Genomic DNA, 61,556 nt, shown 5'->3' with positions numbered 1-61,556 from the left:
TCATAGGATATCACTTCACTGAAATGTAGGGTTGGAATAAGCAATATGACGTCAGGTGACGTCATGAGGTTCACGTTCGCGTTCACACAGAACCATTCAATAAGGTTCGCGTTCACACGAACCTGAACCTTTCAGAGGTTCACACCAATGTTCCGTCTAAATGATAGGGAACATTGTCAGGGGTAAATAGTGCTATCGCTGAAGTCTGAAATCGAGGTAGCCCTACAAGTGCGGCCCGAAAAGGCAAATATTGCGCTCCGCGAAGCAATGAGAATTTGCAATCGTGTGCGACTCACGCAAGAGATTTTTCTTTTACTATGGTATCGGGTCCGTGGACATATGAGCATGCGACATTACAGCATGCGACACTTCGGCATGCGACAATTTGGCATGCGACACATGAGCATGTGGGTTAAATTACGGGTTAGGGGTAGGTTAGGTTAGGTTTATGGTTGGGTTAGGGTTAGGGTTTAGGTTAGGTTAGGTTAGGTTAGGTTAGGTTAGGCTATGTTTCAGGTTAGGGTAAGTTTTTGGGTTATACAGTCACATGCTGAAGTGACGCATGCTGATGTGTTCCATGCTGAACTGTCGTTTTCCATTGTGTCGCATGCTCATATGTCGGGCAACCATGGTATCGTACGCGTGAGCGATACTGATATCATATCAATAGCGCAATCCTTTCTGGGAATGGCGAAATAACATGGTTTGACATATTTATAAATACCAATGGGCGGGATAGCTCGAAGTTAACTGCGAGAAGCTAACGAATAGTCTTCTCCGCGTGGCATGAATGTTGTGTAAGATTTACTGTACAATTACATGTCGCGAATTTTCGAAGTCATCATTTCCATCAGGCGATTATGATCACGTATGGTGATATAGGATAATATGCATAATATCCAAGTACAAGCACCAATATTGTTGAAATAATCCATCCCTTTGCAAACGCTGATCGGGAAATTCAGCAACTATATGCACTGTAGGGTGTTGCATTAGATCAGCTTCTCAGCCGCACACATTTGTGATTTTATTCGATTCGTTTGAACGGGTATCTTCTGTCGATAAGGTCATACGCTGATCTTGTTCTTGCTTCAATCAGACTTGAATATTCGTATCATTGTGTCTGACTGTATGTCTTGATAGTAATGAGTGCATTGCAGTTATTACGACGTCACATCACTGTTTTAACGCGATAGGCCTACATCGATCACATGTATTGATTTCAAGTGCGTTTTCGTGCGTGTATGTCTGTCCTCTAGTAATCCATAGTATGTCACCCTATCGTCGCAGTGGAATCAAAGTGACTTATATGCAGATTTCAATATCTTTGGCATAGCAGATAGGAGGTCACGAAATAGCATGATGTAAAGAAGTCATTATACCAACGGGTACGCCCGAATATGTTTAATTATATTCAGGAGTCCTACCTTTTCCAACACATCTCACTCGATCAGCTTTACATGTAAAGGTGATTACGTGAGCAGAGACAGGATTAAAATTGATAGCAATATATGCAATTCCCGATGATATTGACTGATTTGATCATGAATTATAGAAAATTTTCGCGCTTCGCGCGTTTAGTCGTAACGCCCACTAAACGTAGACCAGACGTAGATGATTAGTAGGGGTGAGAAGCGTGTAGCCGGAAGGGGGGCTGGGGGGCGAAGCCCCCCAGAAGTTCGGTTTATCACCCTATGGGGGGCTGGTTGCGCACTGTTGTCCAAGGGCCTGCGCAGTGTGTTGGCGTATTTGCGCAGACTCGTGAAAAATTAGAGGGAACATTGGTTCACACCATCCCTGCTGTACTGTCTGTCTGTCCGTGTGTACTGAAACCACAAGAATGTGAGAAATGTAAAACACAATTAGATCGGCGGAACGAAACTGTGCTGCATAAATTTATTCTTTTCCACATACCGAACACAAAAATACCCCATTTATTCTTGTTGTCATCGGATTCTTCCATTATATTGCAATTTGTGACAATAAGCTTACTATACCGACAGATGTGCTTGAAGTGAACAACAAATAGCAGTAATTCGGTTAAAACAAACCAATTATGACTGAGCCTACAAAAAGATGACAATTTGTAAATACAGACGAAATAAACAAGCAAGCAATATTTTTGTTTAACAAATATTCAGATCTTCTCGTGGAAATAAATCAACATCGGGATGTGCATTAGTGAAGTTCTTGGATGCAACTCCTGTTGTTAACTCAAATTACCTTGAAGTCATCTGTAGGAAAGTCCTCTTGTATGATTTTGATGGGGACAGATTCGCCTTCGGTATAACTATCGGTAATCAGTCATAATCTGAACATCCCAACTATCTTGATATCTCTCTTCCATTCATTTGATTTATAGGAGATACCTTCCACCTCACTCATATTTCCCAGGTTTTCGGGGAAGTGAGGATACTGAGCTTTTGTGGTCATGCTTATCCTTGATCCAGGAACATTCGTTAACATCACTTTCGTGTTATCCCCATAATTTCGTTTTTTCGCCTTAACCCAAGTCAATACCTTCATTGTTTAGCTGATCTTGAGTAAGAGGCGTTGGTTCACTCTGTATTCGTAATAATGTTGAGGAGTCAGTGTTAATGCATTAGCTACAGCATATGCTATTGCCATTTTCATCTTCCACTACATCCTATATCGTATAATAGCATCATCCGAAATCAGATCTGACAGAGACGTATAAAGCTGCAACTATAATTTCAGGGAAGTGTGTAAATGGCTGTAAAGCAGAGTCAATGTTGAGGGACTGCTATGACTTCTTGTTTTAGTTCGAACCTTACATCTCATCCATGTAAAAATATAAACCATCATGGTAGCTCTTTGGCTCGCACAGAACTACGAGGATTACAAATTGCATTATTTAGACTTTACCTTGAGCGCATAAGCGCGAAGTTTCAGCCTAATGCTGGCGGAACGTTTGCGGTGCCCGGCGTTTACCTTGATCTCCAAACGTCGTACCAAAGTACTCCTTGTAAGTGCACTTAGTGACATTTCACATATTGAATCGCTTCATGTTCAAAGTGTTCTCTTAAGATCTATAGCAAAACAAATCTAGGTCATTACGATTCTTTATACGTCTAGCTACATCACTCAATTATGAACATACTTAAAACACCCATGAATTGAAATTTCTGAAAATTATAGCAAGGGACAGTGTCTGATATCAAAAAGCGTCGAAAAGTGTGTTAAATTTGAGCCCACTAATCATCGGTGATGTGATGAGATAAGTGTCATTCGACTCTTTCCGTAACTCAAATGGGGGAGGGCGTTAATTTACGTATCTGTCGGAAAAATAGTCTCTGAATGATAATTTTCAGGAGAAAACCAAATATTGCTTTACCAGTACACTCCAACGCACATGTTAGTACTAGATGGGAGATGATATAAACTAATCTAAACCCATATTCACCTCCAGAAGCGCGAGATAACCTATAAATATACCCACAAACACACCATTTACAGTATTTTAATGATATATGTAGGAAGCGGCTGTATCTCGAAAATTATAGCAAATTCGGAAAAGGCAATGCCATTTTCGGACTCAGCGCCCCTGATTTACCCCTGGGTCGAGCTCACATATGATTTTTGAAAAAAATTGTTACCCTGTGTTATGGGGTATTTATTTGGAGAGTTATTCAACATTTTTTTAATTATCTTCGCGCATGGCACGATTTAACGTCATTGAATGCCTTGCTTTTAATATGGGTCACGTACACCACACCCTAATGAAAAATACGCATAATTTATAGAAATAGGCATTATGGTGTCAGCCATTGCCACATCACACATGACGCACAACAAGACACGATATTTTCGACAACTAATTACTAACAACGGGCCTGCCCGAATATGGAATTATAAATAATTAATTATATGCACAAATTTCCAAAGACATCACCTCCTCCCTCCGCTCTACCGGTGAATCTGATCCGGTGGGCTGAGAGAGGACAAAAAATTATAGTAATATACGCAATCGCCAATATCATAGACCGAATTCAATCATAAATTCCGGAAAATGTTTACGCTAGCTATAACACACTGACAACATAAAAACTGGACCCCACGAGCAGTGGTTAAGACCTTAATCGCGAAAGAGGGGTCTGGTGGGTCGTGCAACGAAATTTGGATGAAAGGTGGTCGCGAACTGAAAAAGGTTGGGAAGCACAGGTTTATATGGTATACTTGTACTCGTCTATGAAAAAACAATTACGTTATCGTGTTGGCGAGTGCCAGTGCAACCTTTTGACAAGTGCGCAGATCCATTGGGAATTGACAATGGTGATCGCGAGAATTAAAGCTCGACATCCAACTAGACATAGCAATCGGGCATATAGCTGAAGAGAGATCGCGCGAAGTGATGTCTATGCTTTCGGCCGTGCTCTTCGCGCCTGCTCGACCTTCGCTTCAGCATATCAGACTATATGCTACATTGGAAATCCATCTCGTGACAATAGCCTACACCATGCAAATTTCCGTGAACCCCGCGTTGCACAGTCTAGGGTTATGACTGAAAAAAAAAATTTTTGCCTGTAGCAGGAATTGGTGAACATTTTGGTATATATTAATAAAATTATAATCATTTTGTTCAAATCGAAAAAAATGTCCCGCACAAATTAACTTCAATTTTCGACACTGGTCCAAATATAGAAAAAATTTAAAATTCAAAGATATTCTTTGCTACAAATTTAATCTTCAAGTATATGTCCTTTTGCACTTCTTGTAAAGTTCTTCCATCAATTTGACTCTCCTTTCTGTTATTATGTTAGTGCGAGGGGCATCTACGACGGACGGGGTTTTGAGGTACTGAAAGAGCGGCATGCTCTGCACATCACATAGATAAACTTAAAATCTTCCCTCCATCCTCGGTTTTCTAATATTTTCATTTGAAATTCTGTCTTGGTGGATTGTACAAAGTTTTCATAGTGTTTTACCATATCCGTCTCCAAATTTGTAGCTGAGAGTTGGATTTGTTGAGGATGTTGGGTTGAAGAACTCTGATATATGCTTTAAGAATCGATAATATTATGTTGGCAACCAATGTATTGTGGTTTATGAAAACCCTTTCTCATCATTGCATTTTGCAGTTTCACAACAATGCCATTCCGCCGCCCAGTATCAGCAGATGCTGAGTCACATATGATATGACATTTTCAAATTTTCATCATATTCCTCTAATCGGTTTTCTAGACCGCTGAAAATATGTTAAGTTGTTCTACTTTCGCCTTTTCGAACAACCAGTTCGATTTGTGTCTGAAAAATTGAAATTATACGATATATACAGTCTACATCTAAAATCGAATTAATAATTATTTATTAATTATTTAATTTTTACTGTGAGCAAGAAAACGATCGGAATAATTCAATCTGGGCAATCACAATTTACCAAAATACTATTCTAAATCTTCGCAATTGGAATTGTGTCAGTTAAAATCAAACCAGTCGGTATATATATTATATAGTCTGTATCTACAAAAAAGCCTATTCCTCATACAGTGAAAACTGGAATATTTTTGTGCGGGAGGTTTTTGTTTAACCAGTCCTAACTTTTGTTAATTTTGAACTCAGGACACAAAAGCTCATCGTTTGTGACTACAGGACACACAAAATTTCGAATTTATTTTTTTAGTCATAACCCTATAATGCACACACCTGGTGTGTGCTGCATACTTCAATCGTTGAAATCCATCCCATTGCTAGGTAGGAATTTTTATCAGAACCGTCATTGGAGGTTTCACAATTTTGTTTATTCATGCTAACGACAGGTGAGGCACTGACCGCACGCCACCGCTTTGTCCACTCCTGCAGTCTCAACACGTGACTTCCCTGACAACTTTATCGATGAATGTTGCCGGAAAGCGTACTGAATCACAGAAGCCTTGTTGAGCTAGATGCGCGCATGTCCGTGATGACAGTGGATATCTCGTATCGGTAACCGTGATTGTATTAACGAACTACATGGAGTCAGGCCTTACGGTGTTTGTCAAGAACATCATTATATATAGTTAAATCAGCCAGTGTAACTAACCCAATCTGGATGCGATGAGCGATGATGACTGAAAAGTTCCGTTTGCAAGACGCTCTTGCGATCGCAAATTCTGTTCGAGACAAGATCCCTAAGGCGTTTGCGACTGAGTAATATGCATTATACCAGTCGGATTCGACGAACGGCAGGATAAATCGAGCGAGCAATCGTATCTGAACGCAACGATGCGAAAATATGTTCCCTATATCATGATCTGGAAAATTGCTTTCTACGTAGCGATTTCAAGTTCTCGCAACCTGAATGTTTCATTCGTAGATTCTCCAATAACGCGGGCTAGGTAACATTGCGGCGGCGATGAAGAATTCGTTCAATAATGTCAAGCCGATATTCTGTTATAGATATGACTGGATCGTAAATGATTAAGGAATATAGTGTGCGTTGATTTCATGATTAGGGCAGTTCCATTCTATCTAAGCATCGCTAGTGGTCCAGAGGTAGAATTTGTCGTGGAGATGCATAGGATGACTTTCAATAGATAATATGAAACACTGTTAAGTTCGTGCACCTATCTCTGTCTCGTGCTGGCCGTTACTTAGCGTTCGAATGTGCAAATAATATATTTTATATTTACAAACATTTTGTAAAACATTCGTACAGCAAACTGAGAAGTTCCCACCAATGTATCTATGCCCGAGGCGCTGATTTTACGACAGCGTCCAGGTTATGTGTTCGGAAATTAGTTTGAATATAGAGGCTATCGTCATTGTAGCATCCTTTGCATCGCTCAGTGAATAATTTTTAACAATGGCCCCGCTTTCACGGTCGCCTCTGGCCGTATAGGTAGAAATTTCTCTTGCAAACCTAAGCGCCAGTTATGATTTATCACATTGCGAAGGAGATAGCTTTTCATCCCCAGCCTTAAATTGTGATCCTATGTCATCGTCCGGGTCCTATTTTGTTAAACCATGTTGCAACTCAGATGCGACCACGGTACGGTTTTTACATACGGTTCTTAGCTCGACAGACTTGTACACTGTACACTAGGGTTGTCCAAAATTTGGAAAATCTTACAAATACCCCGTTGTAATGTCTTATTCTATAGATTATTGATAAAAAACGACACTGAGCTTGAAAGAAGCTCACAGGAAGGCCGTTAAGATTTCGTGCAAAGCGTTTGAAAGTTGCTGCCGAAGAACGGGCGTGCCACCGACCATAGAACGGCGAGAAGACTAGTAATCACAAAACCACGGCTCTTGATTGGCCAATCGGCTATGCTTCAATGACCACCACAGCAGCAGCTTGCTGATTAGGTGATCAAGGAGTCTGCTACCGGCGGCGATTCTGAAAGCGCATTGTAATGTAGGCTGACAGATAACGATTTAGGATTGATTCAGGGTATATTGAGGTATGAAATACATGATGAACAAACAACAGCTGCTTCACAAGAACGTCTAAAGCATGACCGCTTTATTGTGAAGGAAACCGCTGTAGCCTATATGCCTTGTTTTTAACGAGGGAAGGTACAGGCGCTTATGCAAGTGGCGACGGATTCCTAGTTTCAGAAAGGATATATAAGTATTGAATACATATAAAGCTTAGCAATGACACTATAATTTGTGTGATCTTATTGGGCTCAGGTGGTAGTACATAGTTGAAGTTTTGGAAGCTCTAAGGATCGGCTGAATCAGCGGGTTATGTTGGGCACTTGTCAGATGCTTCCATCAAACTGTATTCACTTGCAAGTGTTGCCAAAGTCCTTGATGATAACGCAGAAAAGAGGTGTAAAAGTAAGCACAGACTAGGCTTGATATGATATACAAACTATGCTGGTTACTGTGCACTATGCAGCATTGTCTGTGCTTATCTTTACACCCCCTTTCTGCGCGATTATTAGGGACTTTGACATAACATATCCAGCATAGTATGTGCTCACCTTTACACCTCTTTTCTGCGTTATCATCAAGGACTTTGACAACACTTGCAAGTGAATACAGTTTGACGCAAGCATCTGACAAGTGCCAAGCATAACCCGCTGATTCAGTCGATCCTTAGAGCTTTCAAAACTTCAACTATGTAGGCTACTACAATCTGAGCCCAATAAGATCACACAAATTATAGTGTCATTTTTAAGCTTTATATTTGTATTCAATAATGATATATCCTTTCTGAAACGAGGAATCCGTCGCCACTTGCATAAGCGCCTATGCTTTCCCTCGTTAAAAACAAGGCATATAGGCTACGGCGGTTTCCTTCACAATAAAGCGGTCATGCTTTAGACGTTCTTGTGAAGCAGCTGTTGTTTGTTCATCATGTATTTCATACCTCAACATACCCTGAATCAACCCTGAATCAATCCTAAATCGTTATCTGTCAGCCTAAATACAATGCGCTTTCAGAATCGCCGCCGGTAGCAGACTCCTTGATCATCTAATCAGCAAGCTGCTGCTGTCGTGGTCATTGAAGCATAGCCGATTAGCCAATCAAGAGCCGTGGTTTCGTGACTACTAGTCTTCTCGCCGTTCTATGGTCGGTGGCACGCCCGTTCTTCGGCAGCTACTTTCAAACGCTTTGCACGAAATCTTAACGGCCTTCCTGTGAGCTTCTTTCAGGCTCAGTCTCGTTTTTTATCAATAATCTATAGAATAAGACATTACAACTGAGGATTTGTAAGATTTTCCCAATTTTGGACAACCCTACTGTACACAGTACATTTATATAATTGCATTAGTCTGCTTATTCGCGCCCCAGGGGCTCGCATTAGTAGCATATTTACCAGAATAAGTTCACAATGGATGTTACTGATAATGACTTCGCTGTCTTCGTAATTGGTGTGCTGACGACGGTCGTGACTTTTCAATGGATATATCACTACGGCGCACCGCGAATATACAAGTCATTAATCCCCAAAGAATACGACGGATTAAGCACAAGGAAACAATCCATATCATGTTCGGCGTGAGTATATGTTGTTGTCACTTTACTGCAGAACAGCGATAAGCAACCTGCGCCCTGCGACATCTCATGACGTCACAACAGTAACAGTGACTCTAAAAATAAAAATATCACGTCGGGTCCTACGATAACTTAAGTATCGTAGGTCCCGATCAGGTGCATCCTTTTTGCGATCACAGGTACAATTATACTATAGTTACACGCTATCCCCAAATTTTATAATTCTGGACCGAGGCTAGTTCGCAGCGTGAGATTCGATCGCTATTTACAGAAATATCGCTCCATGAACAATGAATATTCGTAGTCTCGTGCAACAGATTTTTCGATGCTGACAATCAGCTAACAGAGGTTACGACGCTGCAACGGCGGGAATACAATACTACTCAGATGCACAATACACGCACCTGGCATATAGGACACTAAAAATAAGTTCCACCCCACAAGCCAGCGGCCAACATAACGCATATTATATGCACGGAAGCTCCATTTATCTATGCATGTTAATACGGAGTTCGACATTGTAACTTATATGTAAAGAATTTCGGTTTCTTCACAAACAGCGACATAATAAGGTTGATTGACCAATGGTAATGGCAACACGCAACATGGATAGTGGAATAGAAATCAATCACCCTGAACTTTACGTATCGTGGAATCTCCACACAGCGCATTTTTAATGTAAGTATCGAACTCAAAACTAATCTGATTGTTTCACATTTCCAGATTATGCTCAGTGACAAACGCGACGATTATGTTTACTACGTCATTCTACCTGCTACTCACACACAATCTACACAAGGATATGTGCTGGTATGTGTAGTTTAATCTCACCGTTCCTAACAGGGCAAGGTCCTGATTCGGTCGCGGTTGTTATAACCACGCAGCCGTAACACATCTGCATAACCGCGTGGTGAACTAATCCATTTAATAAATGCGAACAGTTTGGAAACCGACTCCACCGAACCGTCGTTTCAAATGAATGGTCTTTATTAGACTGATATTTTGTGAAGCTTAAATTAATTTACCTAAGCGAAATATATTATGCAGTAACGATATATATAGCGATCATGGCCCAAAATGACATTTGTGTAAGTTCAAAGCATCAGCGGGAGTATGTTTGGTATCGTCGATCTTCTCATTGCTGATTGCTATGAATATGCTGACAGGAAAACATTATTTTCCGCGTGACTGCACACGAAATTATCTTCATACAGGACAGATGACTTCGCAACACGATTCCTATCATGCATAGAAATGGGAGCCTACTTTTCCGGTGAGATATTTCACAACAGCAATCGTTTAGTATAGGCTATCACGCGGTTTGTGACATACATTCAGCATACAATCACCAATATAGCTGAAGTAATAGGGCTCTGTCTCCCTGTCTTAAAGAGGTTATTTGTAGTGAGGTATTCTGTGATCTCCTCGTATATTCTGAATTGCGAGTTTCAGGGCTTCTGTATACTAACTAGAATGGTTTATGTTGATTTGCAGTCGCTCAAAATGCCACAGTAGTCCGAAAAATACAGACATCAGACATATGCTTCGTTACTGGCAGTCTCTTCATTTTAGGTGACTTTAAGGAGACATGTAATGTTACAGTCGCACGGGAACACATCAACGTGGCATTGGTCTTATGCACGAGACGCGATGTTATAATACCGGCACTCTGTCTCTCACTAATATCGAGCCATGCAATCGAATTTAGTTCTAGTATAAGACACCATGCTGAAATTGTGGATTAACTAATATAGTGCAACGGCGGCAATATGAGCGCTGAGTGCATGCAGCGACCTTATCGATAGATACCAAATAGCCTGTTCTATATTGGTTCACTGGTTACCAGTCCGTACGGACTTGGAGGCGATCAAGCTTATTGGAACAAGAAAGATTCCCATTCAAACGGATCGAACATATTACGAATTTTTGCTACTAAGAATCTGGCGTTGCTTCTATATTTTTGACAAATTATGACGCTTTTAATTCAACACGCTGCAAAATGCGTCAATAAGTAATATTGCTAGCAGCGCGGCTACGAGTCGAAAAAGCGCGAACCTAATCAGTAATTCCTCTCGTACCGTACGTCAACACAAATGGTTCTGAAATCTCGACGCGACAACTGTTCGCAAATTATAACGGTATTTGGGACTGGCTGCATTGCTACATTTCCCGTTAACGGTCGCAAATAAAATTAGTATGAGTAACTATTATGCACAGAAATGAATTCCACCACCCATACACACACACACACACATACACACACACACACACACACACACACAACGTACTATCTAATTTCGCGCACCGATTAAAAATATAGGAAAATTGCTGGGTGACGTGCGGTTCGGTGGCGAATTTTTCTTTCAAAATACGTATACGTGTCTAACGAAATAGTGGATAGACATCATGCCCACAATAATTACTGGGTATGTAATAATATATGATATGCTTTGAATTTTTCAGTAATTGCAATCATTTTCATAAGTACTCATTTAAGTATAAAAATAATGCTTCTATAAGTCACAAACACAGAATAGTTCATCAAGTTGAATCAATTTGAATGTACTTCACCATGTGGAATTTGTCAATTGACTCATTGTTTGGCACCGCAAACTGCTCCACTTCGTCTGGTTGAGAACCACACAGTATACCATCTATTTATAGCAGGGGGGGGGGGCAACCTGCGGCCGTAAAAGGAAATTTGGGCGGCCTTGGACAGGTAATTCAATTACTATGTGCTGGCGGCCGTCGACATGAAAATTGAGGTTACGAATTGACTCCCGAACTTTTGAGAGATCAATTAATCTTTGAGAGATTTAATTGATCATATAATTTTCTTCGCGATACGCGCGATTAAATGCGACTTCATTTTTTGATTTTAAAATAGTGGTGCCCTTTGCAATCTGAGGCGAGCCCCAGAGTACAGATGCGAACAGCGGAGGAAAATGATGCACTCCATACAGAAATACCAACATGGAATCGTGCGCTTCTCACGTAACAGCAAAGTGACCAATAACATTTGGTCCATGCGAATATGCAGCATCATTTATAACTTGCCCTGAATTTTCGAAAACACTCCCTCCATCAAGTCTACCGGTGAATCTGATCACATGATCTCAGAAAGGATAAATAGTTGACAGTAATATGTGAAAATCCTAATATTAATGACGAAATTCGTTCTTGAATCTGAAAATATTCGGGCGATTTCGATGCGTATAGTAAGACGATATGAAAGAGTAGTCCGGAGTTCACCGGAAATGGACATGGACAGTTTAACATTGGTATTTGATCTCCAGTTAGCTCATTGCGACTATTTCCTGGAATGCGATCGTAGGCTGCATAAGTAATCGGAATGAGGCCGTGCACAGCAAAAAGGTTGGCCAACGGCCACCCCTGATTTATAGGAAAATATATTCAAATTCATGGTCCAGTTAGCCACTTTCGTAGCACGAACACCTAAAGCTAAACGGACGGCAAACAGCAGCCCAGTAGCATAAATTGTAACATCAAAATGACCAAGATGGCATAAAATTGACACTGCGAAGCCTATACCAGAAAAACGCCTGGCACCAGTCGGCGGTTGCCATGTCAAAACCTCACGTGATTTTCGAACCCACATTGGGTAAGTGAGAACGTGTCAAAAACAGAATAAGCAGATATTATTAACACTATCAGTATCACTGTTACGTCGAGAAGTATTGCTAATAATACTTGTACATGTGAAGGCACATTTAGGATTCATAGACCACACGTCGTTGCTTCAACATTCTGCTATGTGTCTTGTGTACCGCTATGAACATTGTGGGTCTTGTGCAGATTTATGGCTATTACACCTAAAACAAAGTCTACGTTCCACATTATAGTATAGGGGTGGCCAACCTTTTCGGCCCAACGGCCACATGCAGTTGACGAACGATTGACCGGGCCACTAGCCCACTTGCCGCGCGAAGCGCGAACATTTTTCAAAGTTTATGTGTCAATGATAGGTCAATAATATTGGTATACTTGAGTATATTGCGGGTCTGCTGCATATCGCTGGGGCCAGTTTGCAAGGACTGGACTATTCGGCGCCTGGACATATCGATATCGAAAGCATCGAACCAATCATTTTGTGTCTAGGTTTCATCGTTCACGGTCTTTCTACGAACGGTGTTTCTGCAAGCACAAGTGCAAGGACGCATGTTGGAAGACACTTTCGCTCCTAATTGCGAATATAATTAGACTCAATCTGGTACATTAGGCGTTCTTTCATTTTCAGGGGGGTAACACTATTAAAAGCAAGAAATCGAGTGACATCATATTACGGAAAGCGGAAAGAAAATTGTTACTTAAGATAAATCTGCCACAGAATATTCTGATTTATTGTAATGTACGAAGATCTACCAAAACTGTGACTGACTCATGGATCTGCCAATGCGGCGGACCTGATATTTTAGTCGTCGCATCCCAAGAGTTACGGCCAGACAAATCAAATTTTTGGTTAGCCCTGCAAGTTCACAATCTGGGCAATCCATTTTTGAAAATATAACTAATTTCGCTCGCGGGCCACTCAAAACCTTCTTGCGGGTCACGGGTTGACCGCCTCTAAAGTACAAACATATTTGCTATCTTATTTTTGATATCTTTGCAGATACATTGGTACTGCTTGGAGGAAACAACGAGCCCAACGTACTTCCATATTTGCTTCATCACCTAGCAATCGTTTTTGGAAGCTACATATCAATAGTATGTGATACTGAGATTATGAGCGATTATGCGGATGCTTAATCATCAGAATCATTTTTGCGTTAGAAACACGGAGTTTTTGCCTACTTTCTGTGTTTGAGAGGAATTAATGAATTGTCAGTGCCGTTTCAACACGCCAGGTGAGATACTGTGACTGGAAGTGTCGCTGTCCCAATTATATTACGTATTCACTTGAATATATGTGATGAATCTACCCCTATCTAGTGTCTTGTGACCATCATGACAGCATACCCTACCCAATTACGACGCCCGCTTGTAAAATTCGAAAATTTCAAAGCTATAACATTCCCGAATATACAAGCGACCGCCCGGCTGATGATTACTGTTTAGGCACGTCTTTTACGATATCGGTTGGAAGAACTCACGAATCTACCTGGTGAACGGGCTGTGTTTCCTGTTCACTTTCTTCATTTCAAGAATCTGCGTGATCCCTGTTACCGTGTACTCCGTGTTTACGATATGGGGAACTACTGATTTCGAGAGGTTAGATTATGTGATGTTTCGAATTTCGAATACGATAATCCAACTATGAGGTAAATCAATAGTTCACTTAACCTTGTCTATACCTGCTTCTTGGTCGTACTTTTAGATCGCAAAGTCTCCCTTAATACAGTTTCAACGCACTATATAGGGGTTTTCAGATTTCCTCCACTAAATGTTTCGGACTGATAGGTATTGTACCTTGCAGCACACGACGTGCTAAATTCCGGGAAGGTGGCCCTATACCAGTGTCCGATAAAATTAGTTCGAACGTTGCTGCTAGGTATATAATACGTAAACGGCACGAATACACCTCAAGCATCGAAGATTTGAAAATCATATTCCAGCGAAACAATGATTTCAATATGAAATAATAAGAATTCAGAGATTGCTAATATCAATCATATAGATCAGTGGCCTTCAACCGGGGTTCTCCAAAGCATTTTCGGGGGGTCCGCGAAACCTATTAATGGGGTCTGCGGGAGCGGGGCCTCAATGGACAAAAAGGGTTCCGCGAAAACAGGATTCTTGAGAAACATTGGAATAGATCTATAACAAAGCTGTTCCTTAGCATTATTTAGTATATAGCAGCGATATACGTGTGGTTGCATTTAAAACAAAAATCAATATAAAACAAACACGTTTAAAACAAGGGCATTGTTTAAAAGATGTTTTTATTGTTTTTTAAGCCATTACGTCACCAATATTCAATTGTGACGTCATAGTCAAGCGACATTGACAATTGAAAATGCAGGGTGAATATAGCTCCATATAGGCTTCCAACCACTGTCATATACGAACCAAAAATATTCTTAACCAGAACTACATCGCCATGCAGCATTTTTACGGTCGTCGTTCATCATCATCATCAGAATATTCATTCCGTACCAATGATCTATATTTTCCGACTATAGCGGCTGAGTAGACTATTTCGAGGGTTCCAACAATTCCATATCGTATACGTCGGCAATATCGGGTGTAAATCGTCCGTAGGCTCATACTACATGTTTTTTAGAAAGTATTTACACAATTACGGCATAATTATACAACTTACTACAACTTTTTAAAAGGCCTTGTTTTAAACATGCTTTAAACAGTGTTTTAAACAACCATTTGTTTTAAATGCAACCCTAAACATACGTATGGTAGAGATGTGTTATATCACTAAATAATTATTCGTTTCCATGGACGGCACATTTTACGACTGGACAATTGAGCACTTAACAGTTTACTCATATTTAATTCTGGAACAGCAGCTCTCATTCAAGCGTAACTTTCATGTTTATGCTTTCAGAGTGAATCTCTTCTGCAAGACTGTCTTCATCGGAGGGGCTCTAGCGATTGATACCTTGAACGTATATTGGTTCAATCTCATAGCACGGGGTGCCTATAAAGTTTTGATATCAAACAAGCATCCATAATACTGCAATAGTCTATACTTCTTGTACGTCTAGTCCATTCCAATACCGGCGCACCATATAGCAGAATATTTTGTATTTTTTTTTAGCTTTATTGCGATTGTTGCCAATGTATCACAAATTTCTGATCATTCATCATGATCACATGATATAGGCCTATCTTTTTATCTTCACAAGTTTATAGGCTGGTATCATTTGTATGTACGGCTGCATTTAACACAATAATGTTTATACCATGGCTTTGGAGTAGGGCTGGGCAAAATTGGGTACATGAGTGATTCGATTCTAAATCACGTAATATGCTTCGAGTCGAGTCGAGTAATCGAGTATCACCCATAATGATGTCATAACAGAATGTAACACGTCAAAGTTCAAATATGTATCGTTTATACCACCACAAAGAATATAATGCCTGTTATCCATCTCATAACTGATACTTTGGTATTTTTGTGACCATACCTATTTCATTCCACTTGGTGACAATGTTTTGGGATAACCATGACTTCGGAAATGTGATACGTCCAGTAACCTCATAGCTTTGTACTATATCAGGGACGGGCAACATACGCCCAGCGAAGGGATTTTGACCGGCCCGCAGAGAGTTTCTACCCTGAAAGTCAAATTCTATTCTGAAAGTATTGACAAATTTTATGCGTCACAGAATGTTGGGGTGTACATATACTTTCGGCCTGAACATTAACGAGAGAATGCTGCGTTCCAATATAACTGATGTTCACGTGCAGCCTTCATACTGAGGGTTTCTACATACGACATGCAGCCAGAGTTCAAAGAACTTGTGGACACTGGACAACTTAGACTGACCACAGATATCTGATTGACTTCAACAGCTACTGCTGATAAATTCATTTAATACTGTTTTAGTATCTATGCTTTAAACTTTAAGTTTACATCAAATACGATCTATTCCTTGTATAATTGAATAAATACGCGATTGATATATATATATTCTGTAATCCGACCCGCCAAGAACTTCATTTCTGATATCCGGCCCACCGACCGGAGAAGTTGCCCACCCCTGTACTCTATGTTTCGTGTGCTACGTTACCGCCAAACAAGGTTTCAAGGCTTCAACAGTGAAAATTAGTATCGCAACAATAATTCTCATTGATAATAAAACTTTCAATGGCGAGAAGAGCATAGTTTCAGTACTCGAAAAAATCGTCCTCTACTACTCGACTCGAATCATTAAAATTAATACTCGATTCAGATTCGAGTACTTGAATCATTGTGTCCAGCTCCAGCCCCACTTAGGAGCTGGCGTAAATTTTAAACTGCTTCAGATCCGGCTATACGGAGCTCTCTTTTATCACGCATTAGGTCCGGAGCTCATTGATACCGCTGCTCCAGCTCCAGCTCCGGCTCCGTAAACTATCGAATGGTTCAGTCAGTAGCCAATAACTAGCGTTGCAGCTATGAACTAAGTTCATTGAACTTGAATTCACTGGGCTGTCGCGCCAAACCGTTATTTTGTGGGGGTATGTAAAGTCCTGTGATGTCATAATTACTCTGCGTCGACTTTTGATAACGTCATAGTCGCATGAGAGCTCACTTTACTCCCGGCATTGATGTGCACCGCATGAAAACACTGATGCGACGTTTTAATGCTGCCGCTGCACTCGCTCATATCAAGCAATACTGTTGACTGCAATCTTTAAATTATGCGATTGTTCATTTGTTCAAGTCTAACTGCAGCCAGCGCAACATGAGCGGTTGAGCTCATGTCGAGACCTTGTCAGTAGAAATTCGCTTTCCACAGAATGCCCGATGGGTTGAAATTTGATATTGATACGCTCGTTACCAGTCTGTCAAGTGTCGATCAAGTTTACTGGAATACAGAAAGTTTTCCTTCAGAAGAACCGGATAAGTCGAGAATAATCTGGTGCTGCATCAATATTTGACAACCGACGCCGTTCATTACACAATGCACCGTGTCAGTAACGAATTGAACTACACGCCCACGCATTAGTGCGAAGCATGGACCGGAGCCGGATTGGATATCCGGCTGTATTTTTTAAATTTTGGCTGCGGAGCCGGATCAGTACTTTTTTGATGCAGTTAGAATCTTTATTGATAAGCATGACTTTTGTAACTAAATATCTACCAACCAAGCCAAGCCAGTTCCAAAATAAACGAGCCATATTTATAAAATTAAAGGAACCACCGTACCGTGTAGGGCGGAGCAGGGACCGGAGCCGGATCAGTATACTCTTCCTGATACGGCCGGAGCCTGACCAGACAATTGAAAGACAGAATCGGGGTCGGACGAGAGAATTGTCGATCCGCTCCGCACCAGGGCTGTGGAGTCGGTAAATTTTACCTCCGGCTCCGACTACGACTCCACACATTTTCAATATACCGACCCCGACTCCGACTCCTGAGTCTTTAAACGTACCGACTCCGACTCCAGCATTATTACCAATTTCCTTCGAAAATTATATGCCACATTGTCGGTTTAATGACTATCATACAACCATGAAACATATACAAACACATGATTAACGGTGGCATTATGGAATGTGACTATGGAACGGAAACTCCCGTCTTCCCATTGTTAGGTCACGCTCGACTGAATCTAGCGGCTTTGGTCAATCGCAGCGCAACAATCGAACAATTTGCCTTAGGTTAAATGGCATATAACACTTACAGATACTCGACTTTGATAACGAAATTACTAGACTCATCAGTTAGTGGTAATCTTGAAACTTGCCACAGAGTTAGATGACATTATCAAGATATACAATGCGGAAGCTAGTCGCTCATCTGGGTATGCAACACAATCAAAATCCACACATACCGATAGCGGCTTTTGCGAAAAATCCGTTCCGCGCTAGGCTGCGCGCACCTATATGCTCGACATCGATAACTAAATTACCACCCTAATCAGTTAGTAGCAATCTTGAAACTTGCTGTAGTGTTAGATGACATCATCTCATCAAGATATACACTTCGAAAGCTAGTCGCTCATTTCCGTATTCAACACATTCAAAATCAACATAGACCGATACCGGCTTTTGCGAAAAATCCGTTATTGGCTAGGCTGTGCGCATTGCGCACCTATACAATACATACTCGACTTCGATAACGAAATTACTAATCCAACTGTGTAGGAAGAGCCTTCAAATTTCGCGCAGAGTTAGAGCGCATAATCCGAATAATAGATACGAAATCTCGTCATCTCTCCCGCTATGGAAACACCTTCAAAATCTATAGAGCAACACAGGTTTTTGCGTATAATCTGTTCCGCAGGTAGGCCTATAGGCTGGATGCAGGACCGTAACAGCACTTCTCCAGGCCCCCCAAAACGTTGGTCTTGGGCCCCCAATAGGGGGATAAATAATGGCCGACGCCGAAATGCCCGTTCGAATTTGCGTGTATTTGTATATTGCATAGGTTTGCGCAAAGTGCGCTATCGCATACCGGTAGTAGATCTTACGCGAGTATATAGGTGAGCGCAGCCTAGCGCGTAACGGATTTTTCGCAAAAGCCGCTATCGGTATGTGTGGATTTTGATTGTGTTGCATACCCAGATGAGCGACTAGCTTCCGCATTGTATATCTTGATAATGTTATCTAACTCTGTGGCAAGTTTCAAGATTACCACTAACTGATGAGTCTAGTAATTTCGTTATCAAAGTCGAGTATCTGTAAGTGCTATATGCCATTTAACCTAAGGCAAATTGTTCGATTGTTGCGCTGCGATTGACCAAAGCCGCTAGATTCAGTCGAGCGTGACCTAACAATGGGAAGACGGGAGTTTCCGTTCCATAGTCACATTCCATAGTGGCATGCTATATTGTTTTATTGTGGCACAGCTCGAATTGTCCACTATGCAATTAACACGAAAGAAAGATTTGCTATCCTTCCTTTTTCAAGTTTTTATAACATGGACTCTCTAATATCCTGGAATGTATGAATCATTCAAATATGGCAGATATCCAATCCTGTACAATAAAAATGTAGATAAAAATCCAAGTGTAGCTCTTGTGTATGAGTCAGCTACTAATAAAGAGATTGAACTTACTAATTTTGTCATTGCACACTAGGCCTATACTGATTACAAGCTCACACACTCTTACTACTAATAGACATAGGTAATAAATGGAATTTAGTTAAGTAGTCCAAGACCATAGCCTATGTCTAGTCTACATGTACTTAATCAAGTATTCAAGGATTGGGACTTGCAGTCTTTCTTAATCATTTGTTCGACCCAAACAGCTAAGCTACACTACAAATATTTTTAATTTTGTCAAGTGGGAAGCATCGTTTGGTCATATTTACATCATTTTTACAATTTTACAAAACCAGCCGATGCATTTGTTCTGTCACAGCATCATGGTATAATTCCAAAAATTGCATCAATTTTGACTGCATCGCGAAAACGCATATTGCGATTCTCTTCCCCTGTGCAACTGAGCTGTAATTTACAAATAATGTCTAATTTTATCTATATCAGGGGTGGGCAACTTTGTCGGCCAAAGGGACACATGAGATTCAGTGTTGGGATGACTCGAGTCACTTTTTCGTATGACTTGACTTGACTCGAGTCACTTTGCTAAAATGACTTGACTTGACTTGACTCGGCGTATCAGAAATGTGGATTGACTCGTGACTCGGAGCAAAATTCACGAGTCAATTTCAAGTCATCAAGTAATCAGTGCGATAAAAATCACTGTATCTTGCATATGTTCGGATTGTTCGCGCAACGCTGGTGTAACCCGTGAGAGCTACCAATCATTCAATGATCGTGCGTTTTACTGAGCCTCCATTGTTCTCTCACAAATATGTTGATCGCAAACGAAGTGATCGCAGCTTGCAGCCTATGCTGTCCTAAACTATAGTATAGTAAGGTAATTTAATAGCAAAATGTATATTTCTGTTCTGCGTTCTTAACTTGACCAAACCTCTTGTTTTGTTGAAATTGAATTCGAAATACATAGTCCTCAACCATTGGCGCAGGGTCGTATTGTATCATATCAATATGCAAAAGGGTAATGTGTTGCATCTTATCAATTCGTTTCTCTATTTTGGCTGGTAATAACTATAAATTGAGGCTGTGCAATTACTTACGTAGTTTATTAGTTCTACTTGTATCTGAGCGATACAGCGCCTTACTTGGGTGTATATTTAACTCTATATTCGTTCATCGGTTCAAAATCAATGACCACTCAATCTGTATTTCGGACAGCTAGCAAAATACAATGACGTAATCACGCCTCATACCTCGAAATGGCAATTTGACTTGAATTGTGACTTGACTCGTGACTTGACTTGACTTGACTCGAGTCACCTCCAAAAATCGACTGACTTGACTTGACTCGAGTCACCTTCGAAAATCGATTGACTTGACTTGACTCGAGTCAAAATGTGCAATGACTCGAAATGACTCGTGACTCGAAGGTAGTGACTTGATCCCAACACTGATGAGATTTACGAACCATTGCGCGGGCAACTGGAATGTTGATAACCTATTTTTAGTCGTCCGATAGGTACCGAATTAGGTAACATTGCAAACAAGACTTATGTTAATACTCTCTAAAATTGATAACAGTATGTCATGCAACTGTGCAGTGCGCAACAAGGCCCTAGGCCCAAGGCCGTTTTTTTGCAAGATAATGACTGAATTATATCAATAAATATGTTGCTAATATACATTGGGGGTCGCATCTGTATCCCACTGGGCTCATTTGGCAAGGACAGAATTATTCGACGTTTGGACATAGCAAAATCGACGGTATCAGTGAACATGCCTCTATCATTTTGTGCAAATGTTTTGTCGACGATCTCGCTGCGAGTGCACAAGTGAAGCCGCATGTTGGACGACACGTTATCTCCTAATTGCGAATATAGTTAGACTCAATTCTGTGAATAATATGTATTTATAATTTTCAGAAGGGGGCTCAAATACTGAATACAAGAAATCTAGTGACAATGAATCATGCGAAGTACCGAGAAAAATTTCAAGTCAAATAAATCTGCTATGAAATATTCTACTTTATGGTTATATAAGAAGATCTGGGATAAATGTGGCTGGCCCCTGGCTACGTCAATGCGTCAGAACTGTTGTTTTGGTCATCATCAAGTTTCGCAGTCATGCTAATCAAATTTCGGTTGGCCTTGCAATTTTACCTGATGTCATAAATAATTTCGTGAATTACCTCGCAGGCCACACCTAACCTTCTCGTGTGCCAAATTTGGCCTGTGTGCCCCGGGCAGGCCGCACCTGATCTGTATGGTTATTAATAACAGTGATCGGTGGTACATAAGAAGTATATTGAAAATTCTTTGAAAGCAAATGTTTTCATGCTAGAGAAGTTGGAGTCGGAGTCGGAGTCGAAGTCAGGGTCATTCTCACAAACTCCGACTGCGACTCCAGTCAGTATTTTCCCCACGACTCCGACTCCGACTCCATCAAGCGAAAATTACCCAGACTCCGACTCCACAGCCCTGCTCCGCACCACCACGCATACCTTGGTTTAGCGCGTTATGTATGAACAATTTGAACGTGTTTAGTTAAAGGTGGCGTAATCGAGGCAACAATTCCGAATTTTTGTGAGCGAATGCCGGAAAACTATGTGAATTCAGACATTCGTAGTAGCATAGCATCTTATGAATTGCATCGGAGCCGGAGCTACTTTTCAAACAACGAGCTCCGGCTCCTCTTGAATTTTATGTGGGGCATCGGCTCCGCATGCACTGCTCCGGGGCTCAGGTTCTTGTAGCCTATCTCAGATACATGTTCAAGCGTCAAAATCATTGAAAAGAGTCCACGGCAGACTTGCGTTACATGGAGCAATAACGGTCGATGCAATCCATAAATAGGTCATCCTGCGCTATGGATGATTTGCAAAATCGTCCGGCTCTTGTAATTGCCGACATTATATCCACACAACTCAAAACAGTCGAAAGCAATGTTCCCTCTAATTTTTCACGAGTCTGCGCGCTCTCACCAACTTACTGCGCGGTCCCCTGGACAACAGAGCGTAACGACTAAAAAAACGGTCATCACTACGGATTTTTTGTGCGCAGCTTAGATTCTCTGTGCGCAGAGCGGGACTACCTCATGCAGCATCTTTGCGGTCTGCAGTCGTCATCATTGGAACATCTATTTGGTTCGAGTGCTGATAGCCTATAAAACGTGCCGCGTGTTCTAATTGCTTAACCGGTGGCGATGTCGAGGGTTCCAATTGTTCCATATCGTGCTATTTCAAGTACAAGTCGCCCGAAGGTTCATAATCCATGATATTCCAAAAGTATTAACTCAACTATGACCTAATTAGGCTATGCGTGGCGAGATAGCGTAGTGGTATAAGTCACAGCTGCAACAACAATACCGATGGAATGGATTGCGGGTTCGAATCCGACCGAGGTCGACTCCAGATTCCTCCAGTGTTGGAGGTTTATTTAGGCACATCCTCGCCATCTCATCCGTGTAAGCGGTGTCTTAGAAAAGTCTAGAAGTGAGCCGCGCTACAAGTCGGCAGCTCTATAATCAAAATAAAGATTATCGGCCTGGTGTAAATGACTGTTGTAGTCAACAAACACCATGGATACATCAACAACCTAATTATACGTTTGAGAGAAAACAATTTTATATGGCATCGTTTTTAGAACCTCCTTTTGTTTTAAATGCAAGATTTGCTGCGCAGAGGTGGTCAGTAACGAAGTACTTCTACTTTTTGAATTACTCGACGTAAATTTGGCCTACTCACACTACTTTTTAACTAGTTATGATTTTAGACTGCTTCTACTTCTACTTGACAGTTTTCAGTTTTGTAGGCAAAAATAAGCTTAGAATATATCTACTTACTTACTTGTGAATCACCACTCCTACTTCTACTTGAGTAGTGGTGGTGACTACTTTGACCACCTCTGTTGCTACGTCGCTGTTCATTCCTATTTACAAAAAAAAGTGCAGAGAAAGACCCGGATCAAGACACACACCATACAGGCTACAAGGCGCTACGTAAGACAAATTGCGATGTAATGAACAGATAGGTGGGTTCCGAAACGACCTGTGTCGCTCTTCTAATGGCCGATGTCACAGTTTTTCGATGTTGACCTTCGATCGGCGGCCCATCTAGACGCTCTGTCTTGCTCTTTCCGTTAGCTTTCTTTTCAAGTACGTTCTGCATAGCGTCTGTGTCTAGGCTTTTATGCAAGAACGGCGACGCGGGTAAGAGGAACCCACATAAACCTCCGACGGCGCGGTCTCAACCGCGACCCTCAGCGTAAAGTCAGACTTGGACAACTAGAAAATTTTCAGCTTTTTCGAATTAGATTAGAATTAGAATTAGAGCTAAAAAGTTTTTTCCGAATTAGATTAGAATTAGAATTAGAGCTATACAACTTTTTCCAAATTAGATTAAATTTAGAATTAAAGCTAAACAGTTTTTTTTTTAAATTAGATTAAAATTAGAATTAGAATGACTGAATTCGCAAAAACTTGGAAATTGAATGAAATTGTGAATGGGAAATGAATGCAGCAAAATCAGTTCATATTAAATCACAGTACATTCCCATAACCATGAGAATGGTTAACGTCTGTGGCCCTACACCAAACTTGACTCGTTTTTTGCTATACCAGGGGTCACCGCAATCGCCACTCTCGATCTGATTTGAGATTTCAGAAATACGCGAAATAAAGCGTTTTGAAATGATAGAATTGATTTCAGTTTTAAATTATTATTATTATTATTGTTGTTGTTGTTTCAAAATAAGCTATCCGCCTGTGTCCAACAACACTATTCCACGCTAGCTGAAACAGCTCAGGCGATGGCAACAGTATTCCATGGAAGAAGAGTCTGCTGATATCAATAAGCAATAGCCTTGACGTGCAATGACCCAGACACTGCCAAGACAGAGACGCTTTGTCATATCGAGCCTCCCGTCTACCTTGCATGTCGCATTTCACTGTTACATTTTTGTAGTGTAATGTTGATATGTAATGCATACGAATAAAGATTCTCTCTCTCTCTCTCTCTCTAGAAATCGGCCCAGGACGACCCTACAAGATCAATCCGTAGAATGAGATAGTCGTTCAGCTGGTAACATGTCTGGAGCCCAAATATCGATTCATAATTCCTTGGAAAGCGTTGTCGGGTAGAGATGGTGTGAACGTGAGGTTCATGTTCGCGTTCTGTGTGTGAACCTCGGAAATTTAGAGGTTCACGTTCACAAACGAAACTTGGCAGGTTCTGCTCTGTGAATCTTTTTCATATAATACAATTTTCACTTCATTATAACATCTTTGGTTGAAATGTATGGCATTGCAACTGCGGGCCATTCTATGCATGGCGCTGCCAGCATGAAAAAATCAACACTAAACGAGCATGCACCTTGACAATCTCAAACATTTTACTTGCTTTGCTACAAAAGTTTGCTGGAATATTTAGTGATTCTCTGCAGTGAGCTTGACCCGCAATCACACAACATCAAGAACGAAATACACAGGTAGTCAGAGAATGATGCTTATTTATTATAGGGTTACCATATTTTTGTGAAGCAAATTCCGGACACTTTGTAGCGCCCACTAGCGGATTTTAAAATGAGGTGTAACTCATTGACCGTCAATATGACGTCACACTGGCAAAGCATTGCCCATCGACTGTACACACTATATAGCAGTGGTTCTCAACCGGGGGTCCCTAGGGGTCCACGAGGCAATTCCAGGGGGTCCGCGAGACCTCTAAATTTTCAAAATGATTGATAACCTACTTTTTAATTTTTTTAATTTGAGAAAACCTGAGGCGGTTTCGCACCACAACTGCTACAACCCTATGACTCACATCATCATAATAATCGTCTGACATGAAATATCCTATTGTGCAAATTAATTTTTAATTGTCAAATTGTCAATAACCTACTGATACAAACGTATTGCTGTTTAAAGACATTTTGTTGGGGTTTGTGGAAAAAATAACAATATGAAGATAGTAAAGTCAATCAGGGTGACTTCGTAATTTTTGCGAAACCTTTTCTATTTGACGTTGTCAGCCTGGTCAAATTAGTGAACAGTCTTTCGAAATAAAAATATTCGAATTTCCCCCCCTCATTTGTCCTAAAAAGGGATTGAAACATCGCCACGAAATCCATTTTATCCTGTGATATACATAACCACTATTCTAGAATAACTTCAAGATGAGATGCTAGATAAAATGACTAGGCTGGACGTGATATGTTCCTTAAAAATATGTTTCTTCATTTTGGTGCCATAAATGTTGTGATCACACCAAAAGTACCGTCAGAAGCGTTGCGCGTTAATATTGCATTAGCCTCCATCTATCTCTGTGGAAATGGATTTTCGGCACTCATCGTTCATGTCAAATCGAAGACGCGGATTTTCAAGACACGACCACGTACTTCAAGAAATACAGTTTCAAAATTAGCTTTGAAATAATAATTAAAGTCCCCCTAATTTCTACATAAATTGTATGATGTTATTTTCCAGTAAAGTCATTTTGTTGCTGTTATCACCAGCCTACAGTTCATATTTGCACAAGACAGATGACGGTTGCACCATAATTGAGCTAAATTTGAACTAAAACTTGAGGGGGTCCGCGAGGGTCCGTGACGGTCGAAAGGGGTCCGCGAAGCCAAAAAGGTTGAGAACCACTGCATACAGGAATGGAGTGAAACATAGGGCATGGATTAGGCCATCTGTAATGTGAGTTCTGGTGATTGCTACTTGCTAGGGTCTGCAATAGATTTCTCCACGGGCCGGATGAAATCATCTGACGGGCCGTGTTTGGCCTGTCAGGATTGTGATTGGCAGTCTTGCTATACTGTTAGGTCGGTGGGCTATCGGTATATGTGTTTTAATCATATCCGAACCAACATTTCCCCCCCTACCCCCCTACCCCCTCCTTCCGCCCAAAAAAGCACTGATCTTGAGCCCACCATAGGATAGTCGATGTACCTTGTTGGGCACATACTATATGCATTTGGCTGTTAAATTTTATGTATGAATTCTGTCAATAATATTGATTCTTCCATATATTAGACTACTATAAATGCACCAGCAGGTTGCACATCCGGTGATTTCCAACCTTTTATGGTCGCGACCTCATTTCCCACTCGAAAATGTTCCGTGGCAAAGCTCAAGATCATCGCGATCGCCAGATAAAGGCGAACGACCCCAAGATTTGGAACCACTGTCTGTGATTGAAGCATCCAATCGGCCTTAACCAACTCTAGGAATATACCGTTAGCTTATAATGGCGATTACAATCAAGACTTATTTCAGTAAATGATGGTTATTTATATTACTTCTGATTGCAATTTTTGGAGAGGGTGGTGCCTGGTGCCCATACTAATATCATTATACGATGCATTAACTCGCGCGCGGCGTGAAGAACAATTTTGAATAGCATAAATATGCTTGAAAATAGTATTGTTTATGTTGATTTACGAAAAACTTTTGAGCCTGCTTCAAGCCTTCAAAATTCCGGACATTTATGCATATTTTAGAAATTCCTCCCGGACGCAGATTTTTCAGTGAAATTCCGGACGTATGGCAACCCTATTATTTAACCAATCAATGAAGGTGATATCGTTGTTTGATGTAAAAAATCTAGCAGGCGTACAGGGTCTGTCTTGATTTCATATGTTTATTGTATCATAAAAACTAAATCCGTGCGATCGCGGTATTGGCTACTGCTGTATAGCTTGTTAATGAGGTAATGTTGGTAGCAAGTAAAAGATACCGGTTTTACATTCTACTCAACATCAATGAAGCAATGCTCAGACGCCGAATAGTCCGGTCTGGCCGAGACCATTTGGGCGTAAGCTTATATATTACCTTGCAAGGCCTCGTCGAAATCGTTGACAAAGCGACGGAATATATCGATTTTATGGGAATATTTCATCATTCGATTGCCCCAGTTGGTACATTTGACGATGTTTAAAACGTCAATATGTACTTCAGCATAGTGGCATTATGTGGCCCGAATCGTCGCTAGGTATCGTGTATATTAATATAGGCTATCACTTCACTAAATGTAGGGTTGGAATTAGCAATATGACGTCACGAGGTTCACGTTCGCGTTCACACAGAACCTTAAAAAAAGGTTCGCGTTCACACGAACTTGAACCTTTCAGAGGTTCACACCATCCCTATTGTCGGGTATCATGCGCATTGCGCAGCTCATATTTCAAAATAAGATGGCGTTTATGATCATGATATTTCTTGTTGTATTTGTACTACTTTAATAAAATATTACTTCTTTTGTGGTAACCATGAGCATCGCCTTTTGTTACTCGACACGGCGTTGTACTAACGTAAAGTTTCGAAAACTAGAATGTAATTCGCAGACTACAAGCTACTACGCTAGCAGGTTACTATTATCCGTCACAATAACTACCATGACTGCACGGTGTAAGTAAAGCGACGGCGGTTTGCCACTGGCTTTGCCTGCGCGAGAGTGACATTCTTGTTCAGTCGCTGCAAAATGCCTCGGACAAAGAGGCATTTTCAGGAAAACAATAAATTAGATTAAAACTAAAATTAAAGCACAGAGACATTTCACAAATTCGATTAGAATTAGAAATAGAGCATGAGAACATTTCACATATTAGGTTAAATTTAGATTACTGGCACGTCGCTCTAATTTAGTGAAATGAGACTAATTATCTAGTTGTTCAAGTCTTGCGTAAGTGGCGTCGAAGCTCACAACTATGCTATGTCCCCGGACCCCGGTAACGTGATTTGCCAGTCGGTCGTTGTCAGACTTGAAGTAACTTTTTGATGTCAGAGCTACCCGTAAAAGGTAAAAATATCAAAATATCGTGTATTGCATATGATTTAAAATTGACAGATGTAATTGCTGCCAGCGATTTGCATATATAGCCTATGTGATTAGTGTGTGAGGTGGAATTTCTTCCCTAGTCAAAATGATAGAAAATGCGAATGCTAAGTCGCCTTTTAGATGTGTGGAAAGATGGACCTAATGTGCATAAAGCATGCCTGTCTGTATCTTGTCCGCAGTATTTTAGTAACTAATTAGCAGTGTTGGGATGACTCGAGTCATGACTTGACTCGAGTCAGACTCGAGTCAACTTTTTCGCATGACTTGACTTGACTCGAGTCACTTTGCAAAAATGACTTGACTTGACTTGACTCGGCGCTTCAGAAATGAGGATTGACTCGTGACTCGGAGCAAAATTTACGAGTCAATTTCAAATCATCTAGTTAACGGTGTCAATTAAATCGCTGCATCTCTTTGATGTTCGGATTGTTCGCGATACGCCGGTGTGACTTGTGAGAGCAAGCAGTCATTCACAGATTGTACTTTTCACTGTTCCTCGATTGTTACATCACAAATATATTGAAAACGAAATGATCACAGCTTACGTTTATGTACTAGCTGTAGAATAATCTAATAACTACGTATCTCTGTTTGTTAGATGGCTCAGTGCTTACATCGCGAAGTGCCCAGCTTAGCCAACCCCCTAGTATGATTTAAATCGAACGAATATAGTTTATGCGTTTATAATCTCACGGATGTGTTGATGGGTAGCGTATTGTACCATATCAATTTGTTTCAACTTCTCGGCGCTTCGTATTAGATCCTCCATTTTAGCAGCTCTAAGAGTTCGTGAGTGATACACCGCCTTTTTGCACGTATATTTAACTTGATACTCGTTATTTGATTCAAGCGATATCACCAACCAATCTGTCATTCACACAGCTAGCAAAATGTAATGACTTTGAATCATCACTCATACTTCGAAAATTCAATTTGACTTGAATTGTGACTTGACTCGTGACTTGACTTGACTCGAGTCACCTCCAAAAAACGAGTGACTTGACTTGACTCGAGTCACCTTCGAAAATCGATTGACTTGACTTGACTCGAGTCAAAATGTACAATGACTCGAGATGACTCGTGACTCGAAGGTAGTGACTTGATCCCAACACTGCTAATTAGCGCGTAGTAAGTATTCTGAACCGCAGCCTGAGCCTACAGAAATATTTTGTGCCCAGGTAGGCTAGGGTTGCCATATTTTGAGTCCCTAAAAAGAGGACACTTTAACCGATATTTTACGAAACTATGACGTTCACTGCGTCGGGCTCGCGTTTCTGGTCGCATTTTAGTCCTTTTTATCGTAAAAAAAGGACAAATTCACGAAAAAGAGAACATTTAGGCGTTCTCCGATGACACTTTCAATTTATTAAAAAAATAGGACAAATCCTCACAAGAGGACGTGTGGTAACCCTAAGGTAGGCTTTGTTAGTTACATCTCCTCATCAGAGCATCATAGAAGAAACATTGCGGTCCTCGGAACAAGCCGAAGTCGCGGTCACCCATCCGCGACTGACGCTGGTAGGAGAGACTGGACACTGGACAGCGACCCAAATCTGGGTTTTATGGGCATCTCGCGACCTATCGAAATGAATTCATTTTTATTGTTAGGATGCTAGTTTTACGGGCGTGTATAAGATTTAGAGAAGGTGCAGACTACCAGAATTAGGTTACGCAACGCAGTTCTATGAAACATGCGTGACGTAGGTTACGTGATTTCAAATTGAGGTGCATTATTTTCCTCTGCGGTTCGCAGGTGAAATGCGGGGATGTGACTATATCGGTGCGACCATTTCCACGACCAGGTTTGAACCAACCAGTGACGGTCATTTTTGCCCAAGGTTTTATCGCACCCTAGGCTACCTTTTGGCACCGCGCTTAGCACACCTGTTGGCTATGTTGGCCAAAACTTCATGTATATCCGCGTGCCCCGGCGCGGAAAGGTTCAGGCCCGAAATGCACGGGTCTGGTAGTCCCGCACCCGTGTGGCACCTCGTGAAGTCATAGACTACCGCAGGGGTTCTCAACTTCCCGCGTATAACGGGCCGCATTTGACCAGCAAAAGACGCCGCGGGCCGCATAACATTTTACTATGTATTTGCGGGCTACTATTAAATCTGGGCTACTGTATAGCCTATTTACCAGTCCTATACGGGCGACGGACGTTTAGTACCCTTTTATGCATTCTAAAGTCGTACCCGAGAATGTGGATCACTTCCTCCTCGCATGCCCAAAATATGATTGGCACCTAGCATATTTGATTGATTTCTGCTTGAACTTGAAAGTTGAGTTCACCACAGATAACCTGCCGGAACTTCGATCGCCTCTCGTTGAGTTCGTCCTGGCCAGCAATGTGTTGATTTAAGCAATTTTCTTTTTAGGTAAACGATTTGCGACATGTAATACGAAATTTTTTGCCGTGGCGCAAATAAGGTGATAAGCGCCACAATGTCCCATTTTCACAATTAATATTAATAATAAATGCATTCTAAAGTAATGATGGACAGCGTTCGTAAGTTTGCAGTTGCTGTTTTATTTTTAGAATAATGTATCTCCCAGCGGCGCATTACGGTAACATTTTCGTTACAGAGGCCATTATCCCTTTGAGCTCTCCCTGATAAGAGAAAAAGTCTGGTGTTTCGCGGTCAGCAATAGTTACAGAAGTCAGCTTTGTAATGTTGATGCTTTTAGCTGGTCCCCTCCCCACGTTTGCCTTGCCAGCATTTCCTCTGCAAATATGTCCACTCTGATAAAATGCACCCAGATAATTTGCTATGCAGCATCTGTGAAGTTTGTGTAGTGGTCCAATGCTAGGCTAATGTGGTCTATGCGGCAACGTGCAATAGGAGATTGACTGACATTACTGCTACTCTTCTGGTCGCGGTTGCATCAGACAACTGTAGCTTCGAAATCTGTCATGTAATGGTGTCCCTGCTGCTAAGTGCAAGAAACAGCGAAAATTCGCACAGTATTTTAAATTTTGATTGAAATTACACCTTCTCAAGCAAATACCTTGGGTTTAGCGCTATTCCAATGTGCCTGTAACGTCGTTGGCAATTTTAACAATGCCTTGAAATATAGATTTTCGGGCTTGACTCCTAGCTAGCAACGATTTTCAAGATCAGGTTATCTGTATAACTCCAGAAGAAATTTTCGTTGTATCATTTTATGCTTCTTCGCTTCGTTGCGACAATTGTTCTTCGACAAATATGACAAATCGGTTTTCCAGTTATATCTGAGAAAGCAAATTCATTGTTCCACGCGCAGTGTTACAAACACAGTTTTCGCCGTTTAATTTCTCGTTACTTTTTCTTGTTCCTGTTCAAACCATTCGCAGTGACTGAAACACTCTCTAAAAATGTACTACGCAGCGAAATTCTCTTAAACCAGAGTTCAGAGGAAGGCCGATTAAAAAAACAATCTTAACTCGAGCAGATATCGAGAAACCAGAACACATCAAATAATGAGTATTCCAACGACACAGAGACGGTACGATAAGAGAGCCAAGTATCTAAATTAATATGCAACAATACGGTGCTAGTAGTAAATGCGTTGATAATGAAAGATGTCGCGGGCCGCAAGATAAACGTCTGCGGGCCGCGGGTTGAGAACCCCTGGACTAACGCATCCAAAAGGTATTCGGCGGTGTTGACTGTGCCAAGCGATACCAGAAATATACCATTCTTTCGCAATTGCGAATAGTTAGAACAATTCTGTAAATTATGCGTATTAAAACAAAAATGGGGCACCGCAGGTATGGCCCCGGTCTGTCCCCCTCTACCCTTTCCGAGTATTGCCCGCGAAAGTTAGAGCTTCCCAGAGACATCAACGTCAGACAAATCATATCACAATATCAAACCAATTTGTGCAACAGAAAGGTCGGCACATTCATTCCCCAGATGAAGCCATATTGTCGTATACAGTTTTCTGCCAGTCTCACTTACTAGTGATGACAGTACCTAAGGCAGTGAATTACCGCTGGCACGAACAAACTATCAAAAGGAGATCGCAAGAAATTCTGCAAATATTACTTGTATATTAAAGATCGCGACCCAAATTTATACGCTTACGCATGCTTGGGTCGCGACCCATACTTTCAAGAACCCCTGGACTAAGAAAACCCTGCTTCGTAATGAAGTGATATAAATCAGAGCAGACACCGATCGGAAATAACGAAAATGCTGTTTATTTAGAACAATTGCACAGATATCATCGGTGAGGGTAGGCCTGGATTAGACAGCGCCGCATAGAACTTCAAAAAATAGGAATCAATAAAATTGATATAAATTACGAATGTCGAAACGCAAATAAATATGCCTTGCAAACGATTTCAAAACATCTTCGCACGGAGAAGATATCACTTACAAACACGACAGAATTGAACAGAGGTCATCCACATCCACGCACCCTGTTTACGCTTCAAGACACAGAAAAAAAATCGGACTCCTCCCCAATTCGGTCAGGACACGGCAAGCGTGCTCGCGATTTGGAGATAATCAAGCACAGTAAGGACAACGGGTGTTGCCCCGAGATTACATCGCACAGGATGACTGAACGCGATTTTTCACCAATTAATAAAAATTTATGGCACGGTGCCGGTCTGGAAACGTTCAGCTACTCTTCGGAGAAGGCCGGTTTCGATTTGAGCACCGAGTCCTCGCCCAGAATGGCGCACAGCTCGTCGAGACGACTCTGCATTTTCGGTATGCCGGCTAGCTGAGTTTCGAGTTTCTGTAAATGTGTGTGAACGTTGGAATGAAGGTCATCTGCCAGTACTGGGGTCAATGGATCCACAGAAGTTGGGCATGACCAGCAGTTGTAGATGATTATATATTTTTATTTCAATCCAGTGTGTTTGATTGACCAACACAAGTGTACGATGCCTCAGTTCAATCCTCATTTGTGAAGTACATTTCAATTCTGTGGTTTTTAAAAGCTTTTCTATGATAGATATACCGGAAATTGCTACTTCCAGCCGTGCTTCAACTGACATTCACAGCGTTACTTCCACTGTGAGCAGCATTAATGACCTTGTCCTGGGCACAAGCCAGATAAAGCCTGCATCAAAAGGTGACAATTTTCAACTAGCACTAATAGTGGCAGTACTTTTAATAAGATATCCCTGATGACCTATACACTTTCATTCCTTTTCAATAAAACTACAGCTGATAACAGGCGCAGTTGTGGTTCAGGAAACACAACTGTTCAGCATTTCCAACGGCGCTCCTAGATCTATCCAACAGTATTGAAGAGTCGCTCGGAATAGTTGTAGAAGTGATGACGTTGGACACGCCAATAAATATCGACTGGAGATGCTGATGCCGATAATTCTAGAGACAGATATAGGCAGAGCTCCAGTGGCAATGTAGTTCTGCCAATCAGCGTGAAACACAACTCTTAATATCTATTCCGAGCAAAGTCTACAATGACGAATTACCTGTTTTTCTTCGTTGAGAGACAGTCGGGCGTCAGTGTCAAGTTCGCTGAAGCTCCAACCTCCTTCTCCATCGAATTGCAAGATGTGGGTGTGATATTTCCTGAAACAGTCAACAACCCTTCATGAAATCAGGCAAAAACGACATCGTTTCTTTAACAACAACAAAAACAAACCACACTGGACAGTAATGCCAAATCATAAGGACCACACAGGAATCGCTGCACTCACCACAAGGAAGGTCTGTGAGATATAGACAGCAGCACGATTCCGGCATCTTTAGCAGCCTGGAAAATCTTTCCTTCCACGTCAATGCTCACGGCCGAGGTACACTCGTCCAGCAATGCATACACCGGCCTGAAATAAGACAATCAGCTGTGGAGGCGAAAGACAAAAATCAGTAATGTCACTGCAAATAGATGCAATTTACGAAAACATATTCGGTTACCATGACAAGGGGGCTATTATTCCGACCAGTTGGTATGACAATCTCACTAAAAAAATGATGCAAACCTCTCCAAAACTATGTTGTACTTCACAAATTACAAAGAACTAAAAAACTCCAGCAGCTTTTCGTAAAAATCTGCCAAACAGAAGTCCAAGTAGTCTGAAAACATACCAACTCGAGTAAATAGTGCAAGTCGGCAATTAACCTAATCAAGTACTCCAAAAAGTGCAAGTACTTCATTACTTCACTTAGTACAACAGCTGTCGGGCATAGTTTGGCACAATTCTAATGACAACAAACTTATGTTACTTGTGATAGAACAGACGCGCCATCCCCATTCGTTGTTTTTCACCCCCAGATAAAACGTCCTTCCAGTCCGCCTCCGAATTCCAACCTGCGTCCGTAAACGATTGTTAGAGATCTTTTCACGACAGGTGGAAAGACAATACTCGCCTCCCTCTCTTTGGACAATGTAATAGAGATTCACGGTCTCCAGTATGCCTTTCAGATCTTCGTCGGTGATGCCCTTGTGCCTCATGTCGTCTACGGTGTCCGGGTATATCACTTGACTCCTTAGCGTGCCGATCGACATGTAAGGTCTGAAAGCGGAGGCGGTAGAATGTCAATTGGAATCAGGTTGGGAAAATATAATTTTTGCAGAAAAATGAAGTTCGAGGAAACATTTCCTGTTGGACCCCAAAACCGATGTGTGATGGGTGCTATGTGGAACATAATAAATTCGGGAGGCAAACTACAGCTATAAGTCAACCCCGATACGATTGGAGAATTTGATCTCGCATGTATAACTGCCGGTATATCAATTAACAGGCAAGTCTTTGCATTCCCTAATTCAACATGCTGTGAATGAGGGGTCCGTTGCCTTTTCAATTCATACAATAATTAGCAGATCTGGGCTTAAAAGTCAACATTTGAGTGATATTTCCAAAAAAAGGACATTCGTCCAAAATCGAGACTTAAAATCGCTGCGTTTCACGAGACCGAAGCATCAAAATTTCAGTGACAGCCCACTCAGGTCTAAACTTCATCCCGAGCAAGCGCTACGAACCTCTGTGGTATGTAGAACATGCTGGAAGGCGGGGGCGTCGATAACCTTCCCCCATAAACAGGCCACAGTCCGCTCAAGATCCTAAATAAGGAACTCTTTCCGCAACCGTTTGGGCCGGTGATCAGCAGATGCATTCCCTCTTTGACCTGAACAACGATGCAGTCATTCCGCATCAGAGCCCAGGCTCAGAATGCAAAAGCACGGGCGTACCTGGAGGTTAAGCTTGTTAACGACAACGTCCCCGTTCGGAGTAATAATTGGAACGTCTTCTACGATGATATCTCTTTCCGTTTCGATGACGTCGCCTGTATGAAAGCAATAAACGTAAAAAAATTTGCAATAAAAATCACTCCTGGGAATTGAACAAATGTGCCTTGGGCTGCGCTTCTTGAATCTTGATGCCCAAGTCCATGCGACTGTGACTCTACAGATACGAGCTGAGTAGTCATAGTCGATGTTTTCGAGAAAGTAAAACATAAGTCCTTCTCACAAAGATTTGATTTATCAACGACAAATAGTCTCGATACTTTCTCCACAAAGTTCATCATGTTCGTCAAAACAGTATTTCTGTCAGTTAGTAAAATAATTCATTCTAAATGACGCGTAATTTGGGTTCAATTCCCTTGCGGTCGTTAAAAGTATACATTTCAATACTCATCTTAAAGCTCAATACTCGACTGGGAATAAGTTAGGATAAAAAAGGCACTAACCTTTGATATCGAGAGGGTCAGCGGTACGTTTATCGGAATCGACGACGGACTTCACGTAATTTCCCTTGCTGACTTCGTCAAACACTTCAAACATGTTCCAGACCCGCGACGTATGCCCGGCGAGTTCCGTGATCTGAGAACACAAACACGCCGGGCTTAAATCCGCAGCAATCATAAATCGAGATTTTAAGGGTTGGGGTCCAGCAAAATCAAGCATGCACTTCCTAACTGATTCGATTCGCAGTCGAGTATTCGCTCATTCCGAAGTCATAAAAATAGGACGGGCTTGAGGCGGGCAACCGTGTACGCTTTTTGTGACCGTGAAGTAAACATTGCCAGTTGGAGTAATAAAAAATAATTCTCTCCTTGTGTACACAACAATGTCTTGGCTCTGCAAGACAATACAATACCGCAGGTCAATCACTACTTCAACACGTTGCGACTGCGGTGGGAAAAAGTATCACAACGACAATTTATCGTTGATATCTCTTAGAGGAAAAGCGAGTATAATTTTGGCTCTCGAAAACATAGCCTCTTGCTACGATACTCGAATTATGAAATTGACACTCTATTCAAATTCGTCTAGGACAGAGAATTGTATCGCGTTGCGCATTGCAAGAACTATAATTCATCGAAGCCGGAAGGATGTGAAACAATAGCGAGAGAACGTGCAATAAAAGCCGAATCGTCATCCTTGCGTTAAATTCCTGGTAACGAGAACATTACAAGGCGTTTCCTTACTCAATCGCGGACGGTCTATACAATAATTACAACGAACTTGACAGAAACACGGGCAGTCTCACTTCTTTGTAGGAGCTTATGATTCTCTCGATGGCGTCAGCACCGTTGAGCAGCATGTTGCGCGTCGCAGTAAAAGCTTCGGTCCTCAATCCGACCATTTCGTCGCCGGACTTGTTCTCCCACTCTGTGATTTCTTCCGCGCTGGCTGTTACGAGACACGGCTAGATTTTGCGACGGAGGGTACTTCACTATCTATAATAGCCATTAGGTAATGAATGGTCTCGTGCGCATGCACATGACTAATTCCAATTAACTCCTGCTATCAATTATAAGTAACTCGAAATGATGTTCTCTTAAACAAGATATTTTGAGCGCCCGGTGACAGAGAGAAGAGAGAGATCTCCGATCTAAACCAAAGGGTAATGACACGGGTACACTTTTAATTATCACAAATACCACTAAGTCAAGTTATACTACAGAGGCGACCAACCTTTTTGGCTGAAGGGAAACATGCGGTTCACAAATGATTGTGCACATCATGACCGGATGACTATATAACCCATTTCAAAAATCAGCCTACCACACCAGCCACTCAAGAGCCTGCTTGCAGACCACCCTCCGTTTTTTACCTCTCTGACACGCATCTATTTTTTTTCACTCATACGTTTTAGGAGCTGTTCGAATAACAGTCGACATTAAAGGTACCTACAAGACAACAAACTACTGGTAGAGGCCTGTCCACGAAATTACACAAAGTACGCCTGTAATCTCAGTCAAAACAAACTTTCAAGAAAATAATCCCAAGTCGTAGAAATATTGGGATTCGTGCCAACTAGCATCCAGAATTTGTTCTGCTTCTATATATTAATATGATATATAGGCTATTAACACATGAATATAACACGATTCTTCAAACAGGCGTTATACACGAGCCTACCGTTTTTCGAATATCCTGTCGCCGTAAGAATCGGGATTGCAGTCATCAGCATGCCCGATGCGCCCCACATGTACTTCATGAAGAACTGCTCAACCATGATGTACCACAGACGGTGGAGGTAGATATTATGAGTGTGATGCTCCAGCGAATGGTAGCATCGCTGTAGCAAGGACAGCTCTGCCTGGGAGAGAAGTGATTACAATAGAATCAATAACATTTTCGCGAAATGACGTTTACAACGAAATTTAAGGACCATATGCTACCTAGTGCATTCACGTGGCTTTCCCACAGAAGGGGAAAGATATGCGAGCGCAAATAGGTGATATTACAGACAGTATGCGACCCACAGTATGGGTTTCTGATTTAGCTTGGTCTGATACATTTGAACTTCAGTTGGGTGTAGAGAAGGGCCGAAATCACCAAAACATGCGAATGCTGTATTTGCACATGAATATTTTTGTCGAAATTTATCCAATAACCTGAACAATATATCCTCAAACTATTGACCATTGTTACGTGTAGTCTGATATCAAATTTTAGTGAATTTTCTGAACGGTATGGTGGGCTTTGCAACTAATTTCACTGCTTCATTTATATCTGGGCTTTTTGACAAAAAGGTTGTATAGTAATGCACATAGCTGTCCTACAATGTACACCGGGAAATATTTTAAATACCTTTTCTCCTCCATAGAAAGCGATCTCTTCGGCATTTTGTATAATTCTCGAATGAATGTATCGCAAATATCCTTTTCGTGCGGCTTTCTCCGCTATGAGCGCGCCGAATTTCGGAGACACTGCTCTTAAGACGCGTACGGTGATGTAGATGGTGATGGACGAAATGATACCAGGTAGCCTGAAACCTCAGAGCGTCAATTATTCATCATTTCCACATTACCAAACCGCTTTCGATCGATATCGATCGCGAAAATTCTTTCGAGTGATTTTAAGGGTGATTAATTTTTTACTTTGTAATTAAAATACCTCTGTTTCATGTTCAATTGAAGTGGCAGTATTTGTACATAAGCATTGAATTGTAGACATATTTACATAGTATTCCATCTTTCCTTCAATGGATTTTGGCTGTTTTGCGCTACCGAATATCTGTCACTAAGCATGAGTATCAAGTAATTTAAGGAGTCTTGTTCGAATATCTTATCTCAATAACATGACGAGTGGAATTCTATCAATGTTGTGTGAACGGAAAATACTAGAAAGAATAACTACTAGATGTGAAAAAGGTTAGCTTTAAGTCAGAGACGCATAGTGAACCTTGGGAACAGACGATTGAGTTTTGCCAAGCTTGGCTTTACTCGCTAGAACCTAAGAGGCATCATTAAATTGTACTTGACTTGCCGTCAAGCCTCACAATCACCTGGCCTACATGACAACTGCAAAAGAAATAGTGCAAGGTCAGGTAGCACTAAATAGAGGCCAAGCTCTTTGAAAGTTTGAACTAGAAGCTTTGCAGTAGTCTAAATACCGTTACGTAGTTATTATTGAATATCAATTGAATATCAAACTCCTCGGGGGTAATCGTTGACGAGAAGTACAGAATTCTTGTAGTTCTTTTGAATTATCTACTAGCTGCTGACGATTACCCCCCTGACGGGTATCAACCGAAAATATTTGGGTATATTTCAATATGACTATATTATACAATTGGGTAGGTTTTGAATCTGGTAAATATTCTCCACTCCGAATACCTTGCACGACGATAATTATATTTGTGAAAAAGAACTTGTCACATTAGGAAACTGGAAATATGACATGCAAGTTGCACTCTACATCATCTCTTGACCGGCTGGTTTATCCAAACAATTTTGCTTCACTTTTCAAAACTTAAAAAAACGACCTTAATGGAATGCAAAACCAATAAGCAATATATCGTTGGATTCAGAATTTCAATGCCTGACCAACTACGCCACGAAGCTAGACGAGAGCAGGGCAACCGAGCGTGTATATAATCAAGAAGACGAGATAACCTCGTTGTAAAAATAGACATGTTTTGGTTACTTCCTTTTAGAGTCCACAACACTGCGACAGAGATGTTTTCTTTCAAACAAGCCAGGAGTGACTGCTTTTCTCAACTAATTCGATCGATACTAACAAAACATCAATTCGCGTTAAACCATAATTAATTCTCAGTGATCAGCAGATTATTGCACCCAACCAAATCATGGTTCTCTATCCTCGGATTCACTGCCACTTTCAAAAATACCAACGATCCAAGTACCTGCTATTTGCTCCTTTCTCTGAGGCTCTGGAGTTCAGAGTGTGGGTGATGAGGATAATGTCCAAAATTGGTTTGGTGAGGTGAGAATACAAGTGAGCAACCGAGGTTGTGAAATCCTGGATATCGTCCGTCAGGCTGTGGTCGGCATTGGAAATTCGGCTGTCCATATTGCTGATTCTAAAACAGAAAAAAATTCCCAGGTAACATCGATATTTTAGTAATGGCTTGCGCGGCGAGCTAAAATGGGCGCGAGCAGTGTATCAGTCAACCCTCTGCTTTAAAAAGCATTTCTAGAGCAGAATATGACTCAAGTTCAGACGTCCGCGAGTAACAGCATATTAATAAGCTGGCCAGGAGTCTGAAGATTCAACAAACATCAATGCAACCAATCTGATACATCGTGCACACAGCATAAATGATTGGTGTTCAAGTTGAACGAGCCCAATCATAGTTTGTTCAACGACTGTATGAAAACATGAAGGAGCACGGCATAATTAAAGAATAGACCAATTGTCAATAACATCCCGCGTTTTCATCTATTTCAATTTTGGAACGGATGTCAAAATGAGAGATAAGGATACAGCTTCCTTACATGGGTGCTGCGGTAACAGACAAACCAACCTGTAATATGTCTGATTTCGGAAGTACATCTTGTAAGCTCTTTGAACAAGCGTAGTTTGGAAAGCGAGCGCCTGTTTATTTTCACAGTATCGAATAGCGCTGTTGGTAAACGTTGCAGGCACCGCAATCAGAAGCCATTTTCCCAGTTCAAATAAAAAACCCTGTAAATCTTTTTGTACTGAAATGAAGCAACGAACAGACTTCAGAGATCCAAGCTAACCACAGACAAAATGATAAGGCTTTTTTCACGGAGTTCTCGGAATACCTATGATACTGAAATTCACATCCAAGATATACCAAAACTTGAAAGCAACCCTGACTAAAAAAAACAGCAGAAATTCTGAGAACTGGTATCTGGAGGCCAGTGGTTAAAGCACGACTAGGACCGCAAAGTTGAGTTCCAAAATGGAATGTGATTATGGAAAAGGCTCAAGACATGGTTACAGAAATCAGAAACTTCAAAAACATAACCAGAATGCATTGCAGCATCGACCATATGGAGATTGAACTGCTCAAAACGTTGCTGTTCATTAGCACCCACTTAGGCCATTTCCGATACCAAGAGTCAATGAATCATAGTAACCTATTACATGGCATCTACTTTTGCAATACCTAATCATGAAATGACTCGCATCACTGCACTTACGAGAAATAATTGAGAAAGCAAGGTGACCTTTGTTCTGTTGTCATAGGACACCAGAACTTTAACACCATAAGTAAACTATCAGTAAAGACAACATTGACAGAATACACCGGCAACTGACCACACACCTCAAATTTACACTGCCGTAACTTAGAAACAAACAGTACAGACAATATCTAGTTAACACGCTACAACGAGTCGCGATTAGAACACTTGAATATATCCACGCATTTGCAAGCAGAAATGCAAAGTGATCGACTAAATATTCAGCAAAGTTGACAAGGCAACTATAGCAACAGTTCATAGTGATCAAAACATTAATAAATCGGTTCAAAAATCTGCAGCAGTTGACAAAGCATTGAATTTTTCCTACCGACACTTTTCACCATTCGTCCATCCAAATCAGCAACATAAATTGATAAAAACGTTCTGAAAATCAACGCGGTGGAGTGTAGCGCGAGCCACAAAAACTCTTTGCTCCAAATATTTGGAACAAGAATTTTCAGCAATTTTCCGAGGCGCGTGAAAAACTCTTTATCAACCACAACGGCTTTGGATTTCTGCAATATAAAATATACAAAATATTTTCAAAACGTTTTGAATAAATGTATATCTCCCAAGTAACAGCGAAATTCTACCTACCGGTATTTGACATGTGTCATGGTTAAACCAAGAGCATTAAAAATACAACAGTATGGTCATTGTTATGCTACAAATATATTTTGTGCTTTTCTATAAAACTATTGTTTCAATGTAGACTACATTGTAGGCCTACTGATGCTTCCATGTACGTTACCACAAACTGTGTAAAAATCATGTCTGGGCAATGAAATGTCATGCCATCCAATTCTTACCTTTTTGTTTTCGATTTGAGACGCACGCAAGTTAGCCATCGAGTCATAGCCTTGCTGTTTTGTCAACTTCTTCCGTCTTTTTACATACCTGAAAAATTGTGATGAAAATGAATCAATGATTTGAATCCAAGCTACATAGAGATTTTATATCAATAGTAAAAAGCACAACAAACTAGTGAAAGCAGTTTTGTTTTGCACCAACCAAGTCAATATGAAAAATTTTATGAAAAAGTAGAAGCTCGTTGTTACAGACCCAAGATTGGCTAGGTCTGGGGTGGCCAACCTGCGCCGTGGAAAGAAATTTGTGTGGACGTGGACACATAATTCAATTATGTGTTGGCTGCCGACAACATGAAAATTAAAATTACGAATCAACTCCCGAATTTTCAAGAGATGTTAATGAACCTGAGCGCGATGAAACGCAACTCCACTTTTCAATTGTAATGTAGTAGCGCCCTTTCCAATCTGAGGACCGCAGTACAGATGTGAACAGCAGAGAAAAATGATGCGCCCCATATAGAAATACCAGCTTGGAATATTGTCTTCATTACGAAAGAAAGTTATTACTGGTGCTTTTGGGCGACATCAATATCTTTCCACTATACCAACAATCCTAATGGGAGGGTCAAGAATTAACAGCATGCAACAAAGTGACTAATTACAATTAGACCACCCGAAGATAATCATCATTTATAACTTGCCCTAAATATGCAAAAACACAACCTCCATCAACTCTACTGGAGAATCTGATCACATGGGCTGAGAGAGGATAAATGTTTAGTAGGAATATGTGAAACTACTATAATATTAATGAGGAAATTCATTCGTGAATCTGAAAAATTTCTGCACTTGTCACGGCCATGACGAATTCGGCAGTCTGTTCATAACATGACCATTCGCGATTTCGGTTCATATAGTAAGTCGATATGAATAAATAGACGAGTCTGGAGCTCACCAAAAATCGACATTTTAAAACTGGTATTTGGCGTCCAGCTTGTTCATTACGAACTATCCTCTAAAATGCGGCCGTAGGCTACATTACATGACTATTCGAAATGTGGCTGTGAATAGCAAAAAGGTTGGCCACCCCTGGGCTAGATGTTACGCATACATTTATCGACTGAAATATTTCCCTTACGACAACGACAGATATACTGTCAATATAAAGACACAATTCGGCAATTCACGATTCCATACATGAAAATAAGTACAGTTCCAATGAAATATCAATACGTTACGGCGTTATCCGACATGTGACAACTACAATTCACACGTAAATAGTAGGCCTACACTACCATTTATATTTGAGAAATGCCAATTCTGTCACTCGACAACTCCACCCTATCAAAACTTCAGATTCTAACATAATAACCAGGACCAAAGATACAACTGAAAGCGTCACATGGGCTACTCACCAATAAAGAAGTCTTAGCACAGCTACTGACCCTCCTAGAGCAACGACGCGGCGTAGGTTCCTTCTGGTCAGCTTTTCCACGACATTATTAAATTTTTCCAGTCGCTGTATATCCATAACTACGGCTTTTCGCAAATCGAAATCGGATTCTTACGCAGCCAGATTTCCAAGTAAGCGAAATTGCGTGGACAATGCGTTTCAAATGTATATGGAAATCCCAACAGATATCCCACGACTCACGGCCTTGCGTTGCGGTGCGCTGTGGCCTTTGGCTTGTGAATGCCTGAATGGGTTTGTGTGAATGGGCTCGCACCAAGACGAGAGAGAGAGTGCAAACACTCACAGAACAAACGAGAGAGTCGGACTGGCGAGTGGCGAGACAGCTTTGAAGCTAACCCAAACCAAAGTCACTCAACTATGACAAGTCGTCCGACTAATAAGCGCAATGTTATGAGAGTACTGGAGCGCAAAATGTTGCACAAAAGTCCGTCGGCGCTAACCTGCGGTAATGGAAATCCGTGCTTGCCGACCTTATATTTCGACTTTTAACGGTTATTTCTCGAGAATTATTTGGCTGTGTGGGATTTCAAGGATTGCAGTATGTATTTCAACGATATTAAAACGAAATATTTCCATATGGTTGACCTTCAAACGAAATATACCTTATATAAGCTGCAATATCAATCTTGGCGTAGACCGAAAATATTACTAGTCGGGATGCAGGATTATTGCTGGTCATGACCGTCCAGTTTTACAGTCCACCATAGCCGCACGAATTCCATGACCTGGTATCACTGCCCAATGGAACTGGAGTACTCACTGACTAGACAACCAACCTGCAAGCAGACAACTACCACCCTTCACACCGGGATTTCTGACTAGCCTCCGCTTCTAAACACATGTCTGCAGCAACTTTTATGCAATAGATGAGAACTAACATGTAGAAACCTTATCCTCAAAGTCCTCAGATGTAAAAATAAGTTTTTTATTATTTTTCGTCTTATACCTGACCTTGCAGCACATTTCCAAGCATACTGGTTTCTTCCTCGTACGATTCTTCGTTTCTCTTCAACAATTCTAAATCTGACAACAAATTTACGGGTACTTTCTGTGATAGATCCATGTATTTGGATGACACGAAATATAGGTAGTCCCAGTCATTTATTGAAATTTCCATCAGATCAAAACAACTCAAGATGGCAATATAAGGAAAACAATTGAACAGTGTCTAAATGATTTGGATCGGTCATTTTAATCAGTCCCGCACCTTGACCAAGAGCATGTAAATAAGAGGCATATACACTCCAGGAAAAGAAACCATAAAAAGGACTAGCAATAAAAATGTCGACATATCATATCACAGTCCTGCAGGCCGAATTGTATTCATTCGGTAGAAACAGCTTGCATGTAGACTTAGACATGCTTGACGACTGCCGGTAATGTCCATTCTCGGTAACGTCCATTCTCGGCAATGGTATAGGACCGGTTCATAGTGGGCTGGCTGCACGAACATCGTCCAGTGCACCACGAAAAAATGAACGATTGGTGAATGTCCAACCCACCAGGGCCAGATAGTATAAGATACGTCTGAGAGCGATTCCATATGCATTCATATTCCGAGTCATCAATTTGGGGTTCGCATGGAATATGGAATTGAGGTACCGTCATCATTTTCACAAGAAGCAATGAATTCCGTTGATGTTGCATGATAATTTCCCGTATGCAGACCTGAATAAAAATATAACATACTAAATGAATGAATACACTAAAATTGATCTCGTACCACACTACCAAACTAAATAAATTTGCGAGTGCACCCTTTGTGGACTGCCCAAACATAGTTGAGTGACTTTGACCCAAACGGCCTTGTAAATGGGTGTCTTTGATTTGTACATGTCGCCAATGTCGCCAATGTCACCAATGTAACCAATGTCGCCAATGTCGACGTCTATCTATTTTGTCAATGTCGCCAATGTCACCAATGTCGCCAATGTCGCCAATGTCACCAATGTCGCCAATGTCACCAATGTCGGCAATGTAACCAATGTCGCCAATGTCACCAATGTCGGCTATGTCACCAATGTCGCCAATGCCGACATTGCCGACAATGCCGACATTGCCGACGATGCCGCTCGGGGGCCGAAACTAGGATACTGTAATGACTCGAGTAAGGATTTTTGGTGACTCGACTCGACTTGAATCAATCTTGGTATTGACTTGACCTGCACTCGGCTACCCAAGTACTTCGACTATCTCGCTATATACTACGCGATTCTTGACAGGAAGACCTGAAGATTGCATGGCCACAAACGCAAATTATTTATAACTAATCATATTATTTATATTATTAGGCCTACGTTGAATTGAATGAACGTCGAAGTCTTTATACATTCCAGTGTAGGATTCGCGAGGAAAATACACGACCGGGCGTAGTTACGCTGGCAAAAAAGTACACTATTTTGCATTCCATTGGTGTCAGATAGTGCTCTGTCTGTGAACTTATCATTTGACTCCAAGAGAGAGAGAGAGAAAGAGAGTCTTTATTTTCATCCAACCAAAATACATAACACACGGCAGTGATGGTGGTACAGAAAATATGCTTGCACAGTATTCGGTATTAGATAGGAATGATCGATAAGACCGTGAGGGTCATCTAGTCTGATCACACCAGCATCAAACAGGTACACTTGACTCTAAGCAGTCTGGCTGTAAAAAAGGTTACAGTAGTTAAAAAAAAATAAAATAGAAGAAAAGACATTCGTGTAAACCAGGGGTGGCCAACCAACGGCCATAGAAGGAAATTTGTGCGGCCGTGGACACGTCATTCACTTGCCCTCTCCATCAACTCAGCCGTTGAATAAGTTGAGTGACATCTTGAAACTGAATAACATCGAATCTGCGCGGTTCGCCTCAAACCGTAATTTGCGTAGGCCTAGCCTAATTGATATCCGCTAATGCTAAAACATAACGTTCAGAAGATGTGTGTCAAGGCTCGAGTTATCAAAAGATAAGAAAGGGCTGACTTGAAACTTGAAATCGCTGTCATATACAAAGCAGATTCCAATATAATTACTTGGATATTTTGATTTGCGAACATACTAATAGTTCGTCGTCGCCGAGATTGCGCCAAATGTGGCCCGCGACGCGATTTTGAACGGTATTATGTCTTTCTAACCAAGACGTACGCCATCATTGACTGGTTTTCATTTCTACTTACGCCATTATCGGCCGTGGTGTAAAAGACCAACAGGTGCATGATAAGTGCCAAATTTTTCTTTAAATAAAAAAAGACCTTTGGAATCGTGTGTGTCTCACAATTTTTTTCCTGCGTTTAGGGAATTCCAATATATTTTGACTTTTGTGACAAACCTGATGGTGGGTCAAGGGAAAAAAATCTTGTCTTTGTAAACAATTTTGACATTTTTTGACCTAACACTAGAATTTTGACATGTCAAAAAAAATCGCCCTAGTTATAACCTAATTTAAACCTAACTGCTGCGAGTCAAATCAGAAATATCTGATATGATTCGGTTAAATACATTTCGAACGTCGGTATTCCGGTCATCTCCAGCAGTATATCATATAAACGAATAAGTCCATTATAAACGGTTGATTATGTGCTACGTGCTACCGATTGGCGCATGTGCATAACAATATTTCTCTAATATTGAGTTGGATAACCACCAGTCAGAGAGTCTCCTGAATCGATCACCCTACAGTATCGTCATAATCGTAATCTTCTCTGCAATAGTATGATTAGGGTATCCCTAAATGGACTGAATCATATAGTTATCGAGTTTGGTCCTGGATCGGTATCAAAGAGGACTTTTCAGAACCACGAAGTGGGTTCACCTGTTTGTCTGTTCCAACATTCGTCAACAGATCAAACATCACCAATTGCTATTGACCATCATGCCCAGCGGTAGGATAGGGTTATCTGACAAAGATCGGCAAGAATACCTATCGTCATCCGCAATTCGCTGGTTTCTGCTTGTCCATAAGCAATGGTATATCACCCCAAACGTTTGTATCAATTGAGAATGTTCGGAAAATCTTGAAACGAAATTTCAGGAGGATAAGAGTCGTACCGGCGGAAACCGACACGATAACTACCGCTGGAGCGTTTGGAGTTACGTGCTCAATAGACGCACAGCATCCTGGTAAAACGGTCGGGATATTGATGTCGTTATCATGTCAATGAAATGAAAAACAAACTACTTCCGGTCGTGTATTTTCATAGCAAATCTAACACTAGAATGTATAAAGACTTCGACGTTCATTCAATTCAACAGGCCTAATAATGTAAATAATATGATTAGAGTTATAAATAATTCGCGTTTGTGGCCAATCTTCAGGTCTGGTCGAAATCGAAAATAATCGCCAATGTCTGTTTTGCGTGCGTCGGCCTCCACAATCTTGCAAGTGGTTTATACCAGATAAGTCCGTAAGTTATCCCATGCGGTCTGGAGTCATGCGCAATGACTCAAGTGCAGTACAACGTGCCAACTTTTTGCCAGCGTACCTTACGTCCAGTCGTGTATTTTCATCGCGAATCTTACGCTGGAATGTATAAAGACTTCGACGTTTATTCAATTCAATAGGCCTAATAATGTAAATAATATGATCAGTTATGATAATAACATTGATAATGGTTAATGACATTTATTCAATTCAACGTAGGCCTAATAATGTAAATAATATGATTAGTTATAAATAATTTGCGTTTGTGGCCATGCAATCTTCAGGTCTTCCCGTCAAGAATCGCGTAGTATATAGCGAGATAGTCGAAGTACTTGGGTAGCCGAGTGCAGGTCAAGTCAATGCCAAGATTGATTCAAGTCGAGTCGAGTCACCAAAAATCCTTACTCGAGTCATTACAGTATCCTAGTTTCGGCCACCGAGCGGCATCGTCGGCAATGTCGGCATTGTCGGCAATGGCGGCATTGTCGGCAATGGCGGCATTGTCGGCAATGGCGGCATTGTCGGCAATGTCGGCATTGGCGACATTGGTGACATTGGCGACATTGGTGACATTGCCGACATTGGTGACATTGGTGACATTGGCGACATTGACGACATTGGCGACATTGGCGACATTGGCGACATTGGCGACATTGACAAAATAGATAGACGTCGACATTGGCGACATTGGTTACATTGGTGACATTGGCGATATTGGCGACATGTACAAATCAAAGACACCCCTTGTAAATGGGCTTATTGCCAGAGGATGGTCAGTAACGAAGTACTTCTACCTGTTGAAAGTACTCAAGTAGTTTGGCACTGCGCGGAGTACTCAGGCCTACTCAGTAAATCTAATTTTCCGCTGCTTCTACTTTTACTTCGTAATATTTTGTGATTTCATTACTATTACGTTTCGCGATTTTCATTATCATATCATCATCAGCATTGGTTTATTAGCAATTTTATCAGTTCAATACACAATATTCTTCCTCGTTAGACCTGATTAGCATATATTTAGTGTTTGTATCGCAGTATCATAACTTTCAGTTCTTCTAATTCATCCCGGGGGGTCTTTTGTCTGGAGATCGTTCAAAACCACGTGGCTTCGGGAAATAAAATTACAGTAGGGCTATTATGCCATTTTTACGATCCGCCATAGTTTTATTAACTTATATTATCGCGCAAAGTGTTAACAACGTATCCGATACAACTTCTCCGTTGAAGATTATTTTAAGCTTTTTGGCCAAAATGATTAACTAAATGAGGATTACCATATTTTGGGAATCCGAAAAGAGGACACTTTTCAAAATTTTCAGACTTACAATACCGGGGTAAAATCCTTGAAAATTTGTAAATTTATTTGTATTTTGTGGTTGGTTGACTAAAAAAAGGTCAACAGTTGGATTGGACTGCCGGGTTACCCACTATTCATGTTAATTTTGCGGTGTTGACTAAAAAAGGTCATCTTTGTATGGTTAAGCCTGTCACTCATGACTGTTGTTCGTGCTAAGAAAGGACTTTTGTGTCAACTCACCAGAATTGGATGTAGTGTCAATTGCACGTTTCGGTTAAGCCTTTCGTTCATTTAGTTACAGCTTAATCATTTATTTGAGCATATAACTCGATCACTAATAAATGCATAATTGTACAATTTCCACATACCTTTACCTGAATTTTTAAAAAAGAGGACAAATTCTCAAAAAGAGGATTTTTGGGCGTCCTCCGTGGACACTTTCAAAAACGTCAAAGAAGAGGACAATTCCCGCCTCTTAAAAGAGGACGTATAGGGTAACCCTATAACTAAATATATTTGTATTTGAGAGGTACAAATTTAAATCGTCATAATATTTTATCATCGTATCATAATGGCAGGGTTGCCATATTTTGGAAATCTGGAAAGAGGACATTTTTTCAAAATTTTCAAACTTGCAAAACCGGAAAAAAAATCCTGAAAGAATGGAAAATTTTCCCCACATCGTGGTCGGTTGACTAAAAAAAGGTCAACTTTCTCGCTCTGTGCCCAAAATACACATTTTCATGTGGTTGACTAAAAAAAGGCAACTTTCTCGCACAGTCTTTCACATTTTCAGTTGGTTGCCAAAAAATAAAAAGGTCAACTTTCCGGCCCAGCTCCCGAAATACCCGGCGGAGCGTTACTTCAGTGATGATTTACCGTATCTAAGTCGATTTTGCCATATATTTAACCAAAATTCTCAAAAACGACGACAAAATCTCAAAAAAGAGGACATTTGGGCGTCCTACGAGGACACTTTCAAAAAAGTCAAAAAAGAGGACAAATCCTCAAAGAGGACGTATGGTAAGCCACCATAAAGGACGATACTGTTATGTGTTGTGACCCACCACCTCACGTGAAAGGTAGGCTAATAAGTAGGGCAAGTTTTTGCAACTTTTGCAACTTTTTCTTACAGCTTCCTAAATACTCACAAGTTATGCAGTGGCGTTTTAAGCTGTTTGGAGGAATCTTATATCGCAACTTTTTGCAACTTTTCTCAATTTTTCAAAGCATCTTTTTGCATCTTTTTCGATTTTTCATGTAAATTTTTGCAACTTTTTTCGATTTTTCGTGCAACTAACGTTTTACTGGACATATTTGGCACTATATGTAAATAGATCGTTTGATAATTTCACTATATTTTTACTATATTTCACAGCATAATTTTGAGGTCCTTTCTGATTTGACGTAGGCCTACATTCAGGCTAAACCGCCGAAAATTTTTTATCACTGGGTCAATTTTCTAAGGATATTGATTTTGTGTAAGTCGCCCACACTCAGTTTTGCTGCAGTGCGTCGGATACGGATCGATATGAATATCTCATAGCCCACTAATTGCAATGAACTGTTCATAAATGCCACTTTTTAGTCCAACTTTTGTGAAAAATAAATGCAACTTTTCACGGATTTAAACGCAACAAAAACTTGCCCTGGTAATAAGGATTGCTCTGATTGAAATACATTCATGATAAAGTTAAAAGCTAGGTGCAGCACTAAATTTCATGTGAGCAAGGATCTCTACCACATTCTCAGTTGATACAGTCACACATAGCAATACAAAACCAAACACTCCTCATATCGTCAGTCCAGCTTGATTCGTGATGCGTACATCGAGTTCGAATCAAATGGTATGAGCCCGTACCCGATGATTGTCATATAACAACCATGATTTAACTCGTTAATTAGTCCAGTGGTCCTCAGGAGCGATTCAAGCGTGAGATCACAGTGTCCTATATGGCGTGGACACGAGCAAATCTCACGGCTAACTGCGATTGGTTTACGCCACATTTTCCATTTGGCTAAAGGCAATTTTACGGTAATTGTTGACCGACTTGCCGAGCGCGAAAATTGATAAAATTGGTATCAATCGAAAGCTACCGCGGTTCTGATTGCTCGTGGTCCTGGAGCCCCCAAAATCATCCTCGAATGTTGGATTGTAACGGAGTTTGGTATTGTGACGCAACCCTGCCGTCTGGGAGCAGGTGAGGAGCAGCGCAAACCTCAAGCGTATGGGCCATTGTGGCGCAAGCGATTGAGCATTCACACTCTCACTTTCGTGCGCACTTGCTCCTCAACTGCACAGTATTATTCCAGGTGGCATTTTACTTTTTCTTACTACAGACCTAGGTAATTTTTGAAAAAGTCTGGGCGAAAAAAGGTTAGGAACCATTGAAACTATGGGCATTTTATAACGTGGGAGTGCGCCATGGCGATTTCTGAAACGGGGTATTACGGTAAAACGAAAGATTAGAATCTCTTTTCCATCGCAAAACCGTCATTTCACTCATTTGCATCCCATCCCATGATGCGCTTCAATGCTTGTGCTGACGGAATTGTTACCTCCTGGGATGCATCAATATCAAACAAGCTATCTGCACCTTCCGCATAGCTCACTTTGCAGCTGCATAGCTCACTTTGCAGCTGTGGCAGTCCATGCGAACATATTATGACTGTTTTCACAACTACCTACTTACTGTAAGTAGTTTTAGGTTGCTTGTAAAAGTAGCCTAGTACTTCCACTCGTAATTGAGTAGATACTTGAGTAGCTTTCTTGACTACTTTGACCATCTCTAGTTATTGCGCATTTTGGAGTAAAGTCGAGCAACCCGATTTTTGAAGGTGACTCGAGTCAAGTCAAGTCGAGTAGAGTCAACTCGCAAAGGCATGCCGAATTTTCGAAGTAATACTAGGTATGATTCAACTCATTGCATTTTCCAAGTTTCCAAGTACAGAACCACCGATTGAGTAATTATTCATTATTTAATTATTATTATTAATAATTAAATAATCCGCCCACCCTACACGTCCATACGATACAATTTAAGCTAACACTTTGTTAACGAGTAATATAAATGTATAATACAAATCAGTTCGATATAAATCATACAAGAGGTTCGCTAAGGTGAGCACTGAGCAGTAGGGCTGTTCAAAAATAACTTTTTTTTCCGGATTCCAGCCGTTCACTGATTAACTTGTCAGGTTACCGTAAATAACACTGCACACCAAATTTGGTTCAATTCCAACAAGTGTAAGACTCGGCAGATCCAATTAAAATTTTTAATTTATAAGGGAAAATTGAAAAACTAAATTTTTCAAATTTTTCTGCCAACCACATGAGATTGTTGAGCTGTCTTCAAAGACGATGCAAAACAAATTTGAGTCAATCCCAACCAGTAGAAGCGGAGTTATGTGAGTTTTTCGTTGATAATTCTCCAAGTATCCTTGATTGGTGGATAATCCGAGGATTATCAACGAAAAACTCACATAACGTCAGCAACCGATTACCCCTGACGAGTGTCAGCCGAAAATATTCGGGTTCATTTCAATATGAATATACTATTCTCTCGTTTATATGAAATCGAAGTCGTGGATTTGACAAACACAAACACTTTGCCCACTGTTAATATTTGCACACAACAGATGACGGTTGCAGGATATAAATTCGCAAAATTTGAATTGGAGCTTGAGGGGTCCGAGTGGCTTTATCGGACAAAAAAGGGTCTGCGAAGGGAAAATGGTTGAAAACCGCTGCTCTAAACCCTTTTCTTTAGCCCAGGGGTGGGCAATTCTTTTCCTCCGCGAGCCAAATAACAAGTATAAAATATTACGTTAGCGGGCCGAGTGAAAAATTTTAGCTATATATATCAGCGTATTTTATTTTTATTTCTAAATTACAATTTTAATGAATGCTGCTGTGTTAGTGAATGTGTTAATGTTAGGTAATGAGAAAGCGACCGTTAATTAAAAAATATACATATATCTATTTGCCGCGATCAATGATCATTCGAAACAATGTTAAACATGATACATTTATAACTCGTTTTAAATCCCTATCTACGTTCTCCTATTGAGAATCTAAAACAATGGTTCTCAAACTATTTTAGGCACGCGTCCCTTCATGATAGTGAAAGATTTCACGCCCCCCTTACCATGATATCTCAAAATATATTTAAAAAAAAGTGCAACCAGAATGCTAGCAATCCCAACGGATACTTCTCAAACTATTTTAGGCACGCGTTCCTTCATGATAGTGAAAGATTTCACGCCCCCCTGACTATGATATCTCAAAATATGAAGAAAAAAAAAAGTGCAACCAGAATGCTAGCAATCCAAACGGATACTTTAATGGAATGGTTCGTTATGGCTGATGATGACAGAATTCTGAAATATAAAAGCCGAACAATACACAGAGCAATAACTAAAAGCTGCGGGTAAATCGCGCGAATCGCGAAAAACATTTTCATTAAATTTGGCTACGCACCCCTTCTGATTCTTTCACGCCCCCTCACCCCTCTCCCAGTTCGATAATCACTGCACTGAAATTTATTTGAAATAGTACAAAGTCCGACTATAATAAAATCCTTAATCTCGGCAAAAATTAAAAGGACGGATTTATACCCTTGACTCCATTATAGAGATATTTAGTGCTCAGAAGTCTAAACCTTCTTTAAATTTCAGTTTTCGGCTTTCTTTTTTTTCGCGTGACTGTTAATCCTTTGTGGGTGATAGATATGATGAGTCATATAGCAATCGCGAGCACTGGTTGACTTTTTTACGAATTAGGGATTTAGAAACACATACCGTATAATCAGGGTTGCCATACCGTCCTTATTTCTAAGATTTGTCCTTATTTTGAAGGGCCACGTCTTAGAAAATTCAACTGTCCTTATTTCTAAGAAATGTCCTTATTTTCGACTTGCGTCCTTATTTTGTCTTATTTTCAACCGCTACAGAACTTCGGTCGTTTTCCTCTGGTATCTGTGTTGCATAATATTCTAAAATTATGCTTTTTCGTGGAGATTATATGACATCAAAATTGAAAGGAACTCTCGTGACGTACACACCACAAGATTTGACTTCTAAGTGGTGAGATAGCTAGGGCAAGTGAGTGATGGTGTAGCAGTTTCGTCTGTACCAAGCTACCACAGCGGACGTCATTTTAGCAGTAAACAGCAATACCAGGTTCATGCTGTTTGGTCTACAGCAGAATAAGCTCAAGCCGTGGGGAAGGCAACATTCATTGGGTAGTGAAAAAAGGCGCAGTGTAGTCGACACATTGGTTAAAAAAATATAGTAAAGCTATAAATCATTGATCAATTTTTCTAAATTATATTGTACTTGCGCATATAGTTTTAGCTACAAATAAGGCTAAATATGATTAGTTTAAATTAGTGGTTCATAACCTTTTTTCTCCAGCGCCCCCTTTCAAAAATTGCCTGAGTCTGGCGCCCCCCTATTTTAAGGACTGTAATCAAAACAATGGGTAAGTGGTCGAAGTCCGTTTTCGGGTTGGGACTTCACTATTAGACCGCTCGACAAATTAACGGTAAATTGTATGTGCTATTTTCGGGATCAAATCCAGGTTGTTATAACAACCATCGGGTAAGGCCTATACGGGCTCATAGCATTTGGTTCGAGATCGACGTAGACATTCCTAATTCTCCTCTGCGATTGGCAATACCGGGAAGTTAACTGTATTCCGTTTTGTTTTGTTTTATTGCTTTGTGTGATTACTGAATCAATTGCGAATGTGGTGGAGATTTGCTCGTATTAAATTTAGTCCTGCACCAAGCTCTTGACTTTAACATGAATGGGGGTAACCACACTAAGCAGTATCATCCTTTAAGATGCAATGAAGAAATATTCTGACGAATTAATTTTGTAGCTCTCAAATAGAAGTATATTTAGTTAATTATTTTGGCCAAAAAGCTTTGAAACATCTTTAATGTACAAAGAGCATCACTCTTAAAAGTTGTACCGTAGTCCACATTGCCTTTACGATTTCGAGACGCAGTGCGCTACAGGATAAAATATCTAGTTCAAATAGTTTTGTGGAAAATAACCCGAGCTATCAGTATATAAGTATCGGTTTATTTATATTTTCATCATTTCATAAAACCACAAAACTGCGATACAATGAAAAGATAGGAAGGTGTCGAGTAGCTAGGGCGATGGGAGTGGTATAACGGGGAATTGGCAATCCAAAAGTACGCCAAATTCATTTTACATGAATTTAATAAACCACTGCACCACATAGAACCATGGTCGGTGGATATTTCGCGATGAGCGCAACGAAAAACGTTGTGATTTGATAGATTTTGTTGAATGTTAGTTTGCAATGAGAACTCAGGATAAATAGAACTATTGTCCTAATGTATAATCATATCTCCTTAGTACATACCATCTACTCTACTGCGAGGCCATTTTTCTTCAGCGCCCCCCATTCCGCCTCCTTGAGCTCGGCGCCCCCCATTTCGCCCCCTGAGCGTTTCCGCCCCTTTCAAAATCCAAATCGCCCACTGGTGGGCGCTGAAGACAAGGTTAAGAACCACTGGTTTAAATGAACAGGCGTAAAAACGTTTTTCGTGACGATTATGAGAAAGAATTCAAAGGTATCTAACGAGGCTTGAAGGGCGAGTGTTTCGCACATACCAATATCTGCAATTGTGACATTAACCTGGAGGCCATACGAAAGACCGCTATTTCAACTCCCATTGATGCCGCAAAACACAAAAAGTGTGTCTTGAGGATTAATTTGAGCCAGTCGATGAATAATTTTTCCACAAGTCGATCAGCACCAACGACCACAGACTACAAGGCAGCTGCTGCAGAGGGTACCTGGGCATTTCATACTGTCAAACACCAGCAATCATTCCTCACCAACGATTGCACATCGCAATTGTTCAAAGTAATATTCCCCGATTCCAACATTGCAAATAAGTTTTCTTCGGCCAGGACCAAGACTACAAGCATTGTTACTGGAGTTTTCGATCCATACGCTCAAAAATGATTTTGTCTAAACTTAGTGTACGGCCTTTTTCCATCTTGGTTGACGCCTCGAACAAGGTGAAGAAGTTTGGTTTATCACCCTAGCGGGGCAAGACCAACGGTTTTTTTGTGAGGGGCTGACGAATTGCTGTTTCGGCCCTGAGTAAAGGTAAACCTAGACCTGAGCTGTTGTGAGATCCATGAAGAACATTCTATAACAAGGAGTTGCTGGAGCAGATTGTTTCTGGTGAAAATATGGAATGTAATATGCCACGGCTCGTATAAATACGTATAAGTATGTACAAAAACGCGTTTACATGCTAATCTAATTTTTCGACTGTCCTTATTTTTGGGTCCATGTCGATGGCAACCCTGCGTATAATGCGTAATGTGACAATGACAACAAAGAAGGTTGAATCAAACTATATGGAAAGAGTGATTTCTCGTGACTTTATTTGCTACTCATACTCATAAATTGCCACATTGCCTTTATTTTGAATCTGGACTACGCATGCGCGGTACGTATGGGCAGCGTAATCATGGGATAATAATGAACAGTCTTTAAAGTAAACGAATTTCCTGTTTCAGTTGATACAGCCTATGGTTTTCATCATTCAAAAAGCAAGTTTTATGTTTTAAATTCCAAGCAATCTTTCGCGAGCCGAACAGAATAGCTTCGCGGGCCGCACTTTGCCCAGGTCTGCTTTAGCCCATCAAAATTTTTCGAGATTAGAAGCGGAGTCCTTGTGTATGACGACGCAAAATATAGCTCACAGTAGTGGTGGATCATAGAGCTTCCGAGAGTTCCGTGGTTCAAATCCGTGTGTCCCCGTTCTTTTGCCACTCAAAATTTTCGGAGAGTTGAGTTTTCTAAAGTTTCAAATCGAAATTGGAGAGGGTGAAAATGTATCGTAGCAGGGCCTTGGCATTGGGCGTGTCAGGGAAGGACGTATAGCATATCGAGAGGTCCCTGGTTCAAATGAGTCCTAATGAGTACCTTTTCGGTGTTGAATAGAGCTACCATATTTTCAGCGTCAACAAAGTGTCGGTAAGTAAAATGAATGTAGAATTGTTATGTTTGAGTTTGTGATGATTCCTTAGTAGCTGCAGGCAGAAATTTTTAAAAAAGACTTAAAAACAACAGATCAAATTAATTTTTCACATCCAGTCCATGGATAGGCTAGGCCTACTTTGCGGGACCCTTAACTTGTGCCATTAAATAATAATCATTTTGAACGAGTCTGTTAAGTTCAAACTTGCGCTAGAAAATATTGCAACATATCCTCGCATGCAAGAGGCAAGGATATTACAGAGAACGTCGAACAAAATTTGCAATAACAATCAAGGATGTAGGGCAATTTGTGGGAAAACCTTTTTTTAAAACTATCAATTCAACATGTCTCATGGCTACAGTAATTTTTTGAAATACATACAACGTCCCCTCGTGTTGGAGGTATCAGCAACTGTAGCTCGAAATGCGAAAAAGAGGACAGTTGGGCATTCTTTTAGAGTCATCGGAGGACCATTTTCTTTTTTATTGAGAATAGAGGACGACGTACACTCTCTTAGCAAAAAGAGTGTGCATTCACACCCGTGTTCCACCCGTGATATAGGGTGCGTGAACATACACCCGTGACGCACGAAACCAGAACCTATACCTCCAACTTAAACCACGGTAAAAATCAAATACCAAATTTCAATTGAAAGGTACACCCTAGGGCAGATATGACAAACTCATATTGCGTCGCGGGCCAGTTAGCTGATTCTAAAGTGTTACCTCATGTCCTAGAATACATTATTATTAGGGCGATTTTTTTGACATGTCAAAAAAGTCAAAATTAGGTCAAAATTGTAGTGTTAGGTGAAAAACGGTGAAAATAGTTTACAAAGTTAAAACTTTTCTGCAACCTGCATTTCGTTTGTATCGTAGATTTTACACTGTCGGTGAACTTATCATTTGACATTTTACAGCTTGTAGCCTACTTTATAGGCCTACCGTTGTAGACGGCCTATTAATGGACAATTGTCTGCTCATTGTGAATCATAATCATTCAAATGAAACAAATAGGTTAACATGGTGTTATGCTCAACGTACCGCATTATCCCAACTGAAGCAAGACTGTGTGGGCATTGCATGGTTCTTAGGGATGGTGTGAACGTGAGGTTCACGGTCGCGTTTTGTGTGTGAACCTGAGAAATTTAGAGGATCACGTTCACAAACGAACCTTGATAGGTTCTGCACAGTGAACCTTTTTCATATATTACAATTTTTACTACATAATAACATCTTTGGTTGAAGCTGATTGCATTTCAACTGCGGGCCACTCTACGCATGACGCTGACAGCATAAAAAATCAACACTAAACGAGCATGCACCTTGACCAACCAAATTTTACTTGCTTTGTTACAAAAGTTGGCTCGAAGTATTCAGCTTTCTGTTTGTGAATATTTAGTGACTCTCGGCTTTGAGCTTGACCCGCAATCACACAACATCAAGGGGGAAGCGAGTGGCGCAGTTGGTTAAACACTACTGTCACGACATCAAGGAACGTTGGTTCGAATCCCGGTTCTGACCAACGTCGACGTGTCGGAGGTTTATCTGGGCTCCTTATCGCCGACCTCACTAGTACATTAAAAAGGTAGTGCATTAAAAAGCCCAGACTGAAAGTGAGCCGTGCTACAAGTTGGCAGCAGAGATTGGGACGCATGGGAGCGAGAATGAAGAATGACTGCGAGAGAGATTGAAAGACCTTCGCAAGAATACAAAAGCAAAGGCCAAGAACATTATGAAATTCATGTCGTGGTGCAGAAGGCCTAAAAAGGCGATAACCTCCACTGTGTTGTGCCCATTAATACATACATACATACACGACATCAAGAGCGACATAGGCCTACACTACATGTAGGTAGTCAGCGAATGATGATTATTCAACCAATCAATGAAATTGATATCATTGTCTGATGTAAAAAATCTGACAGGCATACGGGGTAAATCTTCTTTTCATATGTTTATTGTATCATAAAAACCAAATCCGTACGATTGGCTACTGCTTGGTAATGCGAAAATATCGGTAGCAAGTATTACACTCTGCTCAATATCAACGTAGCAATACTCAGGCGCCGAATACATCGCCCGGGGTCTGGACTAGACCGTTAAGGCGTACGCTTATATTCCCTTGCAAGTCGTCGTCGAAATTGTTGGCAAAGCGGCGGAAGATGGTGATTTTCTGGGATGATTATATCAATTGATTGCCCCAGTTGATACATCTGTAGAGGTTTAAAACGTCAATATGTAGGCTACTTCAGCATTTTGGTATTATGTGGCCCGAGTCGTCGCTAGGTAGGCTATCGCAAACGCTATCACTTTGAAGTGAACACTGAAATGTAAAGTTGGAATTAGCAATATGACGTCACATGACGTTCGCGTTCACACAGAACCTTTCAAAAAGATTCGCGTTCGCACGAACCTGAACCTTACAGAGGTTCACACCATCCCTATGGTTGGTGACCGGTGAACTCGGCCCATGACTAACTCGGCCTATTGAACTCGGCCCATGACGAACTCGGCCTATGACGAACTCGGCCTATGACCAACTCGACGAACTCGGCCTATGACGAACTCGGCCTATGACCAACTCGGCCCATGGTGAATTTGTTAATAAAAGTTATTATAAATGTCGTGAATTGTATTAATTGTGTGGAGACAATAGTGAATTGGTGGTGATGGACATGTCGTATGAATGTTATTACCGATGGGGGCAGTATCGTCAAGGAATAGGGCCTAGACAGAAAAAAACCTCCTTGCACCAACTCAACTATTATAATGTGAATTATATTACATAATTATATTATTATCAAGTGATTAGGTTAGGGTTATGATAAGGGTTAGGTTAGGGTTAGGATTAGGTTAGGATTAGGTTAGGATTAGGGTTAGGTTAGGGTTAGGTTAGGATTAGGTTAGGATTAGGGTTAGGTTAGGATTATGATTAGATTAGGGTTAGGTTAGGATTAGGGTTAGGGTCCAACACTCCCAAATTGACCATTTTCTCCGACAAATAATACAATTTACGACGTTTATAATCATTCACATTAAGAAATTCCCCACGGGCCGAGTTGGTCATAGGCCGAGTTTGTCATAGGCCGAGTTCGTCATGGGCCGAGTTCAATAGGCCGAGTTCGTCATGGGCCGAGTTCGTCATAAGCTGCGTTCGTCATGGGCCAAGTTCGTCATAGGCCGAGTTCGTCATGGGCCGAGTTCGTCATGGGCCGAGTTCACTGGCAATCCCCACGTGTTATGACGGCGGCAAGTAAAACTTCAAATTCTGAGAATTGCAATACTGCCCTCCCCCAGCATTCGTACGACATGTCCATCACTCCCAAATTAACCATTTTCTCCGACAAATACTACAATTTACGACGTTTATAATCATTAATACTAAGAAATTCCCCACGGGCCGAGTTGGTCATAGGCCGAGTTCGTCATGGGCCGAGTTCAATAGGCCGAATTCGTCATGGGCCGAGTTCACTGGCAATCCTATGGTTCTTATATCAAGAAGCGCATGATAAAATATTGTGATGTAGAAACCATTGCCAGAATGGAGCAACACGGTTTGTCACCATAAGTGTACGCACAACTTCAGTGTTGTCAGCCAACAACTGCTGCTTTGAACATTCTTTCTCCATTCTTGGCAAGCTACTTAGTAAGGACAGACACTTTCTACTCCCTCTCTCTCTCTCTCTCTCTCTCTTTCTTTCTCTCTCTTTCTACACTCTCTACTCTCAATTGTTTCGCGGGCCGGTAGCGGCCCGCGGGCTGAATGTTTGACACACCTGCGGCCTAGGGTGTACGGTACACCCAGGTGATGAGCCCTGCTGTAGATAACAGATTGACTTGAATAAAATGAAAATGGCAACACATTAGCGATTGGCCGTTATTGAGGTTTTGAGAAATATCAAATTGCCTCATAATCAACAAAAAATAATCGAGTTCCGCGACACCCCACCTATTGAGTCAGAAGGACAAAAAATAAGTCAATTTAGAAATAAATTACATGATAAATAGACAGCTTCATCTACAATTTACTTGATGCTAGTCTTGTGGCATTCGGCATGATCGGTCACGCGACAATGGATATAGCCGTATATATGGTTGTTGGTTGCGTTTACCTCTATTTTCCGTCAGATAAGCAATGCTATATACGTATCTGCCAAATAGACTACACGATTTATCGGTATCATTGGTTATAACATGAACTACCAGTCCAAACCTACCTCATGATATCTTCAGTAGGCAGAT

The 61,556-nt window shown here is 40.9% G+C and overlaps 2 protein-coding genes across 2 annotated transcripts; one reads left to right on the top strand and one right to left on the bottom strand.

The window, feature by feature from the left end:
* The first annotated feature begins 7,513 nt into the window (after positions 1-7,513).
* On the top strand, positions 7,514-16,556 carry LOC145441233 (TLC domain-containing protein 4-B-like). The gene is made up of 7 exons (XM_080319055.1): positions 7,514-8,953; positions 9,674-9,760; positions 10,165-10,223; positions 13,581-13,675; positions 13,742-13,815; positions 14,027-14,179; positions 15,471-16,556. The coding sequence occupies exons 1-7, from the start codon at positions 8,787-8,789 to the stop codon at positions 15,595-15,597; spliced, it is 762 nt and encodes a 253-aa protein (XP_080175181.1). The 5' UTR covers positions 7,514-8,786; the 3' UTR covers positions 15,598-16,556.
* Positions 16,557-32,579: 16,023 nt separating this feature from the next.
* On the bottom strand, positions 32,580-43,887 carry LOC145441232 (ATP-binding cassette sub-family D member 2-like). The gene is made up of 16 exons (XM_080319054.1): positions 43,517-43,887; positions 42,102-42,189; positions 41,621-41,807; positions 40,605-40,782; positions 39,984-40,160; positions 38,426-38,603; positions 37,751-37,931; positions 36,876-37,018; positions 36,073-36,205; positions 35,573-35,667; positions 35,363-35,508; positions 34,750-34,895; positions 34,606-34,690; positions 34,080-34,205; positions 33,852-33,951; positions 32,580-33,145 (listed from the first exon to the last, which is right to left on the bottom strand). Exons 1-16 carry the CDS (start codon positions 43,630-43,632, stop codon positions 33,029-33,031), a joined length of 2,196 nt encoding a protein of 731 aa, XP_080175180.1. The 5' UTR covers positions 43,633-43,887; the 3' UTR covers positions 32,580-33,028.
* Positions 43,888-61,556: the final 17,669 nt, after the last annotated feature.

The sequence above is a fragment of the Botryllus schlosseri genome, chromosome 6, assembly GCF_051294905.1.
Source record: "Botryllus schlosseri isolate E-star chromosome 6, Bs_hap1, whole genome shotgun sequence".
Taxonomy (NCBI): domain Eukaryota; kingdom Metazoa; phylum Chordata; class Ascidiacea; order Stolidobranchia; family Styelidae; genus Botryllus; species Botryllus schlosseri.
The sequence above is the reverse complement of the archived record's forward strand: the minus strand, read 5'-3'. Positions and strand labels throughout refer to the sequence as shown.

Bases quoted from the DNA above. Each gene is read 5' to 3' on its own strand.
- LOC145441232 (XM_080319054.1), bottom strand. From the start codon at position 43,632: ATGGATATACAGCGACTGGAAAAATTTAATAATGTCGTGGAAAAGCTG. The intron at 36,206-36,875 runs GTGAGACTGCCC...TTGTGTTCTCAG, and splicing joins TCATAAGCTCCTACAAAGAA to ATCACGGAACTCGCCGGGCA. The intron at 33,146-33,851 runs GTAATTCGTCAT...ACACATTTACAG, and splicing joins CTCTCAACGAAGAAAAACAG to AAACTCGAAACTCAGCTAGC.
- LOC145441233 (XM_080319055.1), top strand. From the start codon at position 8,787: ATGGATGTTACTGATAATGACTTCGCTGTCTTCGTAATTGGTGTGCTG. The intron at 10,224-13,580 runs GTGAGATATTTC...ATATCTTTGCAG, and splicing joins AATGGGAGCCTACTTTTCCG to ATACATTGGTACTGCTTGGA. The intron at 13,676-13,741 runs GTATGTGATACT...TTTTTGCGTTAG, and splicing joins TTGGAAGCTACATATCAATA to AAACACGGAGTTTTTGCCTA.